General features: G+C 44.3%; 1 protein-coding gene across 1 annotated transcript; it reads left to right on the top strand.

The window, feature by feature from the left end:
- The first annotated feature begins 32,823 nt into the window (after positions 1–32,823).
- KCNJ6 (potassium inwardly rectifying channel subfamily J member 6) lies at positions 32,824–67,999 on the top strand. Its single transcript, XM_041487769.1, has 2 exons — positions 32,824–33,751; positions 67,674–67,999. The coding sequence occupies exons 1-2, from the start codon at positions 32,824–32,826 to the stop codon at positions 67,997–67,999; spliced, it is 1,254 nt and encodes a 417-aa protein (XP_041343703.1).
- Positions 68,000–71,829: the final 3,830 nt, after the last annotated feature.

The raw sequence follows: 71,829 nt of genomic DNA, 5'->3' as shown, positions 1-71,829 counted from the left end.
ATGTGGCAGGGAGAAAAGAAGAAAAATCAGGAAATGTGCTTATTCAGAAGGTACAGGAGAACTTTGCCTTCCCACCTGCTCGACCACATTAATTATGGAGGATTAATTAATTAATTAAACACTGACACCATCTCCTGTTTCCACAGGCCCTGTCTTGTTCATTGCACAAACATGAGCAGTGCTCAGCTGACCAGAAGATGGGCAGGATTTTGTTTTATTCTCATTATTCAGTGTGGCTTTTCACTCTTTTTCTTGAGGATCATTTACCCACAGCTCAGCAGACAGAATTACTGACTCCCTCGTGGGCTCTGCCACACAGCCACAGCCAGACAAAGGCAAACTGACAGAAATTTGCTCTGTGTTGCAGAGCCTGACCTTAGTAATAAACTCAGTGGAACAATAGATAATTGAGCCAGGCTTGAATGCATGACAGCCAAAAGAGAAATGGCAGTAGATAATTATATTACCAAAGAATATCCCTCTCTCAATTAACACCCAGGTCCACTTAATGGTTCAATTATACTCTAAATAGTTGGTTACATTAACTAAAATCATGTGGGTTTTGCATCCTCTGGCCTCCTCCTTCTTAATTTCTTTTTCTTCCCTATAATAAGAATAATTTGGGTGGTGACTCTGCAGCTTGTTCTGTTCATAGTGGCCCCTCCAGTAGCCTCTGCTGAATTCAACAAGGCAAGATAGAGCTGAAGGAGGGGAAATCACTCTACCTATGCAGTACAGATTTAAAACTAGGTCTGTTTTCAGACTCTCCAGCCCCTTCCCAGCTCCATTCCCTGCCCTGGACACGCTCCAGCCCCTCCAGGTCTCTCCTGCAGGAGCAGAACTGGGCACAGCCCTCGAGGGGCCTCTCAGAGCCAGCACAGAGGGACAATCCCTGCCCTGCTCCTGCTGGACACACAATTCCTCACCCAGCCCAGCTGCCAGTGGCCTCTTGCCCACCTGGGCACCCCTGGGCTCGTGTCCAGCCCCTGTCACCAGCACCCCCAGGGCTTTCCCAGCTTTCCAGCCCCTCTGCCCAGCCTGGAGCTCCATGGGATTGTTGTAATTCAAGTGTAGAAGTTATCTCTGTTATGCTTTGCATATCCTGATCATTCATTCTCTTCCTATCAAAGATGTCCCAATAGAATTCTGTGTGCCATCAGGTGTGATAATTCACTTGTGGGGAATTTTGGAAGGAATTCAAGATGGGACCTCAGATTTATTTTTGATTATGTGGTTTATTTTTCTTATCTTTACATAAGCAGGAAGGGTGAGTTCAGCTCACATCTTCACTGCATGGTTCAGGTCCCAAGACCCTCAGTTACAAGAGTTTTTAAGGAGTTATTGACCAATAAAACACTGCCAACAAGGATATTTATGTTTTTGACCCAATCCTTAACTATTTCATCTTATGGACCCATGTTACAGTGTGAGCTTTCTTAGCCAATCATGTTCTGACACACAAACCCATAGTGCTGCATTCTGAACTCCTTGTTTACCTGTGGAACTACTTTTATTTTTATATCTTAAACTCTAAAACTTTAAACTTTCCTTAGCTTAATGTGTCTCTGCTTTAAACTACAAATCCACATTCTCTCTTCCAGCACCTCAGTTTGGAAGCATTTTCCAAGGTCTCAGATCAAATCCTGGGTTTCATTCTAAGCTTTGGCTTCCAGGCCCGAAGTTCTGAGAGTTCCCTGCATTTTGGATTTCAGTAATCAGACACCCAGCAATTCATCCAAGAAAAATCACAAAGCCAAAGCCCCATCCCTCTCCTTTTCTTCCATAAAACCATTTTCACAGCCTGTGTTCCTGTATTTTACAGGCTCATGCAGGGCCTTCCTTGCACTTCAAGGAGATAACTGAGACCTGGTAAAAAGGACAACAAAGAAAAGAACAGAGTTAGAAGGGTTTTGCAGAGACACCCACCTGCTTTCCTTAAAGAAAGCTCCCCAAAAATCCTGCAAAAAAAGCAAAACAAACCAAAACTGGCTTTGGAAAAGGAAATTTTCATTTCATTTTCATTGTTGTTTTTGCATCATTTGCAAAGATCTGCATCATTCAGGCTCTAGTAGGGGGTGAGGCTGCTCCAGTGAGGTCAAGGGGAAAGAAAGAGGGATTTTCTTCAGCAGTTGAAAGCACAAGTGCTGTGCAGGTCACCCGTCTCAAGAAACCCACAGCTTGACATCAGCAAGAAATACAGATTATTCTGTGCTGGAAGGAGGATATTTTCCCCCCTGCTTTCTCTCCTGCTTTCAAGGCCAGAAGAGACCAAAGGTTCTGTGTAACACTTGCAAGAATATTTCATCCAGTTACCCCTGTAGGGAGGTTATTACTTTGCTAATATATTCCTCCTACGCTCCATTTCCAAACTAAAAGAGAGTGTTTCTGCCTATAAGCATGTTTGTTTGGTTGGGTTTGACCCTAATTATGTGAGCTGATCTATTAGAAGATATAATTACCTTCCACAGGCAGTGTGGAGTCACCTTACCTCCCATGTGAGTGTAACTCCAGGAGCAGTTTCCTACCCTGTTAAAAATAAGCCACTCCTTTCTTGTTTAGGTTTCTTTCAGGACTCCAGTCATTGGCAGCCCCATAATTTCTTCCTGTTTCTCATTCTGATTCCCATGCAAGTCCAAAAGAAAGTTGCCAGTATTATGAGCAAAGGAGAAATACATCTGAACACTATCTCAGAGTGAAGGAGACACAAAAAAGTAACAAAACCCCAGAATAGAAATGCAGCTTTTTTTTGCTGAAGTGTTCCTTCTGTGCCCATATGTACCCACAGCTCCTAATTTTCCCGTGCATCTCATCCTTCCTTGCACCTGTCTCAGCTTTCAAGCCCAGCACTTCACGAGGGAGATGTGCCTGACAGCACATTTGTACATTTGTAAGAGCTGGGGGATGAAGGGGAAACTTCCTCTGGGTGTCTGCAGACAGTTTTTCCCTCCAGGAATCATTCCCTGCCTGGCATCAGCACTGGCTTTGTCATCCCACCACACCTTCCTCCTTCTGGCTGAGGGCACTGAGCCATTTCCAGAGGGCAGGGAGGGGGCTCATGGCCCAGTCTCTGTCTCAGGAAACAAATGGGCAGGATGTGGAATGGATCCCAGGAGAACCCTAATCAAACAAAGCCTCCATATGCTGGAGGAACATAACACTAAACTCATGTTGAAGGAGCAGCACAGCCCTTCCCTATTAATGCACAATAATAAGGCTCCATCCCAGTGTGGGTTCTGCAGGGTTTTGTTTTCTCCCCCCACCACTGCAGTGTTTGAAGCACTTTTTAAAAATAACAAAAGTGGGGAAATTACATTCATGGGTTTCTGCTTCAAATATTTATATGTTTTTACAAAAGTGGGGAGGGGGGAGGAGTCCTGGGGTGTAGATATATATATGCAAATAAACATCTGGGAACTGATGGAGCCACTGAATGCAGGAAAGTTTAGGCAATCAAAGAGGATGCACAAAGATGTGGACACAAAAGGAGAGAATATCTCTTTCCCAGGAAAGATGGGAGAAAATAGAGCAGGCAGGCAGCAGGCAAAGGAGGGAGTTGTTGTTCAGCAAGCAAAGGGAAGCCTTGTCAGGTCAAACAGTTGGCACAAGGAGAGAAGCAAAATAAAACAGGAAAGTATTGAGACACTGTGTTCTGGAGGGGGATTTCACTCCTTCCTGGGACAGTCTGCAGTGCAGAGTGCCAGCCCTGGGCAGAGAAACCTTCCCTCTCTCATTCCTTCCTTATCTTCCTTCCCTTTTCCCTCTTCCCTCCTTCCTCTCTCACCCACCAAGTGCTGCCCTGGCCCTGCAGGCCACAGAAGCCAGGAGATCACAGCTCTCCCTCCACTTGTGTACAGCAGCCAAAAAGCAGCAGCTGGTGAAAGTGATGCCTCAGGTTTTGGCTTCTGTGTTTTTCAGATTTTGTGCTGCTTTGGTGTGTGGTTCTGAGCTTCATGTTGGGGGATGGTGAGCTCTCTTCACAGAATGGGTGGACAGGGCAGTTCCTTCTCTAGCTGGGGACCAAGGACATGGATGGCAACAGAGTGGGGAGAGAGGGACAAGAAAGATGGGACTTCATGGCCTGGAGCTGTGGTTGGACAATTGGCTCCAATGTGCTGGTGGACCAGAACTTATGGGAGTGGGGCACCCCATGACCAGTCATCCATTTTGGGACCATTTGGGTTCATCTTGGGTGCAGCCCTGGCTGGGCTCTTGTGCTGCCCAAGGTGGATCCATGGAGGCCTTTTCATAAATCCCTGCTTTATTCTTTAGCTCTGTCCAGCCTCTGTTCTAGGGCAGCCTGCACAAGGCATCAAAAGTAAATCACTTTTTAACAAAATTCAAAACTCCCCCCATAGGACAGAGTGAACAACCTTCAGACTGGACCCTAAAGGACATTGAGCATTGGCTGGCCTTTACCTCTGGACACAGACAGGGAAGTTTGAGTTTGGCTATTAGGAAAAAATTCTTCATGAAATAGGTGGTCAAGCACTGGGACTGGTGGCCCAGGGCAGTGGCTGAGTCGCCCCAGAATCAAAAAATGGTTTGGTGTTACCCATAGGTAAGGCTTTATAAAGGGAAGGCTCTGACCTGTTCCTTGGGCTTTCCCTTCATAAAGCCTGACCTATTGGCAACAGTTTGGGTTGGAAGGGTCCTTATGGGTCGTCTAAACTGAATTGTTTTGTTCAGCCTACAGAAGGCTTCGGGGTGACCTCATTGTGTCCTTCCATTACCTGAAGGACTCCACAAGAAAGATGGAGAGGGACTATTTGCAAGGAATGGCAGGACAGGATGAAGGGGGATGGCTTCAAACTGACAGACAGTGGGATTAGATGGATCTTGGGAATTAGGAATTGTTCCCTGACAGGGTGTGCAGGCCCTGGCACAGGGTGCCCACTGCAGCTGGGGCTGCCCCTGGATCCCTGGCAGTGCCCAAGGCCAGGTTGGACACTGGGGCTTGGAGCAGCCTGGCACAGTGGGAGGTGTGGGCAGCCTGTGACAGTGGAGGATCTTTAAGGTCCCTTCCAATCCAACCCAAACCATTCCATGACTCTGTGGTTTCTCTCCCAGCTGTCTCTCCTCTCCCAGCAGTTTTCCTCACTCCCATCTGTCTCTCCAGGGCTCCCTGTCCTCCTGCTGCAGGAGGAGTCTGGGCAGAGCTGCTTTGTGCCAGTGGTTGCAGAGCTGTGGGAAAGGCACAGAGGAGTCATTGCAACCCTCTCCTTTGCCCCAGGTTTCCCAGCTGTGCTGGAACACTGCTGTGCACACCAGAGATTTTCCCTAAAGAAGGGGAAATGGCTGGGAGACCTAAAACTTTAAAATTTGCCTTGCACTGTAAAGTGACTGAAGTTCATTTGGTTTTGAAAAGGCTTGTTTGGAAGCTGAGAAGTCTGTTGGACAGCACAGTGGATTAGGACAGGCTGGTTTTGTTACATAGGAAGTGCTTCCTTTTATTTGTGTTGCTTTCAGGAAGCCTTAAGATTGGACTTTCAGGAAGAAAGAAAGCATCTAGTTAATTGCTTTACTCTCCAACTCTCAGAATAGTTTTCTTTTACTGTCCTACTTTCTCTGGTTTTGTTTTTTTTTCTCTTGTGTGTTTCTGTGAGCCTTTAGTAAGAACCTGAATTACTTTTAGATATGATTAGAGGGATTGTAGGGATTTGATCAGATCCTGAGTCCACCAGAAATTGGAAATTCTACATTAATAACGTTAAACACAGGAAGTTTCTGAGGCTTGGGTGAATGTACCTAGAATTCACTGGGAGTTTATCCAGATGTCAGGAAACACCAGTGCTCAAAATGTACCTGCCTCTCACTGGAGAGCCAAAAATTGAAAATCACTCACCAGGTGAATCATTGCTATGATCAGAAGAAGAATCTCATTTAAGAGTCTTTTTTAGGAGTTTTTTTTTTGCCACCCAGAGGGTTCTGGACAAGCTCAGGAGTGGGGCCATGCAAACCTCATGAGGTTTGAGCTCAACAAGGCCAAGTGCTGTTGCAGTAGGACAAGGAATAATGGGTTTAAAATAAAAGAGACTCAATTTAGATTAGATATAAGGCAGAAAATTTTTTTACAATGAGGATGGTGGGGCCCTTGCACAGTTTTCCCAGAGAAGCTGTGGCTGGCCCATCTCTGGAAGTGTTCAGGTCCAGGCTGGATGTGGTTCTGAGCAACCTGGTCTAGTGGGAGTTGATCTTTAAGGTCCCTTCCAACCCAATCGATTCTGATTTTATGATTTATACCTGGAGTATTAAACTGGAAGTCAAAAGTCAAGGCTGGTTCTATGGTTGCTGCTCTCCTAGTTAACATTATATCTTTTTAATTCCTTCCATGAATTGCAGAGGGCAGTCTTGACTGCCTTGGATCTCTGCAGACCTGGAATTCTGCGTACAAATGGGACAGAGAACTGAAATTACCTTCAGATCAATCTTGCACATGGACCTGTGGAGGATTTTTATTTTGCTTTGCAAAAGCGGTGTGGTAACCATGGCTGATGAGGTTTATTTAAATAATATGTTGTCGAGAAAGGAAAATAAATCAGAACAGTTTGTGTTGGAAGGCACATTCGTAGTCCAACCCCACTGCCATGGACAGGGACATCTGTCTCTAGACCAGGTTGCTCAGACCCACCCTGACCCTGACACCTCCAATGATGGAAGTGTTCTCTTCTGGACCACTTCTTCCTTGGAGTCTAAATGGGAAACATGGATCCAGTTTTGGCCTTGGGCAACTGGAGGCAGAGTCCAAACTGGAGTCCAGCACAGAAGTTTGAAATAGGAGCTCTGGCCTCTTTTCACTGCTCTTCTCCAAGTGGGAAAGGTCTGGATAAGGAGCTGGGGTAGGGGAGAGCTTCTCACATTCTCCATGAGCCTGTGGAGTGCAGAGGGAGCCCCAGCCACATCACCATATGTTAATGCATTTACTGAGGGCTGCTTTTTAATAATTTTCCATTGCAGCAAGTGAAGATCTCGTTTGGCTGTGATCTGCATTGTGCCAGCACGGGATATTAGTCTGTGTTAGATCAAAATCAATGCTGTCACTGAAGTATCTATTCCTTCCATTGCTCTAAATAGCATTTTGTCCTAATACACTGACTCACTGCAGCACCAGCAATAAAAATCAGTAAATACTTCTGGCTCATCTCAGGGTGTAAACAACCTGTAATCCATCCCCCCCTCCACAGAAGGGTAGGACCAAACAGAACAAATTTGGATAAGCTTTATTTAGCACAAATTCTATCTTTTTTCCTCAAAGCAAACAAAAGGGGTTATTTTTGGGAGGGAAAACTGAGTAGGACTAGGAGAGATGGAGGAGGGAGCACATCACAGTGGGATGGTGCCAAGAGAGAACAGGCCAACCTGCCTGAATATTGTCACCAAGGAGGTGACAGGTTCCTGCAGTGAATGGATTGAAAGAGTGGATGTGACAGAGGGGGAGCAGCAGTGGCCCAGCTGGAGCAGAGAAGAGACTAATTTGTACTTCTGGTGTCACCGAACAGCATAAATTTTCTGCTTTAGATCATGTCTAATGTGCTGCACACGCCACAGTTGTCTGAGTAGCCTCCAAAGGCAAATTGAATTGACAAGAGCATCTGTTGCCAAAAAACTTCTGGGATTCTGTGAAGCTCCCAATCTTTGCCAAGGCAACTTCTCCGTGTCCACTTAACAGATTGCAGCCAGCCCCAGAGCCCTGGGGACAGCAGATCATGAGAGCAGAGGGTGCCCGTGGATCAAAGGGAGCAGACGCTCCCTGCTTGGGCCCAGAACGGAATGACTCACAGATCAAAGGCTGCTCAGGGCTCCACAGTCACATTAGTGCCTTCTTAAATCAGAGGTAACCCAGAAAAACCTCAGCTCCCTCACTGATTACTCTGCTCGTCCCAGAAAATCTCTTCCCCCCGTCCCTTGTCCCCAGTTGTTGAGTTTTTCCTGGGCCTTAGGTCTTCAAAGAGACAAGAGCAGTTGTTGGTTGCTGTAAAGTTGTTTATTGCATGGATACATCAGACTTGAAGGCAAAGATTTCAGAGTATTAAAGTCTGTGCTAAAAGCTTTCTGGCATAAAGTCCCAATGTTCTGAGCATCAGCAGCAGCAGCAGCTCCCACACCTTTTTTTCTTCTTCCTTTTTTGTTTTTGCACCCCAATATTCATAAGTGTATTAATATTGGGGTGCAAATCCCAAATTTATGAATATTGGGGTGCAAATATTGTGAATCTTTTTTCATAAATCATCCAATCCGCTAAAAACACGATTCTAAAACATTCTTCCTGAACCTATCCTGGCATGATTCTAATGTAAAAGCAGTGTCAGTTCTTACCCAAAATCTACCACGAAAATAGTTCTGTCTGTTTTATCTAGAAATGTAAGCATTGTTCCGCTATGTTTTCATTGTGTCTGGAACTAAGTTAATTTTGTGAAAGGTAACACTACTGATCTTTAAACTAGGCTTTAGGGCCTTTTACTAGCTAACACAGTCTCTTAAGGCACTTAAAATATATTTCTACCTATTTAAAACTAAGACTTAACGCCCCCACTTCATAACTGTGTGGCTTAATAGACTTTAGCTTCTCCAAAGGTTCTAATTCAATCCCTGCTTTCCTTTCTCTCTCTGAGGGACTCAGAGAAGCTTCTATTCCATGCATTGCAGCACCCAGTGGTTCATTTATGATGTAGGACACAAGAGCTGGCAATTCCTGGGTAGGAGACAATGTTCCAAGCACTGCTGTGCCTCGTGCAGACCTTGGCTATTCCTCAAAATTCTGGTACAACGTGGTGCCTCTCACGTGAGAAGCCCAAACAGCTCAGTGTGAGTAAGAGCTTGAGTCAATAGGAGAGGGGAAAGGCACAGGCACAGCAAAGCTGTGGAAACATTTTGCACTTCTCTCAGTCTTGCTCCTCCTCGCTTCCCAGATTTCTCCTCAGGCTCCCAGAGTCCAGAGATGTGCAAAACTTCAGGGCTTTCTGCAGAGTTTGCAGAAAATCTTTATCCCACCCTGTATTTCCTATGGTAGCTTCATGCTCCAAAAAATAACATGAGGACAGTCAGAGGAAGGTCCTACATCCCATTAAGTCCCTGTATTTTACACTGGGAAGATCCCATGAAGTTCCTCTGTTTTACACTGTTTTCATACATATGGAAGCAGGGGACAGGCACTCTGGGAAGTCAAACCTGCTGGAATGGTTCTGACCAAAAAAAATCTTGAAAAGTGGTTTTTTTTTTTTGCAAGCCAAAATGTTTAGCAAGGTGAGTTCCAATTGCAGGAAGAACAGCACTGGAAAGGGGTTTCTAAGGTGGGATATTATGTCAGAGGGACTGCAGAAGGGAAGGCAGCTTGAAAACTCTGATCCTGCCAAGACAAAAAAGAGGGATGTTTTCCACAGGAGATGTTTTGCAAAAAGCATTTCTAAGGGTTTGCTTTTCCTGCAACGCAGAATTAAAACTTCACAACCTCACAAAAACAACAGAAGCTGCCATAAAACACAAATTATTCAGCTTTACCCACAAGTCTTCAAAAGGCACAGGATCAAAGTCTAGGCTGGGAAGGAGGCAGAAAAGTCAGGAAGTATCCTGCAGGTTGGGATTTCCTAGGAGGGGTGTGGGCAGATCATGGGTGAACAGCTACAAACCCCATCTAACACCAAGAAATCCTTTCCACGTTGGGAAGATGGAGCTGAAACAAGAGCTTCAAAATTTTTCAGTGTTGATTGATTGACTGATTGATTGATTTTAACTCTCAGTTCCCTGGAGTTTTTTGGGGGGGTGTTTTGCTTTGTTTCTTAAACCTTTCCAGTTGTACCTGATTTCCAGGCCCCCAAAGACAGCAGGGAAAATTACTCTGCAAATTACTTGCTAGGCGTGTTACAACAAAGAAATATGCATTCAGGAGGAATTTCTTCCTGGAAAGGGTGGTCAAGCCTTGGAAGGGTCTGCCAGGCAGCTTTGGAGTGCCCACCCCTGCAGGTGTCCCCTGGAGGTGGCACTGAGTGCTCTGGGCTGGAGACAAGGTGGGCATGGGGCACAGCTGGCACTCCATGGGCTGGGAGGGCTTTTCCAGCCTCAGGGATCCTGGGATTTGATTTTAGACCTGTATTGATTAAGGTACTTCTGGTTTCCATGGAATCTGTGGTTCCCAGCTTTGTTTATTTATGGCTTTAAACCAATCAGCTTAATTTAAAAGTGTGTCTTGATCTCAGCACTGAGTTGCGCCTGACTGCCAAGCTCCAGTGCAGGATAAAACACACCATAAAAAAGTTTTCTTGCTTTTTTAGGCAATTGAGAAAAAAAAAAAAAAAGTGTAATTCAAAGCACTTTATAGATGAGCAATTTCCAAGTGCTGTGTTTTTATAATGAGCCCACACTGAAATTTCAGGCTACATTTTGGTGGTGCTGGATGCCCATTAAACACCTCCTGTTTCAGCTGCAAGCCAGCCATGCTTAGAGACAAAACCTTACAAAGCAGTTTTTTACTCATTTTTGTAATCACCCACCTAAGGCAGGTTACAGAACAAATGAAAATTAAGGTCTAGATGGGGACAGCAGGCAAGAATATATTCAGTTTCTATGACTCAGCTCAGACTGGGAGCCTGAGCAGGAAGAGAAAGAAAGGAAAATATTCCTGAAAAGGAATTTTCACTGTCCTGCCCACAGGTTTTTGAAAACTGTTAGGGTTTTTCACTTTCTAGAATCACTCATTATGTCAGAATCTCAAAACAAAGGGGGCATTTCTTCTCTGCCATAAATGTAGAGTCAACATAAAGGTACAAAAACCTAAATGGAATGATGTTTTTTCTTTTAAACTTTATCAAAGTGAAAAATTAAATTGGTGTTTGTCCAGTATTTAGAACAGACTCAACAAAACAATTAACAGAAATAAAATATTTTTAGAAATCAGTATTAACGAAGCAAATCAACTTCATTACCTTGATCTTTCTAATTTCTGTCCCTGTAAGTTTTCAAATTTTTATGGGCTAGGAAAATAAAAGTTAAGATGCTTTGATAAAGTTCTGCAGCCTAAAGGTAATATTTGAATTGAGATTAAATCTTTCACATCTCATTAATTTCACTAGAGAAAAGCTTTAATTTCTATGGAGTCATCTAGGAAAAAGTTCAAAAATATGAAAGCTATTTGAGGAGGAAACATCAAACATGGAAAGGAAAAATCTTCTTCTTGTCCCCTCTCCAGTTTGAAATGAACAATTGTGAATCCACTTGAGTAAAATGTCCTGTTTAACCCCAATGCAAGGGACATCCTTATTCCTGGAAAGGGGAGAGATTGGAATAAAAAAGTATTATTTAGGGTGAAAAAAAAAATCTTATATGAGGAAAAGGATTTTTTTTCTTCCTGAAAAAGGATGTGAGAATAGTAGGACTGGTAGGAGGATTTGTTGCTTTCTGGACATTAGGCCAGTGCTCAACATAAAGCTCCAACTGCCTCACCTGAAATGCTGACAAATTCCACAACTGGAGTGAACAATTTCGTTAATGTGAGGTACTGGATGTTGGAAGACTTTTTTTTTTCACAAGGTTTGGTCAGTAAGCTTTGTTTAAAAAGGCAGAGCAGCATCTCTGCTGTGGCTTCTGATTGCTCCTTGGCTGTTACTCATTTTCCTTCCATAATTAACACTGTTAAGACTCTTTCAAAAATTCTGCTTTTCTACCCACAACCGTGAAGCTCAAGAGTTGCTGGATTATTATTTTGGTGAGGAGAGTTTGACACCCAATAACTTGAAGTGTTCAGGTTCTTGGGCTGATAAATGACATCAGCCAGGCTTGGAACTGGATATCTCATGGCATCATGGAATCACGGAGAGCTTTGGGTTGGAACAACTCTAAAGATCATCTCATTCCACCCCTGCCATGGCAGGAACACCTTCCACTGTGCCAGGCTGCTCCAAGCCCCAGTGTCCAACCTGGCCTTGGGCACTGCCAGGGATCCAGGGGCAGCCACAGCTGCTCTGGGCACCCTGCCCATCTTCCCAGAGAGGAAATTGTTCCTAATATCGGATCTAAACTTGTAATTTTTCAGTTTGAAGCCATTCCCTGTGTCCTGTCCCTGCATGCCCTGGGAATTGTCTCTCTCCAGGTTTCCTGGGGCTCCTTCAGGCCCTGCAAGGCCACCCTGAGCTCAGCCCAAAGCTTCTCCTGTGCAGCTGAACAATCCCAGCTGTGCCAGCCTTTCCTGCCAGCAGAGCTGCTCCATCCCTCTGCTCATCCTGGTGGCCTTTTCAGCTCCTTTGAAAACATGGAAGAATAGTGCTCAATCCAAAAAAGAACGTGAGAAATCAAGGTATTGCAGTGGTATTGATTTCCTCCACTTTTGTAACAAACCCTGTGCTAGAAAGCCCTAAAATTTAGAGGGAGCTCTAAAAAAATGCAAAGAAAAATTATAGAACATCAAAATTGGATTTTACATTTAGAGACATCCCAGAGCAACTGGGAAATCAACTGTATTCCTCTTTTATGTTAGACAGAAAAATTAATGAGTATCAAAAGCCTAAAGAAAAAAAAAAATAAAACCCAAATCCTGACACACAACTGGAATTGTTATTATTTCCCACATCTATTAAACTCTACTTATGGTTTTTCCCTCTTTAAATTCCCTCATTTATAACAACAGATTCTCTCCCTTTCCAAAGCCTCTCTTTTCCATTCCAAAGAATTATCATCCATCCACCACTTCACCCAGAGCAGGAACTATGAAGTGTAAGCAAATGCTAATTATACCCCTTGTGAAGAGTGTGATCATCACCCTCCTTTCATACTGATGTTTGCAAGGGTCAGGAGAAAAATTAAATGCTTGCAATCCTCCTAATGTCCTTTTTCACAAGAGAGTTTCTTTGGAATTTGCAGCTAGCAGGAAGTGGATTTATTAAAGCTAAATATCAGCACATCCATTAAAAAAATAGATTTCATTTATGCAATTTTTAAAAACTGGGCAGGATGCTACAGATCCCAGTCTCGAAGATGCACCCCAAGAGTTCCATTCTGAAAAAAATTTTTAAACTGGGGCAAAGGTAACTGAAGTAGTTCCTGAGGAACACAACTGCAACAGGAAAAACCTTGGGGATTCAGGGCACAGTGATGGACTTAGAAGAGCAGAAATGGGTTCTTTTTCCAGTGTCCATAGTAGAAATAGGATTTTTAATTTCTAAATGTTGTGAATACATAATCTCTTTGGAATTTCAGAATATTCACACCAAAAGAAGGCTGTCCTTACTCAGTTGTATTTCTCTTTGGTTTTCCACTATGGAACTAATAGGATGTTTCATCTCAGTCTTTGAAAAGAGACAAAACCATCAAAAACCAGTCCCACCCTCACCCCAGCCCCACCAGCATCACCCCAAACCCTGTCCCCAAGGCCACATCCAGACTCCTCCTGAACCCTCCCACAGACAGTGACTCCAAACCTCCATGGGCAGCTCATCCCAAGGCCTGACCTCTCTTCCAAGGAAATTTTCTTTCCCAATCTCCAACCTGAGCCTGCCCTGGTACCATTTGAGGCCATTTCCTCTCTCCTTTCCCTTGGGACATGGCAGCAGAGCCCGACCCCCCTCACTACCTCCCCTGTCAGGGAGTTGTGCAGAGCTACAAGGTCCCCCCTGAGCCTCCTTTTCTCCAGGTCAAGCCCCCTCAGCTCCCTCAGTGGAAAATTGTCTCCCCCTGAGTCCCTCTACCATGGAACCCCCCTGTTCAAGCACCTGGTGCAGCAAGGTCCCACTCCTCCTCCCTGGCAACCCTCTCTGCCCTGGGCAGCCACTGCTCAGCATGAGCAGGAGCAGAGAGCCCAGGAGCTCCCACCAGCACCCCAGTACCTCCCCAGCAGGGAGCTTGGCAGACCCTGAGCTGCAGGAAATTGGAAAGAGCCGCCCAGGGAGGTTTGGTGTGCCCATCCCTGGAGGTGTCCAAGGAATGCCTGGAGCTGGCACTCAGTGCTCTGGGCTGGGGACAAGGTGGGCATCGAGCACAGCTGGGACTCCATGGGCTGGGAGGGCTTTTCCAATGTTCATGATTCTAAGATTCTATTAAATGAATCCAGCATTTATTGTTAGATAGTTACCTGTTATTTAACACCTATTATTACTAAATATTTAGAATGGAGACTTGACAATGCTCTGGGTCAGCCTGCACAAGGCATCGATCTGGCCTTTAGTTTACTGAATTACAGAGACAGCTTTTACTTTTCCTTCTCTTTGATCCTTTCTGAGCCCTCTGTGAAAACGTCAGGCCACTTCAGCTGTGGCCACTTGGACAAAAGTCTTACTTCCAGTGACCAGGGACAGGACCCAGGGAGAATCTGGAGCAGGGCCTGGAGGGATTTAGGTTGGATTTTAGGGCAAGGTTCTTCCCCCAGAGGATGCTGGCACTGCCCAGGCTGCCCAGGGAATGGGCACGGCCCCGAGGCCGCTGGAGTTCCAGGAGCCTTTGGCCAGGGATGCCAGGGTGGGATTGCTGGGGGATCTGGACAGGGGCAGGAGCTGAACTCGATGATCCTGTGGGTCCCTCACAGTTCAGGACATTCTATGACTCTACAGAGGTTGCCAAGAGCCCAAAGTGTCCACAGCCAGCTCATCCTGTGCTTTTGGATCTGACAAGTTGAGCACCTGACCAAGTAAAACTGAATTTGAAGGCAATACTGGGCCCAGCATTAAGTGCCCTGCTAGGCCAGAGATGCCATGGACAGAATTCCAGTGCCCTGGTTCTGCTTTCCTTAGGAGAACAGTGTGGGTGTGCACTCCTGTGGATACAGGCTGGTTCTCCAGCTCCAAGTCACTTGACCAGAGGGCAACAGTTTCATTTTATTTTAAGCAGGAAGAGAATGCAACAGAAGGACTGAAAACAGTGACAGCTTTATGAGGAGGTGGAGAAGAACAAATGCTGGGAGTCTTTTTAATCAAAAGGTCAAAAAGGTCTTTTAAAATTGCTGGATCTGATGCACAGCATAGTATGGCCCTGAAATGTCACTGCCACTCCTGACTAAGCCATCACTTCCCTTAGACTAAATTCCAGGCCAGCTTTATTTGCATTAATGATCCTGGGATAACACCACATTAGATTAAATGTGTTCAGCCTGCCAAAGAGAGGCAAAATTTTGTGAACACTAAGCACTGTTTTCCCCCTACCAATGTGGAGATAATATATTTCTCCCTCCTACAAACAAGCCAGTGCACCCAGCTACAGGTTTTAGCTCCAGTTATTAATTTTGTCTGGACCAAATAACACCATCACACTCAAACTGGACTGAGAGGATGAGCAGGGTGAGTGAGAAATTGATTGATTCATTTATTGATTCCACAGGGAAGCTTTACGAGACACAAGTCGTACAAATACTAAATGTAGAACCAAATAATAAGGTAATTGCAGGAGAAAGAAGGTGAAAGCCAGCCAGTCAGGCAATTTGTTAAAAGTGATCACAGAAGGTGATCAAGATGTTTCCCATTTAGCCACAGCATCCCTGTAATAGGAGCTTGTACTTCATTTCCATGTGAATGGCACTGAGGTCAGATTGCCTGCTCAGGTCAGCCTGAAATCAGTTGTAACTGATGGGCATTTATCACATCAGCTTTATTCATGGCTTGCAGATGTTGCTCTGTGTAAGAAGTCAGAGATAATAAACACTGTACCAGGGGGAAGCTGTGGTGCCCTGGGGGCACACGTGTAGCAGGTCAGGCCATCAGCTCCTGGTGTGGATCAACCCCAGATTTAAGATTAACTTAGAAACGAGGTTGCAGCTTCTTTGGTACCCACACAAATAACACCCAGCGTGGGTGGGTTTCCTTTCCCTTTCGCTATCTCTGGTGTCCTGGGTCATCGGGATGAACTGTGGTCCCTTCCAGCCTGACCATTCTGTGACTCTGAAGGTCCATAAGTGACTTTCTCTTTTAGAGGTGATCTTTGAGGCCCTGGAAGGCCTAGGTGCCCATGCAGCAGGAATTCTCTTTGCTCCCAATCCCAAATTTATCAAACTTCAAGGAATCTTGTTGAGGGCCCTTTGCTGTAGCTCTCTTTAGAGTCCTTGTAGATAAACAAGAATAAGAAATGTGAGGAGCCCGATATTTCATTACATAACCATCCACAGAAAGTTCTTAGGCCGTTATCTTTTTTATCCCAACATTTGCAGAGGTGCAAAGAGAGTGAAAAAAACCTCTCAATCCAGGCCACCTTCCCGTGCTGTGAATGTGAGCAGGTAAATCCTCCAACCCCCTCCACTGCCAGAGGCTGCGATTATATAAACCAGTGCTTTCTCCACTTCACCCTGCTGCTGCTGGTCATTTCAGCTTCCAACACAAATCCTGAGCTACAAACTCACTGCCCTCTTGGGCTCCAGGGCTGTGTCCAGCAGCCGGAGGGAAATGTTTGTTCTGCTGCTGCTCCCTGTTGCCGGCTCGAGGAAGCATCAGATAAAAATGTCTGTGATGCAGCTTCATGTACAGTACAAAATACCAGTCTCACAAGCTGGAGGAGGAGTAGCAGCACCAAAATAAAGGCTTTAGTCACCATTTCAGAGCTCAGTATCCAGTGGGGAAAATTGTGTTTATATACAGGGGGGAAAAAAAAGAAAAAAAAATAAAAGAAAAAAAAGATAAGTTTCTGTGCATCTCCCCCACTCCTCCTGAAAGCACATTCCTTGGTTTGTGTTCCACATACCTCAGGTCCTCACTGTTCATTTCACACATGATTCCCACACATTCTGTGTAGATGGAAATAAATATCCATTTGTTAACACAAAGGAGATCCATTTTGGGATACGTGGAGGTGTAAAAGTCAGAAACAAGGGCAAAAACTTCATCCAGGTCTTTTGAAAATCATAATAATCATCACAGAATCATCAGGAGCCCTTCAGCATCATCGAGTCCCAGCCCAGCGCCACCAGCATCACCCCAAACCTGTCCCCAAGGCCACATCCAGACTCCTCCTGAGCACTCCCACAGACAGTGACTCCAAACCTCCCTGGGCAGCTCAGCCCAACGCCTGACCACTCTGCCAGAGAAATTTTCTTTCCCAATCTCCAACCTGAGCCTGCCCTGGTGCCATTTGAGGCCATTTCCTCTCCTCCTTTCCCTTGGGACATGGCAGAAAAGACCAACCCCCACCTCACTCCAATTTCTCACAGTGATAATACAGATATAAACTGGAGGATTTCCCCCTTTTTTCCACACAGGCTGTGTCCAGGTAACTCTCAGGAATTAACTCTCAGCCACACTGAGAGTGTGCCCTTCCACTATTGATATTTCAAAGGACTTCTCTTCTAAGGCTTCTCCTTTAGTGTGATTCCAGATGTGCCTGAAAGTTACACTGTGACAGAGACTATGAGGAAATTTAACAGGAAAAAACCTTTTTACTGATCATAATATTCTATATATTTTCATCAAACCAGGAAATACTGCTCAACTAAACAGCAGCTTTTCTAAGGAAGAAAATATGGATAATAGATACTGAAATAATGTCATATTGGTGGATTAGATTAATAAAGAAATTCAGGGGATATTCCCAAGAGTCAGAGAGTAAAGATCCTTCCTATTTCTCCTTCACCCTTCCTCACTCCCATCAACTACAACGGACAGCCCAAGTTCAAATCCTGTCTTTGCTTTTCTCCAAAGGTAAATCCAAAATTTCTCACTCTGTGTTGCATAAAAAAGGGAACATGCTTTATACTCATCCTTTCCTCCTCCCTTTGTCATTTTTTTTCTAAACACTGGGTTATAAACCCAAACTGTTATTTATAGTCAGTAGAATTTGTTGGATCTTATTTTTAATTGCTAGATATTCTGAAAAAAAATCCCATCTGCATCAATCTGAGCACATTTTCCATTTTTCTGCTCAAGCAGTGATCTGAAAGACAGTTGTTTACAAAACCATGGTGTGAGGCAAATTGGGATGTCTGAAAAGGGATGCTCTGACAGAACTGCTTGGAAATTTTGATTTTTGCCAATAAATTCTTTGTGTCCATCTTGTTCATTGCTGGCTAATTACCACCTTTGCAGACAATCTACATGGTTAGATCTCCTTGGAAACTAGCAAGGCTAAGAAAAAAATAAATGTAAGGCTCTATATTTGAACTCAGAAATTGTTTTTTTAGCACTGAATTAGGGCCAAATCATCTCTGATGTCAACTGATCACAGTATTTACATGAACAACATTCTCTCAGAGGAGAGGCAAAATATATTTCTTAGCATCTGTCCACTTCTAATGGACCCACTGTGAGCATTGGAGAAAGAGCCCATGGCTTCAGAAAGAGAAATGTGTGTATTGGACAGCTGGGAAAATATAAAAATAAATGTAAAAATGCTCCCCCATGCCGTTAGAGAGGGAGCACATGAGCCTGGGGATCCATTTCTCACTTATTCCTGTGTAAGCTGGCATTAGAGCCCTTGGAGGGTCTAACCCTGTCTATTCAAAGACCTTTCCTATGCTTTAAGCTGAAGGGAAGGGTTAAATGGGATATTGGGAATGAGGAATTGTTCCCTGGCAGGGTAGGCAGGGGCTGGGATGGAATTCCCAGAGCAGCTGTGGCTGCCCCTGGATCCCTGGCAGTGCCCAAGGCCAGGTTGGACACTGGATCTTGGAGCAGCCTGGCACAGTGGAAGGTGTCCCTGCCATGGCAGGGGTGCAATGAGATGATCTTTAAAGGAAAACTTACTGGTTTAAAAAAAAACAAAAAAAAAAAAAAAAAAAACCAAACTTCAGCTGTTTTGAAACTAAACTAATTGTGTGAGATCCATGGGATTTTCCATTTTCCACCTCCATGTCAACCCTTTCAGCCTTCACCCTCTTCAGGCTGAACATTCCAGGCTTTCCTTAACATTTGTTTGATGGCCTGTTCCACTGTCCCAGGCTGCTCCAAGCTCCATCCAACCTGGCCTAGAAAACTTCAACCTGGACAAGGAGAAGGAAGTTGCAGCTCAAATATAAGAGGTTTTTTTTACCACCAGAATTAAAAGGAATTAGAAACAGAAATATTCTCCGAACACACAAACAACTATCTCACCCTATGAACAAACTGAGACAATGCTGGATCCTGCAAATTCTTTCCTGTCACCTCTCAAATACAAACACAGTCCCTTCTCTCTGTTGCTGTAGTGCCTCCTTCCTTCTTCCTTCCTTCTTCCTTCCTTGTTTCTTCCTTCTTCCTTCCCCCTTCCTTCTTCCTTGCCAACTGCTTCTCTTTCTCCTTCTGTCTGTTAAAACATACACATTACAGTCCCAAATATTTCACTCTGCCCACCATTCCCCAGATCTTGGTCATCCCAGCATTCTTATTTCTTTCCCTCACATCCATGTCCTCTGATGCTTCAATGCAAGCCAGAGCATAACCAGACCTCCAGGGAAGGCCCTTTGAAGCTTTTGCCACATCACTAAAAATGAATCCAGGTGCATTTCTGCCATGGCCTTGAGAGACTGCCTGGAACAGAGGCCAGGCAGTGTTAAAGGAATAAAGTAGGGATTTTTAAAAAAGGCCTTCAAAGGACACACCTTGGGCAGTACAAGACTCCAGCCGAGGCTACACCCAAGATGGAACCCGGGTCACAAGTTTTCATAGGTTTTGGTTCATTTCCATATTGGAGTTAATTGTCCAATTACAGCTCCAGGTTATGCAGTCCCATCCTTGCAGATTGCTCTCCTCAGTTCTCTGTTGTTTATACATTTTGGGCCTGAAAGGGCAATGGTGTCCTTGGTTCTGAGGCTGGAAAAGGATTGTTTTGTCTGACTAAACTGTGAGGAGAACTTGCTAACACTTCATGTGAAGTTCAGAGTTACACACTAATGCAGTACAGAATTAGGAAAATATGAAAGCTAAAAATTAAGGCATCAGAACGTGCTCTAATCTGGAAGACCTCACTTGCAACTTGTCCTTATTGAGAACATCTGGGCATCTACAAAGCCACCAGTCCCACTTTTAGACCACCATGTGGGCTTTCATGGTGCTTGGGCACCAGGGAAGGCAGAAAAAGCCCCATCAGTCCCTTCAGGTTGGACACCAGGAGGAATTTCTCCATGGAAAGGGTGCTCAGGCCTTGGCAGGGGCTGCCCAGGGAGCTTTGGAGTGCCCATCCCTGCAGGTATCCAAGGAAGGCCTGGATGTGGCACTCAGAGCTCTGGGGTGGGGACAAGGTGGGCATTGGTCACAGCTTGGCCTCGATGATCTTGGAGGGCTTTTCCAACCCAAATGATTCTGAGATTCCATCATCATTCCTAGAAAACCATTTCCATTCTGCTACTGGCCTCCACCTCACAGATGGGTCTTTGAATTATCTTAAACGTTCTAATGACTTATCTTTACACAGAAGAAAACCAGAAACCTTCCCAACACACAGCCTAATTTGTTTGCAAATGTTCAAGCCTTATTTCATGCACTGAAAGCTGCTCTGAAGCAGCCAATGTCTTTTTTTACCACCTCAGTTCTCCATTTAATTTTGGGTTTGGATGCACAAGAAACATGTTCTCGTTACCAGTCTATTCATTTATCAAAAGCTCCCCTCTATGGGCTCAATATTTTTGTTTACTGTTTTCTCTTTAAAAGGTCAGCTCCTTTATCAACTGTCTCTTTAAGTGAGTCTGTACCTCTCTAAAAAAGACATGAAATTCACATTTTAGTGCAGCACATTCCTTGTCTCACGCAGCAGCTCTAACAAGAGCAATCTGTATTTCTGCTGTCCATGGCCACATCCCTGAAAGGCAGCTGGCTCATTTCACTTTCCCTACACAACTCAGGAGAGATGGAAAAAGCAGAAACTCTCCTTTTTCTCTCAAGACATCTGAAGGCTACAAAAGCTTTGAATTATTTGTGCTTCTGCTGAGATTTGCCTGCTCCAGAAAGGATAGATGGGCTTTGCAAGCTGAATGTACCATGTAAAATCTCAATTATTTAACAATCATAACACCAGTGTGGCCTGTTCTGGTAAGATCCATCCACACCGTAGAAATAAAACCTAATTCCACAGTAACATTTTATTTTTATGTTAAACTCTCCATTCAGCCACCCAGAATCAAAAGCCATCAAGACTCCCTCAGATATTTGCAAGAAATTCAGTGTTGCAATCCGGGGTAACGGGAAAATCCAGCACAGCCAAATCTTTCTCCTTTTTCCAAAAGGTTCCAGTTAGCCCTCAAAGGACCTTATTTTTAGAGAGGAAACTGGTGACTCGTGCATGGAAAAATCCTGGGGAATGATGAATTATTTTTAGTCAGATTAGAAAAAACCAACAGGAAAAATCAAGGGCAATCAAAAAGTCTTTTATACTTTTTATCAAAGTAAGAAAAACAAGCAGAAAACCCCTACTTCACTCAAAATAGAGATTATAGAGTTTATCATATAGTCCCTCCGTTCTGAGTTTATTTAATTAATCTGAACAACTTTGTTTTCTAAAGTTGGGTAAAATATTACTGTCAAAAAGTAGTGCAAATCTGAATTATGAAATTATTGTTAAAAGTACCAGAATTTCAGCATTTCACAGCCAAAATAAAACCTTTTTGAAAGTCTAAAATTAAATTTCTTTTCACTTATAAGGTATTTTGGAAAATGCTGTTGATCAAATCAAATCCAATTTACAAAAAATATTTCCCTGCTTCTAAATCTTTTTTTTCCCACTACTTATATCCCTATAGAAAAGGATAATGGTGATTAGAGCAATTATAGCAATTTCACAGCAACTCCTTTGAGATTTTTTCAAGTAAATTTATAGACCTATTTACTTTATTATGTATCTTAAGTGAAATAGCACAGTAAATGGTAATTTAGACACCACTGAATTGCTTATTTCAAGACAAAATGTTGTTATTTGTTAACACGGAAAGATTTTTTTAGTGGTTTTAACTTATATTTCTACTCTTGTTGGGTCAGATATTGTCCTTGTGTGAATACATCTTTGAACAACTTCTTAAATGGATATAAAATGAGTACAAAATCCTGTGGAGCTGATCCTCATTGCAGAAAAAACACAAAGTTTTTCATTCAGTTTAAACAAAAGTAAGAAAAAATCTGGACTGAAACCAAACATATGTTTACTCAAACTCTTACTTAAAAATCACGAGTTGAGTCAATTTTATTTCCTTGCACTCAGTTGTTTTGTGGACAAACCCACAAAGTCTGACCTAAACTAAGCTGAGGTTGAAGGTGGAAAATGAGAATCAGGCAGATGCAACCTGGAAAATCCCAGCACACAAAGCAGGAGCAGGGACTTTTCCTTTTGAAGCTACTTCACAGGGACATGGAGGGGAATAGTGATTTGAAAAAATATTTGACTGGAATATTTGACTGAAAAATATTTGCTGGAGCTTTGGGAGCAGCAGCACTCATGAAAAAAAAAACAATATTTCTTGCAGCTCCCTCTTATAGAGATGGATTTCTTGGTGTCCAATAGTGTGGTTAACTCATCCTGTTTTCATGACGTTGGTAGGAATTTAGTATTTCTGAGGGCTCCAAAATCTCACTGAAGTTCTGAAAGAGATCCAAAAGCCTAAATACCAACCACAGTTTCAGAAATGATTCAGAGGAGGCCAGACAGGGTGATGGATAAGGCTCATTTCCTTAGGAAACATTGCTAAAGTGCCATTCTGAACTTAACCATTTCAAGGTTATCAAAACATTACAGTCTGAAACCAAACATTGACCCAGCTGAAATTATTGAGGGTTTTTTTAAAAATTATTTTTTCTGAATGTCACTTCCAGCCTGAGTTCTCAGTTATTTTCTCCTCTGCAGTCTATAAACTGCACGAAAGGGGAAATCATCAGCAAGAAACCAGGTCTTTGTATTTCACTGTGACTTCTTTTGGCAGGGAAAGGAGATGAAGGCAGCGATGGCCTCATTATTTAGCTTTAAAAAATCAGCCAAAATCCCATTATCACCTGAAAAAATGGTGAAGGAACAGCATGGAAAGAACAAAAGAGCTGTTGAGATAAACTAATTGTAAGGGGGGTAATTGTCTGGCCCCTGAGATATTATTTGAGGTAACATTTGGATGCCAGAGTTTGGGCTTGCGTCTTAGGCCACCGTTACCACCATGAGGGAGAGCAGAAGCCTCAGAAATGTTGTTTCCCCAGCATCCATGTGAAACATTTCAGTAATTGTTCTTCTCAAGTGTGTAAAAATTAAAGTCTTGCCTGAGTTTTGTATAGGAAGAGTATCCTGCTCTCCTGAAATAGAAGCAAAAGCCATCAAAATCCTCCTTTGACTGCAGGGAAGTTGCCAAGAAAGAAATCTCAATTACCAGATTTTAGAAGTAATTATTATCCTTCTCTGTTTCAATTTTTCCAGTCTTTTCAATCCCTTCTTTAACTTTGTGCAACAGTAACAGCAAAAACCAATAAGCAATATGCTTGGGCAATGCATGCTTGGGCAATGTCTGTGTCCTGGGGGCAGCCAGATTGGCTTGAAACTGAGTGAGGAAAAGAATATAATTTCAGGAGGGTAGTTTCTGACATGTTTTCATTCTTCTTTCAAGAATTGGAGGACAGGAGGAATCACATATCTGTACTCCAAAGTCAGTCTGTTCCCTGTAGTCTGTACTTTTGGAAAATAAAGGAATTGACAGTTCTTCTTAGGTCAAACACCTCGTCTTTACCAGTGGGATTTGAGCTGTTCTCCCAAAATTTTGCTGCCCAAGGAAGCTGCAAAATTGGTATCAAAGGGCAGTCAGGAGTGAGTAAATATTTGCTTTACATCCTATCAAAACCAGACCTGACCCAGGACACCAGTTGCAGGGCTTTCCCCAGCCAGTGACCATCCTGACCCAGGGAAAGGTTGCTCAGTGCAAACAATGTTTTGCAGAGCAAAAGTGAACTCTCTCAAAGTCATCTGATATCCTCTAACCTAAAACTGATCAGATCCAAGGTCTTTATCAGCATCTAAACTCTTCTGCCCCTTTTGGTAGGAAAGTACTAGAAGATCTTGGCCTTGGTCCTCAGCCTTAGACCATTGCATAAGTTATTGGTTTCACTCGACTGCTTCAGCATCTTGATTGAATCAAGCCCTTCCTTTCTGACCAAAAATATTCCTCTCCATCATTCCTCTGCCTTTTATTTAGGAGAGTTCATTGATCAAAGCAAAGGAGCTGTCAGAGTGTGTTGGCATAGTCAAGGTGGTTCCAGCACCTGCCCAAGGAGCTCTGTGAATATTCAGGCACAAGGCTGCCTCAAGGTTGTTCAGCAATGCAGAAAAATATTGGATTTGGCTATGCCAAGGACAAAGATTCAAGTGAAAACACCCTGACTTCAGGGGAAAAATGGGGGAAAGGACAGGAACAGAGTTGGGACAGAAAACAGCAAGGAAACCGGGGCTGGCTTCTCCTGCCAGCATGAAAATTGGTGTCAACAACACCTTCTGAGAGGGTGCATTTCTCTCCTCTCTGGTGACCTAACTGGACACACAGACTTTAACAAGTTTCCTGCCTTGATTTCCAAACTTTTCCCATGCTGGAATATGCACCAGCCTCACCACCAAGCTGACTCCATCTACAACGTTAAATAAAACCAGGAATGGTTCTGCAGCCTTGAGACCAAGCAGTACAAGATGTCCAAGTCATACTGCAGAGCACCTGGTCCTGAGTCTTGTGGGGACTTTCTCTTGGTTTTAAGACATAATTAGTTTATTAACAGTGATTTTTTGCCACTTCAAATTATCTGGAACAAGGTGAGGTCTGTGTTGCAGGCCAGGGGTTTAAGTTGCTTAAAGCAGGGGTGAGATGTGAGCCTGTGGAGGTGTCTGAGGGAGCAAAGATGGAACTGTGTTGGCAGACAAGAGTGAAAAAAGCCAAATTTGATTCAATCTCATCCATGCTGCTGAATGGGAGCACATCCTCTCTCCCAAACCATTCCCAGGTATTTTCTAGGAGCACTAATTGGGCCAAAGCCAAAACAATCAGTTTGCTAAATTAGCAGTGCAATCACACTGGACAGGGCAGCCAAACTTCTATTTACACTTCCAGAAACAACCAGGAGAACTCCCCAGATATCAGAGATATTACATAGTGAAGAATTAAATGAGTCAGAATTATCTGTGTGAAATGTTTGGACCAGAATTATCTACACAAAACAGCTCAGCTGATCAGCTCGTTTTTGTTCCCAGAGTTTGCAGTCGGGAAAATTGTGATGGGAAAAAAAATCGTGAGAATCTCTTCCCACAACAGTTGGGAATACTCTTTTTCCATGTGATCAGTAAAGAGAATACATGGAGAAATCAGGATTTAACCAGCTCTCATGTAACTTGTCTGGAAGGCTGAGCTCAGGTGCAAAAAACAAGCTGCAGAGAAGATAAAGCCCTACTCATCTTAGAGGTGCACTCTGTAGAAGTTGGTTTTTTGTTGAGTAGCACACTGAAACCTTTAGAGGTTCCTTACAATCCAGAATATTCACTGATTTAAGCAGATTTTGAATGAATTTATTTATTATTTCTAGCAGTTCAAGCGTATAAGCACAGTTTAAAATTGATAACAATAAGGTCAATACAGGTCTTTCATGCTTTCTCCTTTTCCTGGTACACCCCACGGAGAAGAAAAGCTGAGTTCTCAGGAAATTTTTGAAGAAATTTTGTAACTGACAAAAATTCTGGCATTCAGACACCTGATAGCAACTGGCAGAAATAATTGGATTCAGTAACTGCAAAAAGAAGTCTCAGGGATCACATTAGACAAGGATACCTTGCAGCAAGTCAGGGGACAAGTCTAACCCAGAGACATCAAAAGGCAAAAGTGTGGCCAGGATTTGCAGCTTGTGTTGGTTTGAAAAGCCAGGTGTCTGCTAAGGAAGGCAGGAACCTCCTCTGAAATGGAAAATGTAAACTCCCTCCCTCTGAATTATTATAATTTTGAGATTAAGGGGCTCTCAGGCAAAGATATGGGAATAGGAATAACAGTTCTTTACTAGGAAAATTAAAAATACAAATGTAATAGTACAAACAAAAAAAAAACTACTGCCAGAGTGAGAACATGCCCTGTCCCCCTGTGTGTCAGGGTGGTGGCACAGTCCCATTCCACGGTGGCTCAGCCCTCCTGCAGTGCCAGCTGTGGTTCTGCTGGAGCAGGGATCCTGCACAAGGCTGGAGTTTTCCTCTGGAGCTCCAGGGCTGCTGGAGATGGGCCTGCTCTTCCTCTGGGAATGCAGGGCAGGAGAAAGCTGCTCCTCTGGGAATGCAGTGGGCAGAGGCTGCTGTGCTGTTCCAGGCTCAGATTGTATCCAGGTAGGAATGCTTGGCTCCTCCCCTGGGCGGAGCATCTCCCATGGGATGCTGGAATTTGATCAGCCCTGCAGGGACACTCCCTGGCCATGGAGAGCAGAGATCTCCTGGAAGGAGGGTTGGCTGTGGGAGAGATAAAGAAAAAACTGCCCAAAGAACAGCAGAGAACTGCCCCAGCTCTGACAGATGGAGATAGAACACACAGCCCCATTTCCGACCTTAGACACAGCTGCTGAGGCCTGGCAGCATCACAATCCATCAGTGGTCCCTCTTATCACTCTGGCAACACCTGGCACTAGTTTGGCACATGAAAAACCAAAGAGGAGCCCAGCTCTGGTGTTGCCAGGTGGCACAACTCAGGCTGGCACACCTGGGCTGTCTCTGCTCCTGTCCTTGCTCCACTGCTGGCAGCAGCACTGACAATAGTAAGTATATTCCAAATGCAAAAAAATGCTTTACCTCAGTTTTGTCACCTTGTCAGAGGAAACAGGGCTCTGAGGAGGCTGATTTCTGCAGTGGTTGGGGATAGGACAAGGATATTGTGGAATCATAGACTCACAGAATGGTTTGGGTTGGAGGGGCCTTAAAGATCATCCAGTTCCAAGGGCAGGGAAGCTTCCACTAGACCAGGTTGCTCCAAGCTCTGTCCAGCCTGGCCCTGGACACAGAAATACCTGCTCTGAAGCTTGAACTCAGGCTTTTCTGGGAGCTAAAAATCTGGTAAAAAGACTAATCTGACAGGAAACCTCTCCTTACTCTAGAAATCTCATTTCAATCTCAATTCTCCAGAAACGTGCTCAGCATTTGCTCTAGAGATGGCTCCAAATAAATGCCGACTCCAAGAGGTCAGACTTCAGGTCGCAAACAAGTTTCATAATCGAATTTGGGACCCACAGCCTTGTGAAAGGCTGAAGATGTTGATAATCAACTGTCTCTGCACATCTTTTCAGGTTCACAACCTTCCTACAGCCAGGTGCAGACTTCTTACATTGCCCCACAAATGTTACCCAGCCACTGTTTGGCTTCCCCGTGATTCAAATGAAGATAAATTTAGCAAAGCAGATGTAAAAACAGCATTCTGGAGCCTTCAGTGGTAAATTCTGCAATGAAGTTGGTTAGAATCCAAGACAAAAACTACAAGGTCAAATGACTACCAAAAATGGAGTAATGTGTTTTTAAATTTGAGTTATCAGATTCATTTTTCCACCCTCCATAATAAAAGGGCCAAGAATCAGGAATGAATGGAAATGTTTGTACTGCAGAGACACAAAGTGTTACTCAGACTGATTTCTTGCAGCTGTACAGGCTTAAAAGAAATGAAAATAGCAGAACATTATTTTTATCAAGTTGGATTAGAAGGCAGTGATGAAGCAGGTAATGTGAAAAAAACAAAGTATCATCCTCACAGTCTCTTTTCTAATCATAAATATATCTCATTTCATGTCTTTTTTAGTGAAAGCTGCTGCTGAAATAAATCTCAGTCACACGCATGCTCCCTCTGAAATTAGGTTTATGATTCCATGGGTGCAAAGAAGGAATTTGGGTCTTGAAGAGATTTGCCAAGTCAGTGTTTATGGAGCACTCCAGCGTTTCAAAGTGAGGCCCAGCAATGCTTCCAGCTGAGTGAACAGACAAACTTGCATTGATTTCAATAGCGCAGGACTAGATCCTAATTCCTTTCTTTTTCAGGAAAAAGGATCTGTGCTCGGTGATAATGATGCTTATAGTTGTTAGCTGCTCATAAAAGACTCCACTTTTTTTCTCTAAACAAGACTCTTTCTCCTCGTATCTTGTGGCGCCTCGCAGTGTGGATTATCTGGCTGGGCTCATCCCACAGACAAATCCCCCTCTATTCCCAGAATTCCTGCGTTCCTATGCCCCCTGTGCTCATCACAAATGAGATTTGCAGAGCTCTGAAACAAAAGCCATTCAGAGATGAGGCAAAGCATTCCAAAATCTCTCCTTCCCTTCTCTGACTTCTTCCATTGCATCGAGAGCAGAAATGGAACAACGCGGATTTAGGGTGTTGAAGGCTACAAGAAATTCCGTGTGCTGTGCAAAGCCCAACAACCCCACAGGGGAGCCCAAACAGCCACCAGGTCCTGCCAAATATTCCACAGATGGATGCAGTGCCAGGGAGGTTGGGGACCACAGCAAACAAGTGGTAAAACACTCGAGACTTCCCAAAAGCCAAACTGGGACCTTAGAGATGCAAACACCTGCTTCACTTAAAAGTGGCCCTCATCCCACCAGGAAATGGGGAAATGCAGACAGGAATCACAGTGTCTGCTCAACACATTTCTCTACATGCAGTAAAGCCCATGAGAGCAATTTTTAGACTGTAAGCGATTTTGGGAATTAGGACATTTTCAATGAATTTGCACACAAGATGTTCACAACTGTGTTACAAGAGTTAAAATCACTAAATTGCAGTGAAATGTCCATGGAACTTTCTAGGTCAGCTTCTGTTACAGAAAGGTCAGTTATGATTTGCAATATTTTCTGTTGAAACTCCTCGTTATTTTGCAAATCATTCACAACCAAAATAGGCTTGCAGTACTTAAATTGGACAAGCAGGCCCTTCATGTTCCTCCTTTTGCTTTGTGCTTGCACAGCACCACAACAAGGTCTCTGCAGCACTACCAAAATACACCAAAAATCACCTTGTTGATGATAAAATGATTGCTTAAGGTTTATATTGATGTGTTACATTCACAGCCTCAAAGGGAGAGAGCGTGTCCTGTCCTGTTTTGTTGTTTACACTGGTTTCATGTTGTTCTAAATAAAATCTAGGATCTAAATAAAAGGATGTGCTTGGAAAATCAGGACTGTGCCTTTCCAGTGCTGCTTTGGAGTAGACAAGAACATGACAACAACATTTGCTGCAATTTTACTAGAAAATAAAATGTTCTGAGCACTGGCACAATTCAAAAGCCCCTGGCATGGTTTGGACCTGTGCAGAACTGAGCACATACAATTCCTGGCTCCATTTCAGGACACAGATTATTCCTGTTTGGCAGATTGTATGACACTAACCTGCCTGGCAAACAATTGGAGTTCAATAATCCAAGTGTGGGCTGCACCACTCTTTACCCTCCACTCTACATAATAGGTCTGGGCACACTTAATTAGCTAATTTGGCCACAGCCAGGACTCAAGTGAACTATTCAGGGACTTGTTTAGGAGAACTCCTTGTCATTTGCTGAGAAATTGAACAAATCACTGAAATCTCATATGTCTTGTAGGTTTTGCCTCAGAGAGTAAGCAAAGCAGATAATTTGAACAGAATCCTCTAAATTGGCCTGGATTGGCTCATTACCTGGCTGTTGTGTTCAAACAAATATAATGTTTACTGGGAGAGGAGGAAGAGTTCAGAAATACCTCTTTTTTTTTTTTTTCCAGTGCAGATTAATAATATGGATATATTTTTCAGGAAGAAAAGGAGAGAGAGCAAAAATAGCTCTCAAGTGAGGCTGCTGCTACTCACTCCCCTGTTCCTGGATCCATGACAGCCATTATGTAACCAAAAGGAAAATTAGATGAAATAAACAGCAGAAGTTAATTGGGTCGATACCAAGTAAAAATATAATTAGTCAAAGTATTTTGTGGCAAAGGCACTGACAGTATGTGGCTGTTCCTCAGCCTCAGTGGTGAGCAGGGATCCTGCCATGTGTTTAAAACTTATTCATCAAGCATTTCCATGGAAACACAGATGCATAACCTTTGGATCACTTATTTGGGGAATTGCTGCTCCCAAGGTTCTCTCTGGAGAGAAAACTCAGTCAGAAAACTCAGGAGAGGGTAACAAACTGTGGTTCTGATACAGAAACCTCTCCACAAAGGAATTCATGCATAGCAGGATTGGGTGAGGGAAAGAAGGAAAACGCATCTTGCAAAGAAGAAAAAAATACAAAAAACTTGACCCTAATTTTTTCCTCTCAGAGACTGACAATTGAGAAATGACAGCACTGGGAAGAGCCTGGAGAGTTTAGAAATGGCCAGATGCCCTCAGGAAGATTGAAATGTCTGCAAGAGTGTCAAATAAATGCTGCAATGAGAGACACCTTGGTTAAACACTGGGTTTGTTGTCCAAAGCTGCCCCCTTACAAAGCCAGATGAGAACCAGCTCCACTACAACTTCTCCAGGTGAAGAAAAACCTTCCCAAGTTGGAATTGTCACAAGCTGATCCCACTTACTGTGACAGCAGCTCACTGCTCCTACAAAACCCATGGACCCTTGACAAAATGTGGTCCTTCCCTCATGTTGTGAAAGCCAGGTCAGGCTGGTTGTGATGCACAAAACCACAAAGAGCATTTGGAAAGCATCAGTAAAAATCTGCTGCCTGAATAAAAGGTGTTTTACTGCTCAGAGTAGTTCCATAGGAAATAAACACTGCAAGGAAAGCAGGAGTGGTGTGGTGGGAGGGCAGCCCTGGATGTCCCTTCACATTCCTCCTGCTGTCAGGAATAAAATCAGCACCTGGGTCCCCTCCCAGGATAATTTCTTGTAGAGATGCTCAGACAGGAAGGTTTGGGACATGATTCCCTTTAACAGCAGAGCCAGGAGTAAGGAATATTCTCTAAACCAACAGGATTCTCCCACTCCTGGTCTCTGTGTCCATGCCAGGCTCTGATGGGGAGGGGAAAGCAAATTATTCATAATGCCTGAAAGATAATGAACCCCATTATATCAGCATTAGTAGTTTAACATAAAGCCTCAAAAGCCAGAGCCTTCAGAGGTTGTTCATAATTATTTGAGGATTCTGTTGCTGCAGTGATGTGGTAACTCCTGTGGACTGGAATTTCCTTAGGCACAACAGAGAGCTGAGCATAAAATGTGAAGCCTTAACTTCAAATTTTCTGGCTTTGGCTTAAGTCTGCCTCACAAAGGCCCTGCAATGCCTTTTGATTGTGTTTTGTCATGCATTGCCCAGCATCAGGGATAATGCAAGCAGGCACACTGTCACTGACTGGGGGAGATCATTCAGATCTGAGGGCCCTGTGACACAGCTCCCAGTGCTGCCACTGCCATCAGCCCTGATAAGGCTCTCCTGAGACACACAGCAAACTGAAAAGGTGACAGGATGGGGTGCATGGCCTTAAAACATGGAATTGCTCTCAGATTCTGTGCTACTGTAGGGCTTTGAGACTTTCTTTGAAAGAGGAGCAGGTCAGGAGGAGAGACAACTGGGCTACAACCCTTAACCCTTTTTTCCCTCTGGGTATTTCAGTAAAACTCTGTAAGGGGCTGTGATCTTTCTCTACAGGGATGAACCTGCACATCTTGAAAAAGCTGCAGGTGCTGTGAGACTCCACGCAGGATCTGCTGCACAGCACAAGTTTCTGGGAGTGAAAAAGGCTTTCAGAGCCACACTGACCCACTGAGAGCAACGCTCCATAAAGAATGGTACAAAATCACATCAGTGCTGCTTTTTAGATGGGATATTGGGAAGAAATCTTTCCCTGTGAGAGTAATGAGGCCCTGGCACAGGGTGCCTAGGGAAGCTGTGGCTGCCCCATCCCTGGAAGTGTCCAAGGCCAGGCTGAACAGGTCTTGGAGCAACCTGAGGTAGTGGAGGGTGTCCCTGACCATGGCACGAGGTGAGGACTGGGTGATTTTATAGGTCCCTTCCCACCCAAACCATTCTGAGATTCTGTATTCAGAGTCAAGCACCCGGGCAGACCCACCAGAAGACTTCTCCCTTTACAGTCTGGCAGAAGAATGACAGCAACTAGCCAGAAGGGAAAGAATTAGGAATTCAAGAGCTGAAATTCCTGCAGGAAGAAGCCCCAGAAAACAGAAGGATTTCTTAAGTTGAAAACAACAATTACCCCAGACCTCACCATGTCCTCCATGCAAAACACATTTGATTAAACCACTCTCCTCCTCAGTACACTCTTTTTTTCCCTGGCACACAACCATAACAAAGCTATTTATCTCTAAAGGCTGGAAACTAAAAAAAAAAAAAAGCCCAGATCATTAGAGGACAAGGTACACTTGAATTAAAGGCCACAGGCACAGTGAATTCAAATGAAATCTGAAGTACCATAGGTTTTACGTTGCTGGGAGAAGGACACACAATTCCTTGTCTCATTATCAGCAAGACATTGATTTTCTGTGGAAGTGTGCTTGAATTGCTCTTGATAGATATTACAACTTTCCTTCTACAAGAGGAGGATTGGTTCTTTCTAAAAACGGTTGGCTTTTTTAAAAAAAAATCCTCCTTGTACTTATTTAATCGTTTCCCCACAGCAATGCAATTGATGGAGAAAATAGCTCAGCAAAAGCTCATTTTCTCTGCTCACCCCCAAGTGAATCCATTGCCTCATTTATATCTTTTATCTCCGTAAGATCTTTTTTGGTGCATAAAATATTTCATTCATTAAACTGCAAAGCGGCGAGGGGGGAAGGAATATCTGCTTAAACCCATCTTGTGGAATTTAAATATGGGTGTGGATAGGATGACCTGAAAAGAAAAGAGAGTTTGCTTTCATTTTATTTTTGCGTAGCAATAAAATGAGGGTGCTTGGCATCCAATTTTTGTGTTAGCAAAGAAAAAGGATGATCATTTTATTCATTAACACAGGAAAAGTCTGTGTGTTGACTTAGAGCAATAACAAGAGGAATAATGACTTTTCCATGTTTTTTTGTTTTCCATGGCAGCCAACGTCCTGGAAGAAGACTCAATGGAGCAGGACATCGAGAGCCCTGTCACAATCCATCAACCAAAGTTGCCCAAACAAGCGAGAGAGGATCTGCCAAAAAACATCAGCAAAGAATGTGCCAAGAGGAAAATCCAGAGGTACGTTCGGAAAGATGGGAAATGCAACGTCCACCACGGGAATGTCAGAGAGACTTACCGGTACTTGACTGACATCTTCACCACCCTGGTGGATCTCAAGTGGAGGTTCAACCTGCTGATCTTTGTCATGGTTTACACGGTGACCTGGCTCTTCTTCGGCATGATCTGGTGGCTCATTGCCTACATGCGAGGGGACATGGATCACATAGGGGACAGCACGTGGACCCCCTGCGTCAGCAACCTCAATGGGTTTGTCTCAGCCTTTTTATTCTCAATCGAGACCGAAACCACCATTGGGTACGGTTACCGGGTCATCACGGACAAGTGTCCCGAGGGAATTATCCTGCTTTTAGTGCAGTCTGTCCTAGGTTCTATCGTCAACGCCTTCATGGTTGGCTGCATGTTTGTGAAAATATCCCAACCCAAGAAGAGGGCAGAAACCTTGGTTTTTTCTACAAACGCAGTCATTTCCATGCGGGATGGAAAGCTGTGTCTGATGTTCCGAGTAGGAGACCTTAGGAATTCACACATTGTAGAGGCATCAATACGAGCCAAGTTGATCAAATCCAAACAGACAAAGGAGGGGGAATTTATACCACTCAACCAGACAGATATCAACGTAGGTTATTACACAGGGGATGATCGTCTCTTTTTGGTTTCACCACTGATCATCAGCCATGAGATTAACCAGCAGAGTCCTTTCTGGGAGATTTCCAAAGCCCAGTTGCCCAAAGAGGAGCTAGAAATTGTTGTAATCCTAGAAGGAATGGTGGAGGCAACAGGTAACATTTCTTATACTTTGTATGAGGTAAATGCTTTAATTTTAGCAAGGAAAATCAGTGGTTTTGCTTCGTTTTAAAAGAATCTCTTCCACAGTCGTTACATTTGAAAAAGGCGTCCGTTCTCTGGTGAGCTTCAAAATTAAAAGCATGCCCAGTTTAATTGTCTGTTCCATCTTGCCTAACGGAATTAGTGTTGTTTCTGCTCTGTTTGGGAAATGGGATAGCATCTCTCATTTTCTAAATTTTTCACAGCATGTCACCCAGTTATTTGTCATTCTATTGCAGGAGCAGCTCAACCACAGGGACCTTGTGGGATAAAATTGCTTAGGGAAAAACAAAAAAAAAAAAATTCAATGCAAAACTCTGTTTGTGATTAACGTGGAAGCACCGTGGTCCTGCTGCTTCCAATCACCCCTGGGTATCTGCAGAACAACTGCCAGCCCTGTGGCATTCCAAGGCTGGATCCAGTAGGAAATGATGATGTGTTCAGTTCTCTCTCTTTTTTTTTTTTTTGTCTTTTTTTTTTGCCTGCTCATTTTCCTTGGTTTTTGTTTTAACTTGTAACATGGCGCTTGTTCCACTCTAGCTCACAAAAGGACTTGGTGTTTCACTGGGGCCAACACAGGAGTGCACAGAACACTGGAAGCTGGGATGTACAAACAAGGAATGTTGTGTCACCACAGTCTTGTGGAGATGCTGGGTGATTGTTACCTGCAATTATGCAGCAGAACAGCAGAAATCACTTGGTGCAGGGAAAAAAAGTGCTTGAAATTCGCAGCAAATGCACCACAAAAAAAATGTTTCACTTTTGTATTAAAGCCAGAATTACAGAAGGGTACTTTTATCTGTGCTTTAGAAGCTGGAGGTGTTTTTTTTCCTGTTAATAACAGCATCAATGCCTGAAATGAGTAAATATAATCAACACACGGGAATGGCTATTATAAAATGAAGATTTTATGTGTTTGGGGGAGGAGAAAACATTGATTATAGGAATATAAGAATGAAATTTGCCATTTTTCCCCACAACTGCAGCAAAACCCAGGAAAGTTTGGGCACGTGGATTCCACAGCTCTGACAGAGGCATAACCTCTCCAACCCTGACTCATGTTTTGCAACTGGAGCCAGGAAATAAAGAGCAGTCTCTTACTAGAACATGTGTGTGTGTTTCACACATCTATTATGTGGTGTCAGAAGAAAACTGCATTTGTCACCATATAATAAACGTGTGAGACAAAAATGGAGCAGGGGAAAAAAAAAATAAAACCAACAAAAAACTGAAAGGAACTTGGCAGGGAATTTGAAGTGGTAAATGCAAGGCTTCCAAATTTTCCAGGAAGTAGGTGGTACTGAAGAGAAATCAAGATGAAATGTTTAGTGCTCCTGATCTGTGCAGTAGGCACTGAGATTTCAAACATCTGCATCACCTTCGGGTGAGACAATGAGGAAATTGCTGTTTGTTCCCTGAAACCATCCTGAGATCTCGGAATTGCAGCTGAAGGAACTTGACATCCCAAGGGGGCGGGGGATATTTTCAGTTTTGCTGAACACCGTGTTTTCCAGCAAAGTGATTGGCAAGTAGTGGAAGAATAAAAAATGTCTCACCAAAACCACCTACAAGATCAAAAGACAGAATATTTCTGCAGTGCAGCAAATGTGGATTCGTTGGTTTAGAGTCTCATCTCTCTCAGTCTGTGACCCCCTCTTCCCTCACCTCATTTTCACCCCTGCACACCCCAGGGCTCTCTGGGGTGTCCTTTGCTGCTGTGGCCTGACCACCTCTCCCACTCAGCCATCACCAGCCTCCACTGCAGCACAAAACCCCTCAGACTGCTTGGGCTGGCAGAGTTTGAGATAAAATCACATTTGTCGTTATCTCAAACCTTTCCAGTCCTTATCAAGAGAGAAACTGGATGCAGTGATTTGGAAACCCAGGGAAGATATCCAGGATTAAAGAGTTTCACTCGCACTGGATGGGTCCATTTCCCATTTTAGACTGTTGTGTTTGGGCAGAGTCTCCTGCTGAGTGAGATATGAGCAGAGGGCATCAAATAATGTCAGAATTATCAGCACAATTTCTAAAACAAATTTGTGCAGGAGTAGCTTCTTGTGCTGGGCTTTGACCCCATGTGTTGAGTTTTTTGTTTTTTTTTTTTTTTGTTGAAGGTACAATCAGGCCAAACTTCTACAAACACTAGGAATTTTCACTCTTTTAATTTACAAATATTTACACATTGCATCCTGGCAAACACTGAAAGCCAATTTAGGCAGTCAAATATCCACCTTTCCTTCTTCCACCTGCTGCAGAGTGAGAGCAGGGAAAGAAGCTGCTCACAGCAGCAAAGCCCAGCCCTGCATTCCTGCCAGCAGAGTTTTTTTTGGAATCCAAAGTTATAAAAGCTGAAGCCAGGAAAATGTGATGTCACCTACAGCAGTGTCCTCATTTGGTGTCACTGCTGAGGGATCCAAACCAGGCTGAGGTCATCGGGCTGTGTCAGCCATCAGAAAAGCCACTCCCAAATCTGAGCAGGGAAAACAATCCTTTATCTGTTTTCAGAGCTTCCCCACTCAGATACAGCTTCAATGAGAAAAAAAAATGGAAATGATAAGGGTAAACCGTTGCTAATGTTGTTATTAATTATTGATTCTGCTTAAATTTGACTCAACAGGTAAATACATTCATAATACTTTCCACCCTAAGTGCTCCAAAATCACATTTATCTGTTGCATGAAACACAACTTTTATGGATTCTCATGGGAATTCTGCATTGTGTGTTAGGACAGGAAATTAAAAAATAATGCATTTTATTACATGACATTAAAATAATGAACCAAATTAAAATTCAGCAGAAAGTTCAACTCAAGGACCCCTTAATTCCCCATGGAAGCATTGCCATAACTTCCAGAGATGCAAAAAGAAGTGGGTGTGTCTTTTCTAAGGCACATAACAAAGTATTATCCCAGGGGCAATTCCTACACCTTGGTTATTCCCATTCTTTTTGCCATGAAAATCCCTTTGAGGGCAGAATCCTCAGCAAGGCATTTTCCAAAATCATGAAGTCAATCTGACTCCTTCATCCAGCACCATCAAACACTCAAAATAAGGCTGGTTTTTAAAAATATTTGTTATGGATCCTTTCAATATGCATTTTTCTTGATTTATTTACAGCAACATTTAAAAATATCTCTTTGCATTCAAAAGATAAAATTTTTGCAAAGATTTATCTCTGTGCTTTTCCTGGTGGTGGTGCACATCTCTCCAGTGTCCAAAAACATTGATTTTGGGACAACAAAAGCATGTTAGGCTGCTGTGGAACCACTGAGGAGCCTTGAGGAATGGGGGGCAAAAAATCCAACCAAACTTCACTGCAGCTGGAGGACACATCTGGTATTTCCACATTCTGCAGCCCCAGTTTCCCAGAGCTTTAAATGTAAAATAATCTACAGTTAATAGTATTTTATGAAAACTGAATCCTAGCCATAGGCTTAAATTTTTTAAGTCTTTTTTACCTCATGAAATCTATTTCTAAGTGAAGCCTTATCATCATAAGCAAAGTAGGTATTTTAAAAAATTAAGCAAATGTATAATTTTGATAAGGAAATAGACCCATAAGAAGGAAAGGAAAGCCTTTTAAATTTGGAAGGTGAAGTGGGAAGGTCAGGTAGTCTACAATAGCTAGAGAAACTGAGAGAAATAAACTCAAAGAGAGAGAGAGATGGAAAAAAAAAGGGGGGGGGGGAAATGGTGAGAAAGAGAAAAATTATGAACCAGACTTGTGAAGTTGTGTCTGGCCAGTGGGATGCACTTGGTGACACTCTGGCAACTCCCTCTGCCTAAAAATAAACACTTGAGCATTGAACAGTTCCAAGGAAAGAAAATGATCTGCACATTTGTAGCTGTCAAAAAAAAAACAAAAAAAAAACAAAAACAAAAACAAAAACAAAAAAAAAAAAAAAAAAAAAAAAAAAAAAAAAAAACACAAAACATAACAACAAAAAAAAAAAACAAACAAAAAAATAAAAAAAATTTTAAAAAAAAGCAACAAAGCTAGCCAGAGAACCTCAGGTTCAGAGGGATAATTTTACAAATAAACTCAGAATAGTGTGCATTTATAATTCTGACACAGGGGGCAGCTTTGAGAGCAGCATCTGCAGGAGGTTTTACAGCTACAGAAACAACCACACTTGCCAGCTGTGGAAAACATGTGTGCAAAGCAATAAAATGTTCACTTGGATGGTTATTTATACAGCAAACAGTGTTATCAACCAGACAAATACTGTATAAAGCTGTTCCTCTCTTCACTACAGCCCCTTTGACTGACTGGTTTGTTGTGGGTTTGATTTCTCTGGGATGAAATGCCATATTTACCCCTTAGCCTTGCCCAGTCCTAGCAAATATCTCCCTCTGATATGGATTTAAGCAGCTCCAACCCTTCAAAACCTCTCAGCAGACTTCGCTCTCTCTCCAAACAAACATTGCTGGGGTTAGAGTTTCTCACTTGAATTTTCTACTGCTCTTCAAGGAAAAAATATTTATCCTCTCCAACTGCTTCTTAAGGGCATGCAGGTGACAGGAAGAAAAACACCAGGATTTCTCCCACCTGAGCATTTCTGCAAGACAAAGAACAAAAGTGAGTTTCATTGTGCTCCAGGATGTGACTGAAATGCCGTTTAAGCAGGGTCAGGAACAAGTGGCTTCTGCTCCAAACTGGATCATCTTCATTCCAGAAAAGATCAGACCACGAGGGCTCTCCAGTCTGCAGCTTTCCTTTCTATTTTCAGAGTTCTAACATCTCCTGCTGCTGGGTGCTAGACTTGGACAAGGTTTAACTTCTCACACATCCCCATTTCCCTGGAGTTGCCAGCAATTCCTTTCACTTCCATCCCATTTTAATTTTACTGATTCCATTAAAGCATTCCATTGTTATTTATTGTCACACAGAAAATTCGAGGCATTAGCAGGAGGGGAGTTCTAAATGCCAGCAGGGAAAGGAATTCCCACCTCATTGGGATGTTTCCTTCAGGAAGATTTCTCTACAGGTAGAAAAGATGAGTTTCATTGCTGAAGAGGATTGCAAGACTTAAAGGAGGCAATTACAATTTCACAATAGTCAAAACTATGAGGAATAGCAAGAAATCGGGGAGCAGTGTTTGTGGGAAATAAAAAGGAGATGCTGATTAGGAATATTTCAACTAAAATTTTGCTGTATCTCACTTTCAGGGAAAAGGGATTACACATTTGTTCAACAGCTTTATTCTCTGGGTAGTGCTGTACTTTGCAAACCTGTTATGAATGTTTGAGAATGGCTTTTTGTCCATCTCTCACACATTTCTTACCAATTAATTCCTCAGCTCTTCACAACTCCAGCTGCTCCCTCACCCCTAAATGTTCAAATATAATATTCAGATTCAAGCAGTAACTCATGCTAAAAGGTAAGATCTCTAAAAGGTATTTAGGGATTACCTAACAGATCAGATATTATGAAATAATTCTGTGCTGACCACGTATCAGACTTGCACAAGAAGAGCTTCATTTTGCACCTCCTGTCTTTGCAATCCCTCCAAGATCTCTGTGGGCATGGAGGAAGGGCAGGTCCCAGTTCTTTCCACACTCCCACCACCTCCCCTGTCAATACTGTTCCTTCCTAAACCAGAGCCAAGCACAAAGAGGTGCCCCAAAATCCTGAAAATTTCCACTTTTTGAGCTGCAAAAAAAAAAAAAAAAAAAAAAAAAAAAAAAAAAAAAAAAAAAAAAAAAAAAAAAACACAAAACATAACAACAAAAAAAAAAAACAAACAAAAAAATAAAAAAAATTTTAAAAAAAAGCAACAAAGCTAGCCAGAGAACCTCAGGTTCAGAGGGATAATTTTACAAATAAACTCAGAATAGTGTGCATTTATAATTCTGACACAGGGGGCAGCTTTGAGAGCAGCATCTGCAGGAGGTTTTACAGCTACAGAAACAACCACACTTGCCAGCTGTGGAAAACATGTGTGCAAAGCAATAAAATGTTCACTTGGATGGTTATTTATACAGCAAACAGTGTTATCAACCAGACAAATACTGTATAAAGCTGTTCCTCTCTTCACTACAGCCCCTTTGACTGACTGGTTTGTTGTGGGTTTGATTTCTCTGGGATGAAATGCCATATTTACCCCTTAGCCTTGCCCAGTCCTAGCAAATATCTCCCTCTGATATGGATTTAAGCAGCTCCAACCCTTCAAAACCTCTCAGCAGACTTCGCTCTCTCTCCAAACAAACATTGCTGGGGTTAGAGTTTCTCACTTGAATTTTCTACTGCTCTTCAAGGAAAAAATATTTATCCTCTCCAACTGCTTCTTAAGGGCATGCAGGTGACAGGAAGAAAAACACCAGGATTTCTCCCACCTGAGCATTTCTGCAAGACAAAGAACAAAAGTGAGTTTCATTGTGCTCCAGGATGTGACTGAAATGCCGTTTAAGCAGGGTCAGGAACAAGTGGCTTCTGCTCCAAACTGGATCATCTTCATTCCAGAAAAGATCAGACCACGAGGGCTCTCCAGTCTGCAGCTTTCCTTTCTATTTTCAGAGTTCTAACATCTCCTGCTGCTGGGTGCTAGACTTGGACAAGGTTTAACTTCTCACACATCCCCATTTCCCTGGAGTTGCCAGCAATTCCTTTCACTTCCATCCCATTTTAATTTTACTGATTCCATCAAAGCATTCCATTGTTATTTATTCTCACACAGAAAATTCGAGGCATTAGCAGGAGGGGAGTTCTAAATGCCAGCAGGGAAAGGAATTCCCACCTCATTGGGATGTTTCCTTCAGGAAGATTTCTCTACAGGTAGAAAAGATGAGTTTCATTGCTGAAGAGGATTGCAAGACTTAAAGGAGGCAATTACAATTTCACAATAGTCAAAACTATGAGGAATAGCAAGAAATCGGGGAGCAGTGTTTGTGGGAAATAAAAAGGAGATGCTGATTAGGAATATTTCAACTAAAATTTTGCTGTATCTCACTTTCAGGGAAAAGGGATTACACATTTGTTCAACAGCTTTATTCTCTGGGTAGTGCTGTACTTTGCAAACCTGTTATGAATGTTTGAGAATGGCTTTTTGTCCATCTCTCACACATTTCTTACCAATTAATTCCTCAGCTCTTCACAACTCCAGCTGCTCCCTCACCCCTAAATGTTCAAATATAATATTCAGATTCAAGCAGTAACTCATGCTAAAAGGTAAGATCTCTAAAAGACAGGTATTTAGGGATTACCTAACAGATCAGATATTATGAAATAATTCTGTGCTGACCACGTATCAGACTTGCACAAGAAGAGCTTCATTTTGCACCTCCTGTCTTTGCAATCCCTCCAAGATCTCTGTGGGCATGGAGGAAGGGCAGGTCCCAGTTCTTTCCACACTCCCACCACCTCCCCTGTCAATACTGTTCCTTCCTAAACCAGAGCCAAGCACAAAGAGGTGCCCCAAAATCCTGTGATTTTCATCATTTTTCATCACTGCTGAGCCTACACAGGTTATTCCCTGCAGGGCTCATGATCAGAGCAATGACAGGATCCCAAAATTTGCTTTAATTGTGGCCCTGCTGCTGTTTCCCAAGCAGAAAGGCACAGTGGGAAGCTGGGCTGGCACCCTTGTCATTGACCAGCAGTCTTCCTAAAATCCTGTGACACCTAAACTTTTCCTAAAATCCTGTGATTCCAATCACTTAAACTCTTCCTAAAATACTCTTATTCCAGACACTTAAACTCTTCTTAAAATCCCGTGATTTCATTCACTTAAACTCTTCCTAGAATCCTGTGATTCCAGACACCTAAACTCTTCCTAAAATCCTGTCATTCCAGACACCTAAACTCTTATTAAAATCCTGTGATTACAGACACTTAAACTCTTCCTGAAGTCCCGTGATACCAGACACTTAAATTCTTCTTAGAATCCTGTGATTCAAGACACTTCAACTCTTCCTAAAATCCTGTGACTTCAGACACTTAAACTCTTCTTCCTAAAACCCTGTGATTCCAGACACATAAACTCTTCTTAAAATCCTGTGATTCCAGACACTTAAATTCTTCCTAGAATCCTGTGTTTCCAGACTCTTAAACTCTTTCTAAAATCTTGTGATCCCAGACACTTAAACTCTTCCTACAATCCTGTGATCCCAGACACCTAAACCCTTCTGCCTAAAATCCTGTCATCCCAAACACTTTAATTCTTCCTAAAATCCTGTGATTCCAAACACTTAAACTCTTCTTAAAATCCCGTGATTCCAGACACCTAAACTCTTCCTAGAATCCTGTGATTCCAGACACTTGATCTCCTCTGTTTCCGGCCTCATTTCAGTCAAGTTTCCCAGCAGTGTCAGCCCAGGAGCACGGCACTGCAGAGCTGTCCCTGCTCAGTCCTTGGAGCCCCAGACCCAGCTCAGACCCCAGGGAATGACAGGAGGGACCAGTGCCCGTGTCCCACACTGTTCCCCCCCTGGCAAATCAAAGGGAGGATGCTCTGCAGAGGGCACCCCAGCCTTATCCAGGTCAGAGGATTCCCCAGGCAGGATTAGCTCACTGAACACCTTCCACCTGCTCTCTGAGTGAAGATGTGATTCCTGAGCCCCTCAGAGATGTGCTGGGGGCCACTGGAGTGCCTTTTCCATTCCAGAGCACTTCCCAAGATGACACCAGGAGCCTGAGCGTGCTCAGCTTCTCCCCTTGCTCCAGGAACAGTGTAAGAAAAGGGTCAGCACCGAAACATTTTCCTGGAAAATGAAATATTTTGCTGGTTTTCTAATTTTAGACTTTCACTTTTGGTCATCTGGGGTTCTTACCTGCCTGGAGATTATGCTGGTGAAATCCCAGCATGGCTTTGAGTCCGGGCAGGGTCTCACCCCTGGAATTTTGCTGGAATTAACTGATTCTTTCATGTTGATTACCTTTTTGCTCAGCTTGATTTCCAGATATGAAGTCTGTCTGGGTAGCCTGCAGTTCAAAACCTTGGGAAATATTTTTTGGTGAGCTCTGCTCCCTCCCATATTTCTAAAAGATTTTTTCACTTCTCCCCTTGATGCTTATCTACTTCCAGCTGTATAATATTCTTTCCTCCTGTTTCCCTGAATTGTAATGAAGGATAAAATTAAGGCTTTTAAGAAGAGTTTAAGTGTCTGGAATCATGGGATTTTAGGAAGGGTTTAAGTGTCTGGAATAATTTTGCATAACCAGAAAGCACCTCTAAAATTACAAATATTTACATCTGTTTCTAAAGAATGTAGAAAGATTATCCACCTTCAGCAAAAAGTTTGCACAAAATTGAATAGAGCAGCAGCTGTAAAGCCAAAAGTGACCTAAAAGTTTAAAGAATGAGCGAAATTGTGAATTAAACCAGAAATTCAAACTCAGCAGTTGATAGATTAAAAAGAACAAGGCTATGGACTGCAGAAACACCACTGGCTATATAAAGGACATGAAAAAAATACAGAAAATTTATGAGTTTAAATTTTTTTATCCTAGAAAGCAGCTGCCAGCACTAAAAACTCCCATCATGGCACAGTTCCTGGGATTCCCAAGGCCTCTGAAAAAATCCTCAAGGGATTTAAGGAAAAACAAATCACAAAGAATTGCAGTGATCTCAGTGGTCTCAATCACAGTATTCCAAGGAAAATCAGACAAAGTTTGGACTCCCTGCCATGCCCTTGCTCGCTCATTCCCTCTCCTTCATTCCAAAGATTCCCAAGAATGATTTAAAGAAAGTCACAATGCTCTCCAAGATCTCTTTTCTTCCTGATTTTGGCAATTTTCCTTAATTGGGATTTCTGTAGAATGACATAAACCTTTAGCTTAAAAAAAATGGGATTTTAATAAATACAGGACTGTTGAATATGAGATATCCCATTCTTACAACTTACACCAGAAAGAAACCTGATTTAAAGAAACATTCAAAACAAAGTAAAAAGGAAGGAAATCTCCAAAACCAAATTTCCAGTGCTTATGAGGAACATGTTTGAGATACCTAAGGAATGCTAAAATTTGATTTAGAAAAATGAATTCAGAGGGAATATTTGGCTGAATTCCCTGAACTTCCCAGAAATGAGTATTGGGGAGGGTAACTCACACTCTGAGGTATTTTGTAGGCTCCTCCCAGGCTTCTCCCAGCAGTTTGAATTTACAGAGTGATGAACTGGACAATTAATTTCCACTGGCAGGTCTGATCAGGATTTATCTCCCACCAGGAACAAAGAGAGGTTACAGCAGCCCAAATCTCTTCTGGAGGAAACTCCATGGCAGGGGCCAAGGCTAAAAGGGGAGCCAAAGCCCAGGGATTTGTCAGGGACAGAGTTGGGAGAGGGTGAGGATACCCAAGAGGATATCAGGATGTGCCTGATATCACAAAAATGGATAGAAATCCCCTCCAGCCTAAATTTGCCTGTGATTATAAAACTCCAAGGTGGCTCCTCCTTGTTTTTAATAACTGTGAAGAACTGAATGGCTTTGAAAAATTCATAGCTCAGCTCAGAGCTTTCATTGTTCTCCTCTGTCACTATTGAAGAAATTGTGGATTATGCATCTTTGGCATCTTTCTGCCCCTCTGGAGGTTGAGATGAGTGTCCAGCATGGATTGGCCATGGATTGCCTGCTCCTCTCTCCCTGGGACAGGCTCCCTGTGATTCCAGCTGCCAGCAAAAACCCAGCTACAAACAATTGCTGAATTGTCATTATTGTCATTATTATCTTTATCATCATCACAACTTGTGTCTAAAAGACATTCCAGACTTTTTGAGGGGAGCCTTAAACAACATCGAGGTTGACAGCTTTGATTCCACATTTCTGACTGGCACAGACCAATGTGAACTGGGGAGAGAGAGAGATGGGGACTTCCCCTAAGGAAAAAAAAATCCATCTGACTGTGGCAGAGCTGCCAGGCACCACCAGAACAAAAAAGATTAAAAGATTTATGAGTCAGCCACTCCAATTAAATTGTGCTGGCACTTCTTTTAATCAGCCATTAGCTTCTATTTTCTTCTTTTTCTTTTTTTTTTTTTTTTGCAACCTTGCATAAGAAGTATTAATTTATTACACTTAGATCTCCAGAGTGGGAAAAACCCCCATCCATTTTCATTGTTTTCCAATTCTGTTTCCATTAATCTCCTTTCCCAGTGGGAAGACAACAAATTAGCCACTTTTTTCAGATATTAAGTGCAGCAATGAGTCTCTAACTGCCAATAGGGCTGTGACAGATGCCATGAAAAAGTGTAGAAGAGTCCAAAGCCAAAGGTTTTGAGGCAGCCAAAGGTTTTGAGGCAGTCAAAGGTTCTTGTCTGGCCAAAAATCTGCTTCAAAGGCAGCAGCCACAACTCCACAGCTGTGAAGGGGAGGAGGCTTTTCTTTGCATTGTAAGGAAAATGCTCTTCTCCTGCCATGAGTCAAGGGCTCAATCTCCTCCTTTAGACACTCCCTTCAGGGCTTGATCACAACTAAACCAGGATTTTAAACCCCTCATAATTAGTCAAGATCCAAGGTTTAAAACATAATAAATGAATTGTAACCTTGCTACGTCTTCCTTTACCCTCCAAAGGGATAAAAAATACCCATCAAGCATTCAAAAACCAGCAGTGATAGAAATTCAATCCAAAACCCTCCCCTCCCAGTGTGGATCCAAGGTTTAATGTACAGTTTTGAGCCTGATCCAAAGCCCTCCCAAACCTGTGGAGCAGGACTCAGTCTCTGGAGGACTCTGAATTAGAACCCTAAAGGACTGAATTGAGCTGTGCAGTGCCTGTCAGCTCCTTAATGGTCTCAGAGAAGAAGCAATTAAGGCTCTAATTAAGAGGCAAATGGAAGGTTAGAAGCAGATGAATGTTTATAATCTAGATAAAGTACCCACACTGGAAGTTTTGGTTTTACAAGATCTGAGGTGACTTCACAGCCAGGGGAGGAGGAAGGGTGGATCCATGCAGGGTGTCCTTCCCTCAGGAAATCTGTCCTGCAGCCCTGAGTTTTCCCTTCTGCCCCTTCTGCAGATGGATGGAAAGAGCCATTCCACAAGGGCAGACCAAACAAACCTGGAATATTACATTGTACAAACTGTCCATGGCAAATAGAGACACTGCAATGGACAAAATTTCTCAGTCTGTGGAAATTGTCCTTCCTCTTTTGCCCTTCCTTGGCTTCTGAGTTCATCCCCCCACCACACCTTCCATCTATCATCTGTGGTTTGAGGCTTAATCTGTTATAAAGAAAGGAACCAAAAGCCAAAATTCCAGCAGGTAGCAGATCTATTACAAATATGGGCTAAGAATTCCATTGGAAAGAGAACTGGAGCAGAGGTTTCTGAAAACACAGATCTCAGGGCTGATTCTCTTTGTGGCAGGTAAGACAGAGATCACATCTCTCCTAAAACTCTTTTCATTATATTCTGTATATGTCACACCCAGCAGACCAGAGTAACATGGTAAGAAAAAAAAAAAATTAAAACATTTCCAGGAGTTCCCCTAGAATATTTTGTGCAGATTAAACTCTTTCACTCCTTGCTAGCAGAACCCAGGAGACAGAGAATCCTAATATTTCAAAGTAGTCTTCTGAAGAGCCTCTGATGCTGAAAAGGACCTCTGATGGGGAAAAGACACCAGTCAAGCTTTAGTGATGTCTACAAAGTGGCCAGAATCCAAGGCACACAAAGCTTTAAATAATCAGAGCAATTTCTGGCCAGCACCTTCCCCCTGAGGGCTGCACCACAGCCAGGGCACCAGGAGCTGGTGCTGCTGGAGCCTCGCTCTTCAGCCAGCTCTGATCTCCAGCTTTATCCACTGGCACATGGAAACAGCCTGCGGGCAGCACCAAATGAGCCTGATCATCTCTTAGGGGCTGAAACAAATCCCCAGGGATGCAACAGCAGCCAAGACAGAGGTGAAAATCCTTGGCTGATTTGCACCGAGAGTAAAGGGGAGCTGTGGGACTGAGGAAAAATGGGAAAGAATTAAAATAAAAAGCAGGAGAGAAGGGTTAGACAGGATCTTGGGAAGGAATTGTTCCCTGGCAGGGTGGGCAGGGGCTGGGATGGAATTCCCAGAGCAGCTGTGGCTGCCCCTGGATCCCTGGCAGTGCCCAAGGCCAGGTTGGACACTGGGGCTGGAGCAGCCTGGCACAGTGGAAGGTGTCCCTGCCATGGCAGGGGTGGCACTGGACGACCTTCAAGGCCTCTTCCAACCCAAACCATTCCATGATTGTACAATATTTTGTCTCTATCATCTATGTCAGGTTGCCAGGCTCCTCTCTCCCGCCTCAGCACGCCCTCAATGTCCCCCAGGCACCTGGGAGATGGGGGACACCAAAATCTGTGCACTGTCCTTCAGGGATGCAGGAGGGATCACACCCAGGGGACCCCATGGAATCCCCAGGCAGTGCTGAGGCAGCTGGAGTAGCATCCTGCAGCCTCATTCCCCAAAAAAAGCCAGCACAGGGATGTCACAGGGAGAGCAGTGCCCTTCAGCCAGACACCTTCCAGGTGAACACAGCACCACAAACCTTATCTGCACTGTTCCACTTACTGCAGGACTGGAGAAGATAAGGAAAAATCCATTTTAAAGCAATTTCATGGAGGATGGCCATAACTTACTTAAATAGACAAAATACACAACATACCTGTAGGTTGTTTGGACAAAAGGAGAAGAAAATAGCAGGAGGAGCAGGGGTAGTGGCACAAAAATGACACTTAGTGTGCAACTGGGGCCGTGAAAGCCCAGAAAATGCAGGTTGTGCCATTAATGCATGCTGGTGTTTATAATATGTGTTATAAAGTGTTTATCATGAGACCCCGTGGCATCACACTACAAGGAAATGATGAAACCATGCTGATATAAAGAGGATATTCCAAGCAGGTGGTGGCATTAGGCAGCAACTGTGTTTTCCATAGATGTCGTGTAATTACAGTCAGCTCAGGCTGGGAAATCTTGTAAAAAAGTATTATTTGTGCTGGGGTAGTTCCCTTCTGTTCTCCAGGCTGTAAAATCTTGCTTTTTTCATTATTGTGAGCCTGAAGGCCTGGTGTTAAAGAGACCTGGGAACAGTTGGAGTCTGTCAAGGAAGAAATGTGATTTTCTCAGTGAGTTTTGAACCACAGATTGCTGGGAAACCTCTGAGTTCATAAGATTGCAATAAACACCAGGAAAGGGCCTGGGCTGAGGCCACTCAAATACACATGGTCACTCAAATCCCAGGCAAAATGAGCAACAAGGCCCTCTAACTCTTTTTGTGGGAAGATGTGTGGGAAGAAAGGTTGGAGAAAGGCAGAGGGATTGATATAAATCAAAACTCACTTGCTAACACAGAGCTCCTCGTGGCTGTCATTTGAGTTATGGTTTAAGGTCAACCAGGTCCTCCACTGCAGACTCAGAGACCAATAATTGTGCTGAGAAAGGAAGTATCTGCTCAGTATAAAACATTTTCAGCAGAGATTATGGTTCATTTTCTTTTCCTACCAGTTTAAAAGTTGTACAAGTCCGTCAAGGAGGAGGAAAGGAAATTTGCTGGTGCAGAAGGGTTTGTTTATGGCATAAACACATTTTGATGGTAAAACACAGCCTTTTGGAAGGCCTTGCTGCTGCCCAGAGCACACTTTTTTGTCTCAAGATGCTAAGATCCTGAGCTGGAGCAGTTTTCAGGGCATGTGAGAGCACTTGAGTTCACTAAATCAGCAGAAAGATTTGTTGCTTTGAGTCAAGTCTAACCACGTCATCACCAGGGATTTTGCATAATCACTGCACTGAGATTTCACATCCAGACCAAAAGATATCCCATGAAATCTATCTCAAATGTTCTATTTATAAGGGGTTGGTGCAGGTTTTCTACTTCCTCCCCTCTGTCTCCTGTCAGAACAATGGAATGAAAGACCATTTATGAAAAAAATGTGAGCAGTACATCAAGTTCTGATTTTGAATGCCCAAATTTCGCGTGATGCGCTTTTCTTCCACATTGGAATGAGATTCTGAGGAGGGGAAATGCTCAGATCCCAGTCTTTTGACCTTGTTTGGCTTTGGGTTGATCCCACAGAGAGAAAGCAGTGACAAGCCCAGCACAGGTGGTGTGCTTCAAAAGGCAGGATGGGCAAGAAAGAGAAGAGCAGAGGGGCTGCAGATTCAGAGGTGGAACCTGCTTCAAAAAAGAATAGAACCTTTCAGCATCAACCCAACATTGCTGCCTCTGCCCTCCAGCTGCTCCTGCTGCTGTGGGCACATGCTGAGTTATCCTTTGTCTTGGTTTGAAAGGACAGGTGTCTGCAAAGGAAGGCAGGAGCCTACCCTGAAATGGAAAATGTAAACCCCCTCCCTCCAAATTATTATAATTTTCAAATCAAGGGGCTCTCAGGCAAAGATATGGGAATAACAGATCTTTACTAGGAAAATTAAAAATACAATGCAATAGTACAACCAAAACCAACACTGCCAGAGTGAGGACATGCCCTGTCCCCCTGTGGGTCAGGGTGGTGGCACAGTCCCATCCCATGGGGGCTCAGCCCTCCTGCAGTGCCAGCTGTGGTTCTGCTGGAGCAGGGATCCTGCACAAGGCTGGAGTTTTCCTCTGAAGCTCCAGGGCTGCTGGAGATGGGCCTGCTCTTCCTCTGGGAATGCAGTGGGCAGAGGCTGCTGTGCTGTTCCAGGCTCAGATTGTATCCAGGTAGGAATGCTTGGCTCCTGCCCTGGGCGGAGCATCTCCCCATGGGATGCTGGAATTTGATCAGCCCTGCAGGGACACTCCCTGGCCATGGACAGCAGAGATCTCCTGGAGGGAGGATTGGCTGTGGGAGAGATAAAGAAAAAACTGCCCAAAGAACAGCAGAGAACTGCCCCAGCTCTGACAGGCGGGAATTGAACACACACCTAGGCATAGTTTGTAACCTGGGACATCCTTGCAGAAGCAGCGATTTCTGCCCAAAAAATAAGGGAACAGCATCACACAGCCTTGAGATAAAACTCAGATTGGGCCACAGGAATGAAACACTTTGTGGCAGGATCAGAAATGGATCCCAGGTGTGACAGAGATGCTGGCGTGGCCCAGGTGGACAGAGCAGATCCCTCCCTCCCATCTCACCCTCTGCCTCGTTGTTTCCACAGCTGAAAAAGTGAGCACACAGCTCCCCCAGACTTCAGCTGCACAGCTCAGTGATAACTGAGACTCATTTTTAGGCAATTTGCATGGATGGGAGCAATTACAGCCAAGGCACATCAACAGAGAATCAAGCCCTGCATCTAGTGTTGGTAATGCTCTTAATAATAACAACCCCCCTTTCCTGGAAGAGAACATTAAACCTGTTCAAAATACAGTATTTTTTTCCAAATGATAGTATTTCTCCCCTCCTACACTACTTCTACCTTAATCATCTGACTCCCACATATCTGGCTCGACTTCAATGACAGTCTCCTCTACTTGTTTAAAAGTCATGTTATTTCCACTGCCATCAAAAAGGCAGGATTTTCAAGTGAAGTTATTAAAGTTTCCAACACAAGGAACAGTGCGTGGGTACTGCTGAAGTCAACTCTCAGGAATGAAAAAGAGATTCCTTCACTTCTACCAGAGGATTGAGCCTCCCTTCCCTCTGGGGCTAGCATACACCTGTATTTATGATGATGTTTTTTCTGTCTGCAAAGCATCTCAAATGTATAGTCTGCTCCACAGTGAGCCCAGTGATCCAAACCTGAATTTCCTTCAAAAAAAACAACTAGGGACCAGTCCTTCCTGGTGCTGGATGAATGGAAAAATACTTGGGTATTATTGTGTTCAAAGTCTTCTAACCAAAATAAAAAATACTAAAAAAAAAAAAGAAAAAAAAAAAAAAGCAATGGATGAACCAAACTTTCCCCCTGGAGGCTGCACAAGGCCATCCCATCTCCTTATCTGCCACCCAGGGCCCCAATTTATTACAGCCAAGAGTAATTAGGTCTAATCCACTGCCTGATTCCCACCCAGCTGCTAAGCCCCTCATAGTGGACACAGAAGAAGGAACTTTTAATACTTTAATTGGAAAAAATCCCTTCAATGCTGACCTGCAGCTGTTCACCTCGAGCTCTGTGTCTGTGCTGACACATCGTGGGCTTTAATCAACTTCACTGAGTTTCAACAAGTTTTTGCAGCAGCCCCCTGTGCAAGCACAGGCTTTGTCAAGGGACAGCGGTTTATTCATTTTGTGCCACTGATCTGAGCTGAGAGATGAGGAATTAATCTCAAAGCAATTCAGTGTTTTGGGAGAGTTTCAGCTCCTTTTCCACGCAGCTTTCTCAGCAGCTGTCAGCTCACTGCAGGGCTTCATTTGCTGAATCCACCTCCCTGCATTTTCACCTCATTAGCTGCCCTTTCACAAGTCCTGTTCAGACCCTCTGAATTCAGCAGGATCGGGAGGTGGAGGGATGTTCCAGCTGCTGCAGCAGGAAAGGTTTGTGAAAACTGCATTATGCAGCACCTACACTTGCAATGAATTAAATCCTCCAGGTTCATTCATTCGTTGTTTCAAAACCTGTCAGAGCACCTTAATCAAATTACAGCCTTCACTCAGCTCAGGATTACACCTGATGGTGTGTCAGTCTGACATTCTGCCGTCCTTTGATGAGGAAAGAGAAACGAACAGACAAAAAGGAAAAGGAAAGAAAGTTTTTTTAATATCAGAAGTAGTCCATCCCTTCCCTTCATCAGCAGAACTGTATGCTACCTGTGATGGCTATTGGGTTTTTTTTAAATTTTGATCCATTCTATTTTGTGTTTGTTTTGGTTTTTTTAATATCAGAAGTAGTCCATCCCTTCCCTTCATCAGCAGACCTGTATGCTACCTGTGATGGCTATTGGTTTTTTTTTTTTTTTAAATTTTGGTCCATTCTATTTTGTGTTTGTTTTAAAAAGATAAAGTTAAAAACATCTGGCATTTCTGGTGGCAACTATTGAGTTTTAGTTGTCATAGGAGTTTCTTCCTCAGTCTCGCCTCTGTACAAACAGAAAATTCCATTTTGACCACCTTTCCCCAGGATGGAAACAATCTAGGGTTATTTGGGTCCCATGGAATGATCACCTGGGAAACAAGCACAGGTTTAAATTCTCTCTAGAGATGGAATGGCAGGTGAGGTGTTTGGCATTCAGCATGGATTGGACCCATGGATTTATGGCCAGTGTTGCTTTGGGTAGGAGATGAAAAGGGGCCCAAAGTCAGTTGATTCACCTGAAATGTGGGGGAGCCACCAGCTGCTCTTGAGACTTGCCCAAAATCTTTCATTCTGGACTAACTCCAATGAAAATCTTCCTTCAGTAGAAAAACCAGCAACAACAACCTTAAGCTCTTGTGTGGAAAACATCCAGTGTGAGTCTGGAGAGCAGGCTGCCTGTCTGGGATCTGATGGTGGCAGAATTCAGCTGCAGGAGGTTTGGCCCATGGCTGAGTGTGCCAGTGCCCAGCCTGACTGCCCATTTCTGCTGTGGTCAGCTTGGCTTGTATCCTCATGGCAAGGGTGAGCCAAAGGGAGAGCAGCATTTGGGCTCTCACAGTCCCTCTTCCAGTGTCTCTCCCTGGCTTGGAGTCTGACTTAGAGCAGCAGATTAAAATTAAAATTAAAATTGTCCAGTTGAAGTTGTCGCAGTTGATGTGGCAGTGCCCTGCTGGGTCATCCTCCGCCCCCTCACACCCCAGAGCAGCTGGAGCCCTGCTCAGCACCGAGCACAGCCACGTGCTGACACCAAAAAAGAAGAGGGAATTGTCTGTTTAGTCAGCACAGCTGAGGGAATTAGCAAAAAAAGGAATTTATCCCTCTCTGTTTTTCACGCCTCCTTCGGAGCATGCAGTCCAAAGCACAGGGACCTGCTTTGGGTGGAGGAGTGGTGGCGATGCCAAACTTGGACTCTTTCAATGCTCTTCCAGTCCTGGGAATGTTTGTTCTATCAGTAGCTTGTAAAATCATTTTTGGCCTCAGCCTACAGCCCCAAAGCAGCAGCCACTCAGGATCAGAGGGGGTGGTGGCACCTCTCACCCCACTCCTTCCCCAGAAGGATTTGCTCAGACTCTGGGCTTTTGGATGGTCCCATCTGGCTGATCCCTGTTTCCTGGGATAGGGGGAGAGCTCCAGGAGCAGGAACAGGCTGCTTTAGTGCTGTTTTGCCCCTCTGAAGCAGCACAATGCAGCATTAGCACAGGGAAGGATCTGGTCCATTAACTTTTGCAATGAGCTTATCAAGGGAGATGGCAGCGCTGGTGGGAAAACAAGACATTCAAAGCTCCTTGCAAATCCAAACTCTCCTCCTCTAAAGCATCACACCTCATCAGCTGTGCTTGTAGCTCTCTCTCCTACAGATGACAGGGTAAAAAAAGGCTGCAAAGTGGATTTTCTCCTGCGGTTGTCATCTTAATCTCCATCTTTCTCCTGTTAGCAACAAGCTCCAGCATTATCCCGGAGTTTTGCAGAGTCAGGGCTCTGACTGTGCTCCTTCTTTGGAGAGAATTGTTCACAGCAATTTAGCTCAAGGTACCACACAGCAGCAGCAGGCCAGGCTGGTTTGGCTTGAACATGGCACAGTATATCGTGGAAACCTGTGGGATTGTTGCCACATTATTCATGAGGTGAATTAAACCTTCTAGAGGTGAATAACACCAGGCATGACACCCTCATCTTGGGGTTGTTTCCTTTGGAAGGTTCTTTCTGTTGTCACTCTGACACATTTGCATTCAGAAAACATCAGTCTGATTAAGCAGCCACGTGAAAAACTGGAGAATTTCCCCAAAGATCCCAAAAGGGATCCTGAAGAGTGTTTCCATTCCCACAGAGAACTTGCTACCTGCTCTCATCCAGAATGAATCCACTCCCTGCTGAAAGCCAAGTACTCAGCAGGAAGATACTTTGGGCTTTTGTGAAGCTTGGTTTGGGTCTTTGGTGACTTTGGACCCTCTGGCTGGCTGGAGCCTGGGGAGCCACTGCTGGGCCCAAAAAACACCAACCACAAGGAGCCTGTTCACAAGGGAATCCCAGTCCTGAGTGGGGGGAGCACAGCTCACAGAGCCACAGCATGGTTTGGGTTGGAAGGAACATAAAACCCACCCAGTGCCACCCCTGCCATGGCAGGGACACCTTCCACTGTGCCAGGCTGCTCCAGCCCCAGTGTCCAGCCTGGCCTTGGGCACTGCCAGGGATCCAGGGGCAGCCACAGCTGCTCTGGCAATTCCATCCCAGCCCCTGCCCACCCTGCCAGGGAACAATTCCTCATTCCCAAGATCCCATCCAGCCCTGCCCTCTGGCACTGGGAGCCATTCCCTGTGTGCTGTCCCTGCATGCCCTGGAAATTGTCTCTCTCCAGGTTTCCTGGGGCTCCTTCAGGCCCTGCAAGGCCACCCTGAGCTCAGCCCAAAGCTTCTCCTGTGCAGCTGAACAATCCCAGCTGTGCCAGCCTTTCCTGCCAGCACAGCTGCTCCATCCCTCTGCTCATCCTGGAGCCTCCTCTGGGCTGGATCAAACAGTTTCTCATTCTCAGTCAGGACAGTGAAGGATGCATTAATCACCTCCTCTTTCAGTGACAGACACAAACACCCCCAGGGACACACAAACAACCTGTCCACGTTCCCAAGGAAATTTATTAAGTGCAAGCCTTCATCTGACCGAATTTTGAGGAATGCTCCCTGAAATGCTGGCCTTGAATTCTGTGTCCAGTCGTGGCAGCAGCCCCTGATTAGCTGGGCTTTAATCCCTGTGCTGCCATCTGAGAGAATCACAGGAGGTTACATTCATATTCCTGGTGAGACCAGAGCAAACCCTTTGCTCTGTGATTAATAATGTGTTAAGCCACAGTTCCAAATTATTTCAACTTCTCAATGGTTATGGGAACATTTACAAGACTGATGGCTGGGCCTGACACTGCCAAGAGGCTGAAAGAGCTGTCATTTATTACAGGGATTTCTTGTAGCCAAATTGTGTAACACTACCCTCCTAAGCTGCAGGAAAAGAATTATGAGCTTTGCCACAGCATCTTCCCAAATTAGAAACTGAGTGAAGCTTTCAGCACTACAAATGTTTTTGTGAGTGGAGAGAGGGAGGAAGTGAGGAAATGCCATTAGACTTCACCAAAAATACAAAACCCCAAACATTTCTGGACTGTGGTGGTGCAGCAGAGATGCACTCGTTGGGTTGGCTGATTTAATCCTGCCACACCACAATATTTTGTGGTGATTTTTTGCTCAGTTTCACCATGTGTTTGTAATCATGGAATCCCAGAATGGTTTGGCTTGGAAGGGGCCTTAAAAATCATTTTGTTCCAGTCTCTTCCATGGGCAGGGACACTTTCCATTATCCCAGGTTGTTCAGAGCTCCATCCAACCTGGCCTTGGACACTTTCAGGGATGGGGCATCCACATCACCTGACCTATTCATGATTTCCCAAATATTTTCTTTTAACAACTTTTTAACCCTCCCAGTGCCGCTCTGTTGTCTTCTCCCTGCTGCCAGTTAAATTCTCTTCTCCTCCCTTCTTATGACACAAGGAATTTTCTCCTTTGATGATAATCAGCAGGTCTCATTAAGCATTTGAAGGAGCTGAGGATTTCCAAGGCTCCCACATCAAGGATTTGCTAATTTTGGACACATGGGAAGGTGGAGTTGCTGTCCTTGGTGTCCCTGCACATGCCACAGCCCCGTGTCACCCCAGCTCCCCCAGGCAAAGGCTCCATTATTCTGGGAGCAGGGAATTTTCAATCGTGATTAAAAGAAGGAGAGAGCTCCACTGCACAGAGAACAGGAAAAGGCTGAGGAAGCAAATTGCTGCTCCAGGAAAACACTTTGGTGTTCTGGGACTGTTTCATCTGATCCTCCTCTGCTCCCCAAACAACCCATCCACTTTTGCACCCATACCCTGCCCTGCTTAAAGCAGAGGAGAGAAAAGTCTTGGGAAAGATGCTGAGATCTGCTGAGACCTCAGTACTGAGCCAAAACTTGGGTTGAAATAGCAGGACCTGGGGAAAAAAAAAAAAAAGTTGTTCCAAAACTTTAGCTCTCCCTGAAATCCAAATCAGTGCTCCAGGCCAAAAAATCCTCCTGGTTCCAACAGAGGCCAATAAAAATCCAGCTGGACAAAATTCCACCTGGAATTCCATCCTGAATCAGGATGTTCAAATCCTCAGCACAGCCTTTCTTGGCTGCACACCTTCCATGAGGCCTCTGGGCAAGTTCGCTGTTCCCTTCCTCAACTTCCCCACTGGAAAAAGAAAAATAATAACAAATCCCTACCTTGGAGAACTCCAGATAAAAGGTCATGGGAAATAACAGCCAAATATTGCTGGTTCTGTTCTTCCTGAGCTTCAGTAATTCCTTCCCTGCTGGGCTGGTGGATGCTCATGCAAACTTACAGGCAAAGTACTTTCTGTGCCTGTGTTGTTGTGTTTGCATTGACCTGCACTTCCAGCAGAATTGGAATAAAATGTAATTGGAAAATTGATAGGAAACACAAGAAACAAATGATCTGGGTTGTACTGAGTGAGTTGCAGTTCATGCTCTGTGGAAGCATGTGCCATGTGCAATGTCAGGATTTAGGTTGGGATGGGGTTGTTGTATTTCCAATTAATTTCCAGTAGTCACATTCCTACTGGGAATAAGCAATTGCTGGTTTGTCTCCCTCTTCCCTTTACAAATGTGTGATTAAGGTGAATAAAGAGTCTTCATTCTTTGAGACAGCTCTGAGAAGCTGAGCTCAGCTTAGCCAGGCAGGAGTTCAGCCTTGGTGGGAGACTGAGCATTTCCTCACCTCGGGGCCCAGATGTTCAGCTTTGAGGAGAAGCCAAGGTGGCCCTACTGATCTGTCACCTGTCCCAGAGCACCTCCCAGTTTTAGGTAAAGGGCCTTGTGCACAATATTTGCTCCTTTTGTCTCTCTGGTTAAAATGAACCCCTCTTCTTGGAGTACAAAGTGAGGGCAGTGGATTTGATTTGGCAGCCAGGGAAAAGTTTATTGTGGTGGGAGGAGAGAAGGGCTCAGAGCTGGTTGGATGCAGCATTATCCCAATGTCTTCTTGAACATCTCCCAGACCCACATCCCTTTTATCACCTGCCTTGTGTCCATCCTGTCCCACGAGTCCTCCCAGATGTTGTGATGGACTCTGCAGGAAGTACCAGAGGGAATAAACCCATCCCCCAGCACCCAAACCTGATCCACTGCAAGCATGAAGGAGAGAATCCCAGAATCCCAGAATGGTTTGGGTTGGAGGAATCTTAAAGCCCATCCAGTGCCACCCCTGCCATGGGCAGGGACACCTTCCACTGTCCCAGGCTGCTCCAAGTCCCAGTGTCCAACCTGGCCTTGGGCACTGCCAGGGATCCAGGGGCAGCCACAGCTGCTCTGGCAATTCCATCCCAGCCCCTGCCCACCCTGCCAGGGAAGGATTTCTCCCTGATATCCCATCTAACTCTACTTTCTGTCAGTTTGAAGCCATTGCCCTTGTCCTGTCTAAGACTTGGGAAGTTTTCAAAGAGACCACACCAAATTTTATTTCTCTTTCCCACCCTGGAGCTTAAACACACCTCAGGAACCCAGCAGGAGCCAGGGGATGCTGTCCCACGAGCAGACCTCTGTTAGGATGCTTGGGACTTAGCAAGGATCCCATGGAGATGTAAAACTGTGGAGATCTGAGTCAGGTCTGCAGTGTGGAACAGCAAAATCCCCATTTACAGAATCACAGAATTCACAGAATGTGTTCCCAGCCCCTCTCCAACCTCGCTGTCCCCTCTGGAAGTGCTCTGTGTCCCAAGGTCCTTCCTTGGAAGATGCTGCTGGTTTGAACTGCTGCTGCTGGGGCTAGAATCAGGAAATTTAAAATTTTTACATTAAACACTCACATGAACATTAGAGACAGAGGGTTTTAGCCAGAAGTGCCTGGGTTTAGCTCTTTCCCTGTTCACCTCTGAGCCCGGGAGCATTGATTTTGGTGAGGCAGGACACCTGGGAGTGAGGGATGTCCAGTTTGTGCTCCTTGTCCAATGTCTGCATCAAGGCAGGGTTCCAAAGCAGCAGTGCTCTGGCAGCAGCAGTAAAAGCTGCAGGAGAGAGGCTGGGGCACCGTGTTTGTCATGCAGGAGAATTTGGGCTGCAGCTGGTGTCACAACTGCCTCAAAGCCATTGGGAATCAGCAGGAAATCAAGGAAAGCACCATCCTGAGCTCAGAGAGAGTTCAGCAAGGTACATCCTTCAAATAATCCCTCCCTGCCACAACCACACGAAATCCTGCCCGGACATTCCCAAAGCAACTTTTGCAATAATCTCTCGATTATTTTCCAGGCATTGCTGCTGCTTTTTTTTTTTTTTTTTTTTTTTTTTTTTCCTTTTTTTTTTTTCCTTTGACACGCTCTCACTTCCAAGGCATCTCTGCTGGGAGAAGAGTGCCACCTCATGACTGATGCTGAGGATGGAACGAGTCCCGGCAGGGAAGCTGGGATTGAGCTGGGATTGAGCAGGACAGGGACAGCTCCTGCCCCGGGCAGCTTTTCACCCACACCACAACACCCTGAGACCACCACCCCCTCCAAAACTCGTGTTTGTGTGCTTTGCTGAACACAAAACCCAGGGCTGAACACGAGTTCATTCATTATTAAGGAGAGCTGACATTATGGAGACTTTTATACAAAGTTTTCCCTGCTTTGAAAGCCCCCTCATTTAATTTCAGACTCTTTTCCATCATCTTAAGCACCTCTCCTCTGGGAATTCTGCAATTTGGATGTGAGCACCCTCACCTTGCTTCCCTTTCCACACGCACTCTTCTCAAGTTCTTTATTTTTTCCTTACTAAAACCAACAAATTTTTCCTCAGATTTTTCATCTAAGGTAATTATTGTTCAACCAAGGAAAATTTAAAAGTCCTAATGACTCTTTGTTGCTTGCACAAGTGAGGTGCAGGTGTCAAAGAAACTTAGAATTTCTCTGTTCCACCACCAGTTTGGACTGTTTGAGGAAAATCTGACACATTTTGCCATAGATTGATTTGTCTACACTCCTCCAGAAACAATTAGTTTAAATATTATCAGTTTAAATATGAAGAAATAGGAAAAAAAATAGCTTTTTGCTGTCTTTTTGCTGGTTTTGGTCCCCTCTTTCCCTACTTTAAATTAATTCAGGCATTGAGGAAAATGCCAGACTGAAGAGCCCAGAGCTTGAAGTGTGTTGTTCCTATTTTTTTTTTCCATAATAGAAATATCGGGAGAGTAGAGCTGAAGCTTTCTTAAAATCCTAACCCTATTCCTGCTCTTCTCCTTTATTGGACCCATTGCTAAATGTGGGAAATAATTAAAGATCCCAATCAGCTTCTTCCATCCCACCTCCAATAAAATCAAAGTCAGTGAAAACCATGTAAATATTATTTTTTTCCAAAATGGCCATTGATCTACCAGCAGGTGTATTAATAGCCCCTGCTATTGGACAGGATGCCAAGCAGATAAATTTGGATACAGAAGCTGACATAACTTAAATATTAAATAGCATTTCAGCAGTGAAAGATTTTGCATCTCATTCCCCCAGGCAGCCACTTTCTGCTCCCTCCTGCATCTCAAAAATATGCTGCTCATGTTGTCAGATAGCCAAATATTATTAACCTGAAAGCATCAACTTAATAAGTCTCATCCCATGAACAGAAAAAAAAAAAAAAAAAAAAACAAAACAACTCAGAATAAAAATCAAAACCCACTTGCTACTCAGTGGGAGGATTTTACAGCACAGATGATTTTCAGTGCAGAACTGCAAGAAGGCCTGCAAAAGTTCATCAAAAATCAGAGCTGCAGGGAGCCTGGCATTGGCTGAGTCTTTTGTTGTGATCAAGATATCAATAAACCCTCATTTAAATTTTAATTAAAGACCGTTGTTGTGTCAGATGAACTTGGAGCTTAACGTGTTTAATGGTTTCCCTTGAAGAGATTTTTATAAAGGGCTTGATCAATCACATTAAATAATGACATGAACAAATGTTAGGTTGCTTAAATTCTCTCCCACTAAGAAAATTAAAGGGGATAAGATCTACTACCCAAGCCCATCACTTAAAATAGTAACAAAACCAGCCCAGATATTCCTCCTCCTTCCAGAGCTTGGGATTTAGAGCTTTCTTCTGCAAACCATGGAGCTCCTCTCCCCCAGTCCTCTTGTGACTCCTTCAGGTGAAGCAGAAGACAAAAATATCGTCTCTGAGCATGGGATATCTTTAGAAAAGCTGATTTCTTCAAGTTTTCTCTTCTGAAATCAAGTTCCACCCACCCACGTGCGGCTCGTCCCAGCCCACCTAAAAGGATGCAGCGTTACAAAACCACCCCAGCGACCCCACTGAGCTGGGCTGTGCCTTCCCAAAAATTCCAGTGATTTTGGAACTGGAATTGGGCTGTGCCTTCGCGAAAATTCTAGTGATTTTGGAACTGGAATTGGGCTGTGCCTTCCCAAAAATTCCAGTGATTTTGGAACTGGAATTGGGCTGTGCCTTCGCGAAAATTCTAGTGATTTTGGAACTGGAATTGGGCTGTGCCTTCCCAAAAATTCCAGTGATTTTGGAACCTTTGCTTGTGCTGCATTTCCAAGCATCACTTCTCAGCAGCATCTGCCTGGCAGGAGCAAGTGCTTTACCCCGAGCTCTCTTTCATCTCCCCCTCTGCTCTCACAGCAACCAGGCTTCAGCCACAAACCTCAAAACAACCCCCAGAATATTTGGTGGGTGATTCACAGATTTTGCTGTCAAAAAGCTCCCAATCTTGCCTTGTTTCCTGGATTTCACAGCATGCCAAGCTGCGTGTTCACACTGTTTTGTCTTTAATCCTGGCGTCGCAAACATTTCCACAGGAAAATGTGACATTTTTATAAAAAGCTCCAAGTCGGGAAAGTTCAGCACGGAGCAAACCTTGGATGTTCAGCATTTTAAGGAGAGGAACAAAAGCCACCCAAACATGCAGACTGGAATTAGGTGTGGAAGAAGTGGTGGAACAGACCACACTTCTATTTTAATGAAATGTTTATCCCCCAGCCGTGACAGCACAAATGTGCAGCAGGTACAAAGTGTCACAGAAAATGCTTCTTTTGCAGCAAACACCATTCCAAGGAAAGGAATTTTTTCTCCCAGCCATCCCTTGGCATTAATTCCCCTGAGTAGGAATTGAGCAGTGCCTTGTTTTGGTGTCAGTCCCATTGCACTGGGGGCTGAGTTCCTGTTCCCCAGGTGGGGTGCAGATGTTGAGGGTTGTGTTTATTTTTCCACTAAAGATTGACTCTCCATGCATGTTTCTTGAAGGATGCCATCTTGGAAGACCTCCTGCACAAAAAAATGTTCAATCCTTTCTCAAGGCCAAATGCATTTCACAGAATCTCAGAATTCCAGGATGATTTGGGCTGGAAGGGACATTAAAGTGTCACCCCTGCCATGGCAGGGACACCTTCCACTGTGCCAGGCTGCTCCAAGCCCCAGTGTCCAACCTGGCCTTGGGCACTGCCAGGGATCCAGGGGCAGCCACAGCTGCTCTGGGCACCCTGTGCCAGGGCCTGCCCAACCTCACAGGAAAGGATTTTTTCCCAACATCCCACCTAAACTTGTAATTTTTCAGTTGGGAGCCATTCCCTGTGTGCTGTCCCTGCATGCCCTGGAAATTGTCTCTCTCCAGGTTTCCTGGGGCTCCTTCAGGCCCTGCAAGGCCACCCTGAGCTCAGCCCAAAGCTTCTCCTGTGCAGCTGAACAATCCCAGCTGTGCCAGCCTTTCCTGCCAGCAGAGCTGCTCCATCCCTCTGCTCATCCTGGAGCCTCCTCTGGGCTCTCTGCAGCAGCTCCAGCTCCTCCCTGTGCTGGGACAGGGCTGGGGCAGCTCTCAGGTGGGCTCTCACCTGAGGGGGCACAGGGGCACAATCCCAATCCCTTTCCTGCTGCCCACCTGCTTTGGATGCAGCCCAGCTCACATTTGCCTTTCTGGGATGCAAATGCACATTTCTGAGTTGGGCATTTTCTATTCTTCACTTCCTACTTGTATTTTATATGTGCCCAGTTCCCATCTTCTGCCTCCCCAGCAATGAGTGGAGAGAGAGGAACCTGCTTCTGATCCACCCAGAATCCTCTCAGTTCCATCCAGATCCACACAGGGTCCTCTTAGCTCCATCCAAATCCATCCAGGACCCTCTCAACTCCATCCACATCCACCCAGGATCCTCACAGCTTCATTCAGATCCATCCAGGATCCTCTCAGCTCCATCCAGGTCCACCCAGGATCCTCTCAGCTCCCTCCACATCCATCCAGGATCCTCTCAGCTCCATGCAGATCCATCCAGAATCCTCTCAGCTCCATGAAGATCCATCCAGAATCCTCTTATCTCCATGCAGATCCATCCAGGATCCTCTCAGCTCCAACCACATCCATCCAGGATCCTCTCAGCTCCCTCCACATCCATCCAGGATCCTCTCAGCTCCCTCCACATCCATCCAGGATCCTCTCAGCTCCATGCAGATCCATCCAGAATCCTCTCAGCTCCATGAAGATCCATCCAGAATCCTCTTATCTCCATGCAGATCCATCCAGGATCCTCTCAGCTCCAACCACATCCATCCAGGATCCTCTCAGCTCCCTCCACATCCACCCAGGATCCTCTCAGCCCCATGCAGATCCATCCAGAATCCTCTCAGCTCCATGAAGATCCACCCAGGATCCTCTCAGCTCCATGCAGATCCACCCAGGATCCTCTCAGCCCCTCACTCTGGTGGCTCAGCTCCCACTGCTCAGTGTCAAACCCCACAGGACCCTTCTCCAGGGAAGCAGCAGCTGCCATCAGAATCTTGCTGCCTCTTCCTGGATATTTTCATGGAATTGTGGAGCAGGATGCCCATGAACCATGGCAGGGCAGAACATCCCACCTGCAGGACTGGGGTGAAAGCCCTTGGGTTGTAACAGTGTGTTTTTAGAAGGTCAGGACAGCTCTTCTCCTCACTCAGTGCTTTGGAAAATGGAGCTGCAGCTTCTTTTAACCAAAATTCCCATAAATCCCCCTGTGCTGGGCACCCAGAAGGAAAAAAAAACTCCTGTGTGGTGCTGATTCAAATCTGGGGAAGCTCTGGACCCATAAATGTATCCCAAGAGCCAAACACAGAGCAGGGCAAAAAATCCTGGCATTTCATGTTCCAGCTCCTCCGAACTGAGCTCCCAGTTCTGGAACCAGCTTCTCTCTCCCTGGTCAGATATTATTGGATTTAATAAGTTTCCCAGATTTAGGTGACAGAAAAATGTAATCATCACCCACTGGGAAAAGATCAGCTGAAAAAGAACAGCAAAATTCAGATACATCAGGATTTGCTGGGCACAGCCTAAGTATGAGGCTAAATTGAGGTTAAATACTGGCTGAATTGTACATTTATGGTAAAATTGCATTTTTTGGGTAGAATTACCATCTCTTTACAAGCAGTTTTTTGGGAATATGTTGGTACATTTTGCTAAAAGTGGCAGCACATTTGAGGCTGGATCAGACAAACTCTCCTGCCTCAGCAGGTACCGCTTGTCAGAAAGCAAAAAAATAGACACAAATTACCCAGTATTTAATTCCTGATAGGAGAAACAGTAACCAAGTAAATCAAGCATTTCTAATTCATCATTTTTCCACTGGAAAATACCATTTCATTGGCATTGAGATCTCCTGCTGGGGGAAAAAATGCATTTTAACAGTTTGTAAAAACCTAAAGCATGCCCATTTTTTTTCTTATTTAGGTCTTGCATTACACAATATATCACATTTGAAAAAGTCAGAATGAAACCAGAATGCTTTGACTGATACAAGTTAGATTTTGTTTAGAATTTAACTTAATATAAACTTCATTTTTTTACTGCCTGTTATTTGTTTTAGCAAGAAATAGAATTCAGAGCATCAGAAAGTTCAACTGACTTGAAATTATGGCTTCAATTTCCTTTGCATGTTCATCTCTGTGCAAATGGGAGCTGATAATCTGCGTGTTCTCCTGCAGAGCTGTGATTTTCTTACGGGGTGGGGTGGCCAGAGCAGCTGTTCCAGCCCACTCACTCCATGGCAATTTGGATTTTCTGGATTGAGCTGGTCCCTGCTCCCTCCTGAGCTACCACAGAGACCCCTGAGCAGCATTCACAGATGGTGTCAGCAAATAAAATCTCAAATATGGTGATCTTCTCCCGAGTAAGAAAGGTGAAAATAGAAATATCAAATTCCACGTATCGTTTGCAGGGGAAAAAAAAAAACCACACCAGTTTTACCATTATAAAAGGAAAAAGAAAAGAAACAAAACCCAGCAAAAGTTAACTCCTTGTATTCTAATAAGAATAAAAAACATCTCCTTTCCTCTCCCACTCAACAACCCCACAACACAAGGGTTCCACACCAGACATGCTGAAGCAAAGACATTTAAAATATTTAAAATGCTCCCAGGCACCTGTGCAGTTTTGACTACTTTCAGGACATTTTGACACTTCTCAGGGTGAGATAACCAATTTCCAGGTGTGCTCTGAACCAAGTTATCAGAACCCCTGGGAATTCCTCTTTGCTCTCTCTGAATGACAGATTATATGTGTGTATATATATATATATTTATAGTTATATATATTTATATTTATATATTTTATATATTTTATCTATTTTATCTTTTTTATATTTTATATATTTTATATATTATATATATTTGTGGGGTGTTTACTCAACAATAATAGCTTTACTGTCAGCTGTACCTGAGTTCTATGATTTTATGCTTCCAGCTTTAAAATACTTCAGTGAATTCAGGGTCCAACACAACGTTTTGCTTCCTTCTTTTTATCTTGATTAAAGAGGACCAATTAAGTCCCATGGAGTGTTTCTGACACCAACTTGGTGGCATTCTGGAAATTTTATTCCAAATTTCTCTCTTTCTTTTCTTTTTTTTTTTTTTTTCTTCTTCTTCTTGAGGCAATCATTTTCACACCAGGGAGAGCTGTTTAGTACAAATTTGACAGCAAAAAAACTTGTAGAGGAGGAAGAAGGAAGAGAATCTACTGCCAGCACATCTCCTGCTTTTCCATCTCAGCGTGTTGCTGGCGGCACGGAGGGAAACGGAGCCAGCAAAGCTGGGGAATTTGCCAAAGCCCACACAGGGTCTGCAGGAGAAGAGAGGGATCAAGCAGGGGGTCTTGCCTCCGAGCCTTTGGTTTGTTTTTAAAAGCCCACGCTGCTTTCTTCTTCTCCTGAGCACCCAAAAATAGCCAAGTGACAAATCCTTCAGCAAACAGACTGGAGTGCAGAAGGTCAGCGGGGCACAGAGCACGGCCCTGCCTCGCCGGTGGCTCCTGGGTAGGATCCTGGAAATCCACTTGGGTTTCCTGGAGCTACAAAAAAGGTGCAGGTTCATCCAAGTCCCTCAATATTGGGGTCATTGGAGAGAGACTTCTCTGCAGAGGGACCTTTGGCCTGGAGGGACAGGACACAGGGAATGGCTCCCACTGCCAGAGGGCAGGGCTGGATGGGATCTTGGGAATGAGGAATTGTTCCCTGGCAGGGTGGGCAGGGGCTGGGATGGAATTCCCAGAGCAGCTGTGGCTGCCCCTGGATCCCTGGCAGTGCCCAAGGCCAGGATGAACAGGGTTTGGAGCAGCCTGATCTAGGAGAAGACCCCACCCATGGCAGGGGATGGAACTGGAAGGTTTTGATGTCCCTTCCAACCCAAACCAGTCTGGGATTCTTTGGCCACAGTGATGAAGCAGAATTCTCCCATCTTCTTCCCCTGCCCCAGACAATGTGCAAAACTCAGCTCTAAGGCCACAGGTCAGGGCCTCTGCTGCGTCCTGAGGGCCACAGCTCCATCAGGAGGCTGCAGGAATTTATCTCAAGGGGTTGAGAACTTCCTACATGTAAAAAAACTGCCCCAAGAACAGCAGAGAACTGCCCCAGCTCTGACAGGTGGAAATTGAACACACACCCCCAGGCACAGCTGAGACAAGTTCTCATGGTCTGAATGAACCTTTTGACAAAATAGATCAAAAACCTGTGCAGGGATACCTCAGCAAAGGCTGCTGTGGATACAGAGAGAGTGAAAGAAATTCAACAGGAGCATCACAGGCAAGCAGAAGCCTCAGCTCCCAAATGGAGACCCCAGACCAATTTTTGTCGTCCTGCACAAGAGTGAAACCCCACTCAGCCCAAAAATGGGAACACCCCTGTGCTCCATGCACAGTTTGCTGCTGGGTCTTACTCCAGGCTGAACTGTGAAGCAGAACTCCCACTAAATTATTGAAAACAGCCACTCTTGTGGGATATCCCAGATAATTTAGTGCAGCAGGAATTCTGCCTGGTCCTGCCAAGTGCCAGCAGCAAATTGCTGAACCTCTGTGACTGTCAGAGATGTGCAGCCAGTCATGGGCCATAATTCTTGGCTTCTCATTTCACTGAGAGCCCTTTTTTTAATCCCAGAAATGGAATTTGAAAAGAAAAGGTGCTGTTGTAAAAAAGGGCTGTCTTGAGTAAAACAAAAGCTGAATGAGGCTGTCACTGTGTGGAAATGGCAGGGCTGGAAAATCACTGTGTTTCAGCCCAAACATGGCTTTGATACCTTGATTCTGAAACAACCTTTTCCCCATGATTGTTTTAGAGCATTTTATTTTTGATGGCTCCCATCCCAAAGGGAAACACTGCATGGTACAAGTGCCTGACACAACATTTTATTGTCTAAGCTACCGTGAAATCTTCAATTCCTTGTAGAAGCAAAGACCTTTTCCAGCCCCATTTAAAAGCAAACCAATAAAAAATTTTTAATAATAATAAATAAAACAACAAAAAGCCAAGGTAGCTTGGCTGCCTAAAATAAAAAGTCTCCTTCACCCAATCCCCATAATTTAGTTTCACTGACTTGAAAAATCCTAACTTCCATTCTAGCACTGAAAATGTTTCATCCAGCTGTGGAAAAGGAATGGGAATTAAATCATTGCTGAATGTGAGCCTAAATTAAAAATGGAGATCAACATTTTGGAGGAGGGTTTGTTTTTAATGAGCTATAACTTTCACATAGTCAAATTAATCTTCTTGATTTCTGCAGAAAATTGTCCCTCCTCTTTCCCACCAGGCACAACAATTTTCCTAACCAGAGCAGCAGGATCTCTGAGTACTTGCTTTCCTTGTAATGAAAATTCCAAATTTCCAACTCGTTCCCAAGCTGAATTTCAGCAGTACAGGGATTAGAAACAGATGACTCTTAGGAATGGCAACCTCCTTTGGGAAAACCCATCCAGGGCTCTCTGATCAGATCAGGGAATCAGAGAAATATGAAATCATTTAGGTTGGAGAAGAACTTTCAGATTTTTGAGCCCAACCATCAACCAGCACCACCCCTGTGTTCGGCACTGAACACTGCCTCAGGTGCCACATCCACTGTTTTTGGATATTTCCAGGTTGTGGTGATTGCAGCGGAATTGTTTTGTCTCCCTGCTCTGTGCACAGAGCTCACCATCCCATAATATGAAGCTCAGACCCACACGCTGAAGCAGCACAGAATCTGAAAAAATAGAAAAGCTCAAACCTGAGGCATCAGGGAAACCCTTGGATCATGGGATCAGGGTGGGCTCCAGCAGAGGGAAGCTTTGTTGACAATTCCTGCTACCCTGGGCATGTGCTGAGCGTGGCAGTGGGTTTGTGACAGCCAGGGGACAGAGGATGGCACAGTGCCCCACCCCACCTGAGACCCACAGCAGGTGAGTTGCGGAAGCACAGGCAGAAGAGCAATGTTTAATAAATAAATTATTATTAAAATCTTCGCTGGCAGGCTGAGCCCTTCTTATTCTGCTCATGCACAGGAGGAAAGGGCCTCAGTTTATGCTGCCCAAAGCTGCTTTGTGAGCTCCACCTCGTGTGATGTCAAACCTCATTCTGTCCTTCTTACAGACAGAAAAAATAATAAATTAAAGACTTGGGGAAGCCGTGGGTCCTGATTACAGCACTTGTTCCTTCTCTGTCGTTGCAGGGATGACCTGCCAGGCTCGCAGCTCCTACATCACCAGTGAGATCCTCTGGGGCTATCGCTTCACCCCCGTGCTCACGCTGGAGGATGGCTTCTATGAGGTTGACTACAACAGTTTTCATGAAACCTACGAGACCAACACCCCCGTTTACAGTGCCAAAGAGCTGGCAGAGATGGCCAGCCGAGCAGAACTGCCCCTGACCTGGTCTGTTTCCAGCAAGCTGGACCAACACGCCGAGCTGGAAACGGAGGAGGAGGAGAAGAACCAAGAAGACCAAAACGAAAGAAACGGAGACGTGGCCAACTTGGAGAATGAGTCCAAAGTGTAGAGCCAGAGGAGAAATCAGGGCCACGCCGCCTCCTTTATCTCCTCCCTCTCTGCTCCCTGTTTCTTTCTGCGACACGCCTTTAATTTTTTTCTCTTCCTGTTATTGGTAACTCACGGAAAATAAACACTTTAGATGAGAAACCCAACTTCAACCCAAGAGGTTCCCAGACTAAGCCAAGGCGTGGGTTAAAGCTGCAGCACCCATCAGAGATGGTGGAATCTCCCCCTGGCAGTGACTGATGGCCCCTCTCCAGTGCAGACCTCCAGGTTTATCCACATCAACCACACAAAAACCAATCCCTGAACGCAAAGGAAATGTATGCAAGGGATTTTAAAGGAAAGACTAATTAATGCCCATCAAAGCAATGGGCCTTGACTGAGTTTTTATGTATTTCAGGACAGTTTCACAGACTGGGTGACAGTGGAATGGGCCTTGCAGCTTTAAGAGGAAGGTGAGCAGAGGGACCTGCAATCCCCCACGACCCTGTACATATGCCTTATGTAACTATTTCTCTCTACATTTAGTAATAAACGCCGCATGTACAAAAGTACTGTAGTAAAGAACTTCTAAATAATGTACACAGCTGTGTAATTAATGTAGGTTTAGAAACAGAGCTCTAGAAATATTGGGATGCAAAAACTAACTACCCATCGAGTAGGCATTTCTCTTCAAATATTTGCAGTGTAAAATTGATTTTAATTTATTATTTTTTTCCCCTTCCCTCTATGACTCTTCTAGTGCATAACATTTTCTTCAGTGTACCAGACTGGCAGCTATTTAGAGTACCTCACTGTTGGCCAAACAGATTGTTTCACTCACTCTAAAAAGCCATAAGTCTGGGAGAGGGCAGGGTAGAGAATTGTACTCCTGACATACTGTGAAAATGTTTACAAATAAGGCAAAACCTTCCTGGTTACTCTTTTTTGGGGGCAGTTCGACCGAAAAATTGAGGCTGTGGCAAACTCATGGCTAACCAGAATTTCCTGTGTACTCTTCATATAACGAGCATGTGTCATGTGGAGGTGTTATCCTTAATGTGCAATATCCAGGGAATCTGCTCCCGTGGGATTTCAGTGGAGTAGTTTGCTCCACACAAAAAAACCCCCACACACAAGCCATTGAAAAATGAATGTTGCACCTCAGCCAGTAGATTTTAGCTACTTCAGCTGGGAAATAAACAGCTGGATTTCCTGTGGAGCCGGAATCCATGAAATTTGCAATTTGCTGGTGCTGAGGCACGGGGGGCACAACATCCCTGGGGGTGTCTTCCACCAGGATTCCCAGGAGAACGCACGGATTCTGCCACCCACGCTCAGGGGAGCCATTCCTCAGTGAATTTCTCCACCTTAGATAGCTCCCTGGTTGTTGTAAATCCCTGGAAAACCCTGGGCATTCCATCCACGGGGCAGAGAGGACTCGCATCGCTTCCACGATGAGTGGGGGAGCTCAGCCCCACCAAGAACAGCATTTCTGCCAGCAAAGGAGGAGAAGCTGCAGCCTTAATTTTGGGGTTTTTTTTTCATGCCTGCCTACTCCGGGAAGAAAGAAAACACTGAAGAGAGTCCGAAGCTTTTTTTTTGTACAGAAAAATTTACGTTTAAATAAAAGAGAAAAAAAAAATAAACCTCAGGAGAAACTTGGTGGGCAGGTGGAAAATTTGCACTGTGATATAGCTTTGGCATTAAATTCACACCTCTTTTCTTTTTTTTTTAGTTTTCTTTTTTGCTGGTACAACTGCCCCTCGCTAATTTTCAGAGAGGGTGGCTGATCTGGGGGGGCCTCCAGGTGAGGAGGGCAGAAGGGTTGCACACCAGGGCAGATCAGGCTGGATGGGAAGAGGTTTTTTTTGGTTTCAGCACTGACCATTTTCCCCTAAAAGGCTTTCCCAGGATGCAAGGAATGGTGCAGGATGAGGATTTTGGGTGGATGATTCTGGCAGCTCACTGAAGGTTGGGACATTTCTGGGAGACAGCACTTGGCCACAAGCTCATCCTCCTGCCCAGCATCAGCCCCGTGCTCCAGCCCATCCATCACCACCCCCGTGGCTCCCCACCAGGGCTGCTGAGGGTTTTTAGGGAAAAGTGGCTCCACAGCCCCTCTGGAAGCGTTGGGGAGCCCACGCGCGCCCATCCCGCCAACGGCGCGTGAGCTGAAAGCAAAGCTTTCCCTCCGAGGATAAACCTGCTTTTCACTCTCACAACCCACTGGGCCACTCTAGAAGTCCTTGCTGCAGGTTGAGAAAATTCGTGTTGCAGCTCAGGGCCCTGATGAAACCTTTTTTTTGTGTCCTTCAGCACGGAAAAGGAGACTTTCCGCCACTGGGGCATGCGCATGTGTAAGCTTTATTTTTGTGAATAGGGCACTTACAGCTTAAGGTGTGTGTGTTTTGTCTCTTTCTCTCTCTCCCCCTGTATTTTCTTGTCTTTGGTATCCATGTAGTACGGACTGTAAAGTTTATGAAATCTCATTTTTGTAACATTTATCAGAATTAAAATAAATCACCAAAATTATTTTGAAGTATCACCCAAGAATGCAGATGTCCTGGTGGGTGTCTGTAGCTGTTCTGATCTGCTTCCTTGCCCTACAACACCAAAGCCATGGGAGCATCCCAACAAATTCAGCAGCTGCCAAACCCAGGAGGGACAAAAAAAGCTCTTGAAGATCATTTCAAGTTTTTGTTTTCAAGTCTGGGTTGCTCATGTTCCTCTCTTGGAGTTAAAGAGGTCACTCAGGCCTTCCAAAACCAGGGAAGGATGAAATTCCTGAAATCCCTGTTCTGTTTCCAGCCACAGGGCACCACCCTGGGCTCTTTAGAAAGGGGAAGGCCTGGAATCAGAGCTCCCTTCAGCCCAGGGTGTCCAAAACCACATCCCACTGCTCCCAAAAAACAAACCCTGCCACAAGAGCACCGACAGCTCCAGCCCCTCTGCCAAGGGCTGCCTTGCTCTGGAATTCTCCCAACAGCCCAACTTTCACCTTTGCGTGTGGAAGGATCCCTGCCTCTGGCAGAGGGTGTGGAACTGGATGGTCTTTAAGGAGCCTTCAAACCCAAACCATTCTAGGATGCTATAATTCTATAATTCCAGGATTCTGTGAAATCTTTGGGGTTTTTAATGGAAGCATGGAAAATCCCTCATTCCCTGGGCCCAGCCCACCCATCAAGGTATTTCCTCAGGCTCAGGCAGGAATAATGCCCACGTTTGTCACCTCCTCAGCTGGAGTTTGATCTTGGCTGTCCAGCAGAGCACAGCCCTGGGAGGATGCACTGTGTCATTCCCAGAAAACCTGGGATCTCTGTCCCTCCTGCTTTTTGCAGATTTGAATTGGTGAATTTATACCACTTCCTCAAGTTCTTTGATGAGGGTGGGAATGAGAGGCTCAACATAATTTGTCTCCTGTGCTTTGGGCACCTGGACATTCCTTTAGCAGCCACCACCAGAGCTTCTGGCTCTGGTCAAACATCAAATTTTTACTGCTGTGGTACGCCCTGCCCATCAAAATATCTTTCTTTTCAGAATATCAACCACCTTGAAACCTCACTCAGGCACTTTTTAGGCCATAAATCAAACCTAAAACATGAGGAGTTGGCTTCTCTTCCACTCTTGTTCCCTCAGCTCCCAAACACCCCTTTGGAAACAAGCACAGGGAGAGCAGGCATAAATATGAGCTTTGAGCTGTAAATAATTCTTAAAGACAAGACTTGAAAGCTGTTATTTGTTAATCATTTCCTGAGTGGATTTTAAACTTCTAGGGTTTGGTATTTTGGAGGGGAGAGATGGTGCCAGATGTTCACGAGTCATTTTCTGATTTTAGCTCGAGCTTCTTTCTCC

This window comes from Pyrgilauda ruficollis, unplaced genomic scaffold, assembly GCF_017590135.1.
Source record: "Pyrgilauda ruficollis isolate IOZ18807 unplaced genomic scaffold, ASM1759013v1 scaffold84, whole genome shotgun sequence".
NCBI classification, from domain to species: domain Eukaryota; kingdom Metazoa; phylum Chordata; class Aves; order Passeriformes; family Passeridae; genus Pyrgilauda; species Pyrgilauda ruficollis.
Note: the sequence above shows the minus strand (reverse complement) of the source record. Positions and strands in the feature narration are given on the sequence as shown.

Coding starts and splice junctions, on each gene's coding strand:
- KCNJ6 (XM_041487769.1), top strand. CDS start 32,824: ATGGCAGCCAACGTCCTGGAAGAAGACTCAATGGAGCAGGACATCGAG. Junction 33,752..67,673: donor AGGAATGGTGGAGGCAACAG/GTAACATTTCTT, acceptor CTGTCGTTGCAG/GGATGACCTGCCAGGCTCGC.